The 72,089-nt window shown below is 43.6% G+C and overlaps 1 long non-coding RNA gene across 1 annotated transcript; it reads right to left on the bottom strand.

Annotated features, from left to right (window-relative positions):
* Nucleotides 1-48,226: 48,226 nt before the first annotated feature.
* Nucleotides 48,227-63,566, bottom strand: LOC122545521 (uncharacterized). Its single transcript, XR_015760381.1, has 2 exons — nucleotides 62,604-63,566; nucleotides 48,227-57,849 (listed from the first exon to the last, which is right to left on the bottom strand). It is a non-coding gene; the product is annotated as an uncharacterized LOC122545521 (long non-coding RNA).
* Nucleotides 63,567-72,089: the final 8,523 nt, after the last annotated feature.

Raw genomic sequence — 72,089 nt, 5'->3', positions numbered from 1 at the left:
CATGGCCATTGGAGGCTAAAGAGGGCAATTCAATGGCCATTACAACCTCTACACACTTCTAAAAGCTCTGCAAACATTATACATTACTTCAAGATGGAATTTGCATAAAATGAGACGTAATAGGATAAGTTTTGAAAGGACTCATGCTTCAACCTCACTTCCTTTGATCTTTCATGTTGGTGATGAAAGAGATCAAGAAGGCCTTAAGCGTGCCTGTGGTGGGTGGATGCTTGCAGTGGATGGACATGTTCAAGCTCCTGAGCAGGTGGAGCACAGCAATTCCTGGTTTAAGCAGAATGCTTCCATTAACTGTACCTTTCTGTAGCAGCCTTGTGCCTATTTGTTTCAAACTTGTGGCTTGCTTTCCTTATGGTTGTGCTCCAGCTGTCTCTGTTGGCAGCATCCAGTTCCCACGCCTATTGTTCAATGTCAGCCAGACAGAGCTGTGTGTTCAATTGGTCATTGAAGCATTTGCAAGGTACATAACCATAGTCTCGGTTACCACAGCACCATTCACTGCTTTTGGCAATACAGAATTACCTGTAGATTGCAACTGGTTTTATAAAAGAATGCATTCAATGTTCAGCAGATTGGCTGTTTTGGGAATTCCTTTGCTTGTGATGTAGCTGTACAATTGTTTTCTATACAGAACCCATGACTCCAACAAATATAAGAGCACGGCAATTACAAACTTAACACTTAGAGAGGCATAGAGCTATCGAAATGTACATCACAGAAATGGACTCTTCAGTCCAACTAGTCCATGCTGATCAGATATCCTAACCTAATCTAGTCCCAATTTACAATACTTGGCCCAAATATCTCTAAATCCTTCCTATTCATATGCCCATCAGATGTCTTTTAAATGTTGTAATTGTACCAGCCTCCACCACTTCTTCTGGCAGCTCATTCTGTACACCCTCTATGTGAAAAAGTTGCCCCTAAGGTCCCTTTTAAATCCTTCCCCTCTCACCCTAAACCAATGCCCTAGTTCTGGACTCCCCCACCTCAAGGAAAGGACCTTGTCTATTTATCCTATCTATGCCCCTCATGATTTTATAAACCTCTAAAAGCTTCCAACGCTCCAGAGAAAATAGTTCCAGTCTATTTAGCCTCTCCTAATATCTCAAACCATCCAACCTTGGCAACATCCTTGTGAATCTTTTCTAAACCCCTTTCAAATTTCACAACACCCTTCCAATAGGAGGCTTCCAAAACCTCTACATACTTTGCAATTACTTTAAGATGGAACTTACACCAAGTGAGATGTAATCAGATAAGGTTTGAGAGGTCCATGCTTCAATCTCTTTTCTTTTGATTCATTCACATGGGCATCACAGACAAGATGATCTGTTGTCTGTCCGTAATTGCCCCTGAGAAATTATAGTGAATCACTTTCTTGAATATCACAAATGGGTTGTTGGCCTTTTCAGACAACAATTTTGAGTTAACAACATTGTTATGGATCTAATGCATGATGTGCACGTGGATGGTAACACTGTGGTAAAGTTTCTAAACCAATGTTCTGGTGTACATAAGCTCAAATCTAAACATGCCAATTTGAGGAATTTAATTCAGTTAATTAATAGTTCTGGAACTGAAAATCTAAAACCAATGATAATTGTCAAATCCTATCTATTTAATTACAGCCCTGCAGGGAAGGAAATCTGGCATCTTTATCCTATTGGTGTATATATTACTCCAGACTCGCATTAATAAGTGTTTGTTGTGTCTTTTGGTTGTTATGCTATTATATCTTGAAGAGATGTGCTCACTGATATCATTGCTTTATCACAACATGTGACCTAAACATAAAAAGGTCTCATGCTCCATCATTCCTCAAATTATTTAAAGTATGATTGGAACCATCCTGATTTGATGTACCTCAATGGCTTACTGGTAGCCCAGACACTTACCTCATAGCTGGCTGCAGTGTGTCCGTTGAATTCTACAATATCAGAATTCCCAGTTCTCGTATGACAGGAGATAACATAAGCATTGCCATATCAGGCAAAACATCCTGCTGAATGCAATCACACACCAATATGGTTAACTCTTAAGCCTTTTTTATTCATTCACAGAATGGGAATCAGTGGCTAGGCCTGCACTATTGTCCATCTCCAGAAGATGATGGTGAGCTGCCTTCTTGAATTCCTGTAATTGTTGGGGTGAAGCGACACTCACAGTGCTTTTAGGAAGGGAGTTTTAAGATATTGACCCAGCAACAGTGAAGGAACAGTGATATAATTCCAAGCTTTAATATTAGTAGCACAAAAGGAAGGAGGTTATTTTCCACTAGGCTAAAATATTAATTAGACCTGAGCTGGTTGGGCACAGTTCGGGGCATCACACTTTGGGAAGGATGTGAATGTATTGGAGTGAATGCAGAAGAAATTTGCAAGAATGGTTCCAGAGATGAGAAACTTGTGAAGGTATTTGGAGAGATTGGGATTGCTTCTTGGACCGGCAAAGGCTAAGAGAAAATTTAGTAGGAATTTTTTGAAATCAAGAGATGTGTGGCCAGATTAAATAGGGAATATCATTTGCAATGTATGAAAGGATTGAGAATGTGAAGGCACAGATGTAAAGTAATTAACAGAAGAACCGATAGTGGCATGAGGCAAATCTCTTTCATGCAGTGAATAGGTAGGACCATCAATGTTGCTTCATCATGACCTTCCCTCCATTATAAGGTCAGAAGTGAGGATTGTTACAGATGATTGCACAGTATTCAGCATTGATGACTCCTCAGATACTGAAGCAGCCCATGTTTAAATGCAACAAGATCTGGACAATATTCAGGCTTGGGTTGACAAGTGGCAAGTAACATTCATGCCACACAAATTCCAGACAATTATTATTTTCAATAAGAGATATCAAACTACTGTCCTTGACAATCAATGGTGTTATCATCACCGAATCCTTCACTATCAACATCCTAGAGGTTACCATCAACCAGAACTCAACTGGACTTGCTATATAAATACATTGGCTACAACAGCATGTCAGAGGCTAGGAATATTACGACGATTAACTTACCTGCTGACTCCCCAAAGCCTGTTCGCAAGGCACAATCAGGGCTGTGATGGAATACTCCTCCTTTGCCTCAATGCCTCATTCCTGAAGAAGGGTTCATGCCTGAAACATCGATTCTCCGGCTCCTTGGATGCTGCCTGACCTGCTGCGCTTTTCCAGCAACACATTTTCAGCTCTGATCTCCAGCATCTGCAGTCCTCACTTCCTCCTACATACAAGCATAGTTAGTTCACAGACCACCCTGAATGCACATCTGGCGTGTGTCCATGACACCATTCTCTGAACTTGTCCTGTCACTGCTGCTGCTCATTTAGAATTGTACCCCACAGAGTCATAAAGTCATGGAGTAATTTTATATTGTCTCTCCACATTACTTCTATTAAATTGAATCTCTTCATGAAATTTCACCAACATGGTTGACATTTCTTTGAGACAAGGATAGCCATACAGCTAATGTGCACAATAGAAACCCAAACCACTATCCTCATGGCAACACAGCCAAATGGTATTACCCTCGCCAACCCTCTAAATCCTCAAGTAAAATCCTAAGAATGAATAGTATTAAAAAATGGAAATGAATAGCAGAATTCTTCCTGTTAAGGATATCAGGTGAATTTTTACATTAATCGGGCAGTTTCATGGTCAACAATACTGTTAATAGTTTTTTTGTTTCTGATTTATTCAGTGAATTTAAATTTCCAGGGTGGGATTTCAATCATTTGTCTCTGTAACATTCATCCAAACCCTTACATTACTACTCCAGTAGCATAACCACACCTTACCATCAAGGTAACACACCATAAGGCTGCTCTCTGATTCAAGAGAGACTTCTGTGGTGGGTTAATCTGAGGATCCCCTCACCTCAAGCAAGGGGAGAGTTGAGAAGGAGAATCTTTCATGGTGCAGAAATTGAACCTATGCTGTTTGGTATCACCCTGCATTGACAAATTAACTGTCCAGCCAACTGAGCTGAAGCAATCCCTTAGCTACCATCCTTATTTTACAGCAAGGGGCATACCAATAAGTCAAGACCTTGAAATACTTTCCCTAATATTTGAGCGAATAAGTCACTAAGTCAGTACAACTGTGCTCCTCAATCAATAGGCAGAAAGTGCAATGTTTCACATCCATGTGGTTTCTTCCTTCACTGCAACACTGTAGTGAGTTTAACAATGTGGGCTTTGAAATTCAGATGTGTGAAAAATAGAGGGCGCATCCATTGCCCACAGTCTACCAATAATCAAATTGCTGGATATATCTCTTATCATCTTTGTGTTTGTTGGCTTCTTACTTAAAAAGAAAAGTTGATCAGTCCTCAAAATAAACAATATATTTTAACGTTAAAAATCACACAACACCAGGTTATAGTTCAACAGGTTTATTTTGATGATGGAACTAGTGGAATACAAACAGAAGAGGAAAGTAGACATCAGAAAAGATGAAAGGTAGCAAAAGGAGACATATATCATTGTTCAGTTACTATTCTATTGGCTTTGCATTTTGTTTTTCTGTATTCTGCTATAAGTGAGTTTAAAATTACACTCTATACGAATGGAAAGGTCCTGGGGTATGTTGCTGAATAAAGAGATCTTGGAGTGCAGGTTCATAGCTCCTTGAAAGTGGAGTTGCGGGCAAATAGAATAGTGAAGAAGGTGTTTGGTATGCTTTCACCTATTTGAAAGAGCATTGAGTATAGGAGTTGAGAGATCATGTTGCAGCTGTACAGAACAATGGTTAGGCCACTTTTGGAATACTGTGTGCAATTTTGGTCTCCTTCCTATTGGAAAGATGTTGTGAAACTTGAAAGAGTTCAGAAAGGATCTACAAGAATGTTGCCAGGGTTGGAGGATTTGAGCTATAGGGAGAGGCTGAATAGGCTGGGGCTGTTTACCCTGGAGCATTGGAGACAGGGGTGACCTCATGGACGCTTATAAAATCATGAGGAGCAAGGAAAGGATAAATAGACAAGATCCTTTCCCTGGGGTAGAGGAGTACAGAACTTAGAGGGCATAGGTTTAGGGTGAGACCGGAATGATTTAAAAGGGACCTAACAGGGAACTTTTTCACACGGAGGGTGGTGCTTGTATGAAATGTGCTGCAGAGGAAGTGGTGGAGGCTGGTACAATTACAGCATTTAAAAGCCATCTGGATGGGTATATAAATAGGAAGGGTTCAGAGAGATTTGGGCCAAGTGTTAGAAAATGGGACTAGATTAGGTTAGCTTATCTGGTCGGCATGGGTGAGTTGGACCAGAGAGTCTGTTTCCATGCTGTACATCTTTTATGACTCTATGACTTTAACAACTCACCAAGAATTTTTCAATAAGTCTCTCAAACCCAAAACCTGTGACACCAAGAAGGAGATGTGCAGCAGGATCATGGGAAATTGTGCAATTGTGCCTCCACGTCACATACCAGCCTGGTTTGGAAATCTATCAGCCATTTCTTCATTGTCATCTGCAACACTGTGGGCATCCCTCCAACAGAAATGCAATGGTTAAAGAAGGCAACTCAGTACCATCTGCTCAATGGCAATTAAGGATGGACAAAGTTCATAAAACAAAAGCAGAATTCCCTCTGTTTCCATTTTAAGGAAAGCAATGCCTTGCATCGGTGATAATGCTGCAGTCATTAACAATTCCTTGTCAAAGGGCCTATTAATGAGACTTAGATCTGGTGATTAATCTCCCACATTAAGTCATTCTATATTTGAATATGTCTGGATTAAGTTCTGATTGAATATAAATCGCGTTTAACAGCGTATTTGCATAATTCCATCGTATTTTTCTCCCTTTATCATTTTTCTTTCACCCCCCTGACCCCTCATCACTTTGCATTGACAATACCGGGAGAACAGGGGGATATTTTCATCAAATTGTAAATCGGAGAAAAATGTAACCTGCATTTCTCTGTCAATCATAATGAACAGAGTAATTATGAGGACAGGGACCCTGGTGACAGCGGGTTTGATGTGATTGAAAATGCAACAGTTCATCAGAAAGAGATCTCCTGAGCACATTGCACATTTAGCAGATCCCCTTCATAATCAGGGGATATTTTAAAAGGGTCTGGACATTAATGAATGGGAGATTGCAATACATGGAGCTAGTGAATTGACAGCCTGTTTTATACTTACCCCGCTGACACCCTTCCATTTACACTGCCCATTTAGCCCCGTTTAGAACTCTTGTTGCCTCCCCCCGTGTAATTCCCAATTACATCTCCCCTCTTACACCATCCATTTACACTCCTCCATTTTTCAAACAAATATACACACTTGTTAAATCACCCCTCCCATTCCATCACCCCCACCACAATCCCCACATTGTACAGGGTAAAACAGTGAAGTATAATATTGGCCAGTCGTCAATAAAATGGGATATGGTTCTCAATAATTCTGAAAATTAGTGCTCTTCATATTCTCATCTAATTACCTTTTGAGTATTACAATGGGATCTGGTTCCCTGCTCTTTCAGGTAACACCATCTTTGTCTCAACAAGTCTCAGAGTGAAAACATTTCTCCGCATTTCAGCTCTTGTTCTATGCAAATTGTTTTCAGTCTGTGACCTTTGCTTATCAAATCACTTTGCAAGATAGCAAGGCTTCTCTCTTATATTTGCTTAATCAGAACCACTCATAATTCTGAACAACTCTATTAAACTTTCTCTTTATTATTCTTTATCTGACGGTGCCGCTAAAGAATATTTAAGGAGCTTGCTTGAGATTAGGAAAACTATTAAGTTTATTTAAGAAACATTCTCCTGTGGCTGCATCTTGCCACAAGCCTAGCAAGAGAGGGCAATATTATGTGACATTATGTAATAATGTACACTGTGTTTCATCACCCAGTGAGATTTCATACCTCATATTACACACTCAACATTCTCAGCTCCGAGGTGAAGCATTCCATGTAACCGGTGTCACTCATCCTTAGGATTGTGCTGATAAACCTCCCGCTGTAACCTGTCAAAGGCCTTGACATTTGCTATTATTCAATTGTGGGACGTGGGCATTGCTGACTGGCTGGGCCAACACTTACTCCCTGTTCCTAGTTGTCGTTGAAAAGGTGGTGGTAAACTTCTTTCTTGAACTGCTGCAGTCCATGATCCTTACAGTCATAGTCATAGAGATCTACTGCACGGAAACAGACACTTCAGTCCAACTCGTCCATGCCGACCAAATACCCCAACCCAATCTAGTCCCACCTGCCAGCACCCGGCCCATATTCCTCCAAACCCTTCCTATTCATATGCCCTTTCAGATGCATTTTAAATGTTGCAATTGTACTAGCCTCCACCACTTCCTCTGGCAGCTCATTCCATACACGTACCACCCTCTGCGGGAAAAAGTTGCCCCTTAGGTCTCTTTTATATCTTTCCCCTCTCACCCTAAACCTATGTCCTCTAGTTCTGGAATCCCCCACTCCAGGGAAAAGACTTTGTCTATTTATCCTATCTATACCCTTCATGATTTTATAAACCTTTATAAAGTCACACCCCCAGCCTCCAACACTCCAGGGAAAACAGTCCCAGCCTATTCAACTCTCCCCATAGTTCAAATCCTCAAACCCTGGCAACATCCTTGTAAATCTTTTCTGAACCCTTTCAAGTTTCACAACATCTTTCCGATAGGAAGGAGAATAGAATTGCATGCAATATTTCAAAAGTGGCCCAATCAATGTCCTGTATAGCCGCAACATGACCTCCAAACTCCTGTACTCAATACTCTGACACCTTCTCCACTATCCTATCTATCTGCGACTCCACTTTCAAGGAGCTATGAACCTGCATTCCAAGGTCTCTTTGTTCCCTAGGATCTTACCATTCTGTGCATAAGTCCTGCTAAGATTTGCTTTCCCAACATGCAGCACCTCACATTTATCTAAACTAAACTCCATTTGCCACTTCTCAGTGCATTGGCCCATTTGATCAATCCATTGTAATCTGAGGTAACCTTCTTCGCTGTCCAGCACCAATCCTTGTGGCACTCCAATGGTCACAGGCCTCCAGTCTGTAAAACAACCCTCCACCACCACTCTCTGTCTTCCACCTTTGAGCGATTTCTGTGTCCAAATGGCTAGTTCTCCCTGTATTCCATGAGATCTAACCTTGCTAACCAGTCTCCCATGGGGAATATTGTCAAATGCCTTTCTGAAGTCCATATAGATCACGTCCACTGCTCTGCACTCATCAATCCTCTTTGTTAATTCTTCAAAAAACTCAATCAAGTTTGTGAGACATGATTTGCCATGCACAAAGCCAGGTTGACTATCCCTAATCAGTTCTTGCCCTTCCAAATACATGTACACCCTGTCCCTCAGGATTTCCTCCAACAATTTGCCCACCACTGACATCAGGCTCACTAGTCTATAGTTCCTGGCTTGTCCTTATCACCCTTCTTAAACAGAGGGACCACATTAGCCAACCTCCAGTCTTCTGGCACCTCATCTATGACTATCGATGATACAAATCTCAGCAAGAGGCTCAGCAATCACTTCCCTATCCTCCCACAGACTTCTAGGGTACACTTGATCAAGTCCTGGGGATTTATGCATTTTAAGATATCCAGCACTTCCTCCTCTGTAATATGGACATTTTTCAAGATGTCATCATCTATTTCCCTATGTTCTACATCTTCTATGTCCTTTTCCACAGTAAATACTGACGTGAAATACTCACTTAGTATCTCTCCCATCTCATACAAATGTACTGCACGGCAGCAGACTCTTTGGTCCAACCTGTCCATGCTGACCAGATGTCCTAACCTAATCTACTCCCATTTGCCAGCACTTGACCCATATCCCTCCAGACCCTTCCTATTCATATACCCATGCAGATCCTTATTAAAGCTCAGAATTGGACACAATACTCCAGCTCAGGCATGACCAGAGAATAGGAAAGGTTTCATGAAGCTTTTGTGTTTTTATACTCAGTGCCTCTAGTTTTGAATTAGTTATTACCATCTGGGATTGTGCTTTGATTGTGTGCAGAATTGGGGCTTATGCAGTTTTGTGTGTGGTTGGGGGTTCTACCCCTTTAAGAGAGCTGGTCAGGTGACCCAGAGGGGTGGAGCTTAGGTCCAGTGGAGAACTGGCTGTGGAGGTGTGAGCATAATTAATAAAGTGTTGCTGTTCAAATTATCATTTGCATATATAATTCCTGGTTTCAAAGGAAATCACCAACATAACAGATACAATTTGCAGCTGGTGAACAATAACATTTTCTTGTACATTGTCTTCTCACCAGGTACAGTGCTATGTAACAGTGGATTCTACTATTGCTACCATCTCTTATCATTCTGATCATTGACCTGATCCATCTGGGATATGATGGGGAGATTTACTAGCACCAGTCCTTCCTGCTGGTATTAGTTAAGCTACTGAAGGTTTCTCAAACAATGCCATAGGGAGAAGTTAGGCTCAGTCTTACCTAAACACAATGTTACAGAAAACAACAAATGCTGGAACTCACAAACAGTAAGGCACCATCTATGGCGAGAGAGCAAGCTAACATTTCGAGTCTACATGATGCTTCATCAGAGCATGTCACTTTTTAGGAAGTTACGTGACATCCAAGATTCATCATGATTCTTTGTGAGACATAAGGTTCAACATAAGAGCTAGTTCACATTACCACAACATTGGTAACCCATACAGAACCAAGCAGAATGGTAGACTTGTTAACTCCTCCCAAGAACCAAGTTAAAAATCACACAATGCCAGGTTATAGTCCAACAGATTTATTTGGAAGTACTAGCTTTCAGAGCACTGCTCCTTCATCAGGTGGTAATGAAGGCTAGTGCTTCCAAATAAACCTGTTGGACTATAACCTGGTGTTGTATGATTTTTAACTTGGTACACCCCAGTCCAACACCGGCACCTCTAAATCATGCCACCCAAGAACAGTCCTTTGATGGGTGGAGATTACTCATGATATCAGCTAAACCTTTCAGATCTTGACTGTCTTATGCAACATACAGAGCAAAGACATAAAATGAGGTTTTTAGACCGAATGATCTTGCATTCGGTGTGGTGTGATTTTACAGCACTGATGATACTACACCGGAGGGAAATATTTCATACAGTTTTCCATACTATCTTATAAACTTGCCCTGCCTTCTGCAAGGATTTGGGAATATGCACCCCGCATTCCTCTGTTCCTGCACCTGCTTGAATTAGTTTAGAGTATTCAGCTCCTTCAGGTTGTACTTATTAAAAAGCATCATGCCATACCTACAGGAATCTTACACTTGCTAACAGAGGGTCCTTGGATGCTGTCTGACCTGCTGCGCTTTTCCAGCAACACATTTTTCAGCTCTGATCTCCAGCATCTGCAGTCCTCACTTTCTCCTAACAGAGGCTTTGCCTGGAATCAATACATGTAAAGTTTGTTATTTATTGAAAGCGAACAACAAGGACAATTTATGAATGAAATAGAAATATTAATGTAGAATCAACAGATGGTAGAAGTTCAATGACCCCCTATCCAGGCATAGATTCCTGATCTGAATAGTCTGGGATGAAGACCTTTGTCTTTGTTGGTTGACATTTCAATTTCCTATGAGGCACTGAAATGAGGTAACTGGACATATCAATAAAACCTAGTTAATTGTACATGAACTGAATTAAATCACAGTATTTTTCCTGTCTTTGCAGAAGCAAAATGGCCTCTAATGTGGGCAGGTGTTGGCGGGGGGGTTATACAGAAGTGTGAGACTCCAGAAGGTGGTGTGGTAGGATTGAAGGGTGGAGTGAGATTAAAGAAGGGAGTGAGAGGGAGCGGAAAGTGTGGGGAGGGTGAAGGGTATCAGCAGTAGAGAGAGAGTGGCAGGCCGTGGGTGTGTGAGGGAGGAGGGAATGGAGGAATGGTGAATGGTCAGGGTGAATGAAGGGCGAATGGCAAAATGGGGACTAAGAAGATGTGGGAGTGAGAGGTGAGCTCGGGGGTTACTGCTTGTGAGTGAGGATGTAGATCACTGTCAAGATTTAAATGGAGTTAAACTAGGGGCTTTGGGAGTCAGAAAATCATCAAATTATTAATTAATAACTCTGTGAATAAATGAACAATTTTTCTGCATAATGCGCAACAAAAGTAGAAAAGTTAATAACTTATGTAATAAAAGTAATGAATGATAAAAAATTATAGAAAGACTTTGTTAATGGGAGGTGAAGCTTTTCCTTATATTCCTTTTCCATTGGGTCCTGTGCCTATTTCCAGGCCTGGGCACTAAAATGGGCAGCTCATCCTAGATTCCTACCATTGGCTGCCTGAAACTGTGTGCTGGGGGATGTGTGAGATTTCTCTATAATTCCTTAATCTTCCCTTGCTTATTTTTAATTCATTCATAGTGTGTAGGTGTCACTGGCAAAGCCAGCATTTCTTGCCTATTCCTAAGTTCCCTTGAACTGAGCAATTTGCGAGTGCATTTCAAAGAGCAATTAAGAGTCACCTACATTGCAGTGAGTCTGGAGTTACATGTAGGCCAGACCAGGTTTTCTTCTCTAAAAGACATTAACAAACCAGCTAGGAATTTATGACATTCAATGAGAGTTTCAGTGTCACAGTCACTGGGACTGACTTTAGTTTTGAATTTAAATTCCATTAGCTGCCATGCTGGGATTTGAACCTTTGTCTCTGGAGCAGTCCCTCTAGTCCAATGACACTATGTTATGCCCAGACTTGGGTGAACTTCCCCAAGTTGTTAAGCTTCCAGATGAGATACTGCAAAGAGTTAAGCGCCTGAGTGAAGAGGAATGAATTGGTTCCCCTCCTTTATCTATGCACCCACACCCGGTTAGTTGCAACAAGCTTAATTTAAAAATGGATCCCAGATCCAAATGAACGTATGTTTTAAAGGGAATGAATTTGACCAGGTTTCCTTGACTTAACAGAAGGTGAGGTTTTTAATGGTTACATGCGAGAAGAATCAGTAACACCTCCATTAGAAGTAAAAAGTGAGTCCAAATAGATAAAAGAAAAAAAAACGGATTGACATTGGTTGTTAAACAGTTGATTTCAAGATTCTTAGTTTTACAGATTTGTTGATTTTCTATAGTTCTGATTCATTTTGTCCATGACTGAATTCTAGCATTTAGGATGAAAGAGGGTTCTTTTGTTGTCTTATTTCTTTTTGTCTGCCTTCTGAACTGATTTCTAGCACTCAGAATGAATCTTTTTACTTGCAGCACAAGGTTGACCAAAGGATAATTCTTCAACCTTGACTATCACAACATGATAATGCTCGAACCAAGGCTTGCTTGCAGTCTCAATCATGGTCACTGCCATCAATGGTGCTGTTGTGACAGTGGGGACCTGCTGGTTGCACGCTGAGGTGACACTACTGCCCACATGTTAATCAGAAAAATATTATTACTGTATCAATAGGGGCATAGGGGACAGGAGGAAGGAAGTGATATTGAAAATATTAAAAACATTTGTTAGACCTCAGATGGAGTATTGTGTACAGTTCTGGGCATTGCATTATAGGAAGGATGTGAATGCATTGGAGACAGATTTACAAGAATGGTCCCATGGAGGAGAAATGTTATTCATGAGGATTAATTGAGGAAATTGGGACCATTCTCACTGGTCTTAGGATGGCTAAGGGAAGATCTGATAGAGCTTTCCAAAATCATGAGTGGGCTGGATGCAAGAGATAGGAGAAGTTATGAACCTGAAGGTATATATTCAAAGTGACTTGCAAAAAAGGCAAATGTGTGACAAGAAAAATCAATTTTTAAATAGTTAGTAATTAGCGTTTGGAATGCACAACCTGGAAGGGTGATGGAGGCAGATTCAATTGAGGCATTCAAGAGGGTTTAAAATTGTGGTGCTGGAAAAACACAGCGTGTCAGGCAGCATTTGAGGAGCAGGACAATCAACATTTTGGGCATAAGCCCTTCACCAGGTATAGATAGATGCGGTTGGGGGATGATGGTGATAGGTTGGAACGGAGGATGGAGCAGATAGGTGAGAAGGAAGATGGACAGGTAGGACAGTTCAAGATGACGGTGCAGAGTTGGAAGGTTGGATCTGGGATGAGGTGGAGGGAGGAGAGATGAGGAAACTGGTGAAATCAACATTGATGCCGTGTGGTTGGAGGGTCCAAGGTAGAAGGTGAGGCATTCTTCCTCCAGGTGTCAGGTGGCTAAGATTTGGCGGTGGAGGAGGCCCAGGACTTGCATGTCCTTGGTGGAGTGGGAGGGGGAGTTGAAGTAGTTGGTCACAGGCAGTGGGGTTGTTTAGTGCATGTCCCAGAGATATGCTCTAAAATGTTCTGTGAGTTGGCGTCCTGTTTCCCCAAAGTACAGGAGACTACATCAAGATCAACAGACACAATAGATAAGGTGTTTAGGTGTGCAGGAAAATCTCTGCTGGATGTGGAAGGATCCTTTGGGGCCTTGGACAGAGGTGAGGGGGAGGTATGGGCGCAGGTTTTACACTTCTTGCATCAGCAAGGGAAGGTGCCGGGAGGGGAGAGTGGGTTAGTGGGGGGGCATTCAAGAGGGTATTTGGATAAAAATAATATGCAAGGGCTTGGTAGGAAAAGCAGCAGATTGACGAGAGGTAATAAATCTCATGTGAAAAGACGGTGTAGGCATAATGGGCTGAACGGCCTCTTTTTGTGTTAAAACATTTCTATGACTCTGGAGGGCAATGAATATTGGCTTTGCCAGTCAGATGCACATTCCAAGAAAAAAATGTGAAACAAAATCATGCAGTGAAAGCTGAAATTGGAAATTTGATTTTAAAGATATTCTGATTAAACCTCTCAGTAAGCCAGTCTGAACCGTAATAAATTATCTCCCCCTACCAACCCAGTTCAAGTGTTTGAAAATGTCAAAGGGCGATGGATGGTTCCTGCAGAGATTAGCAATCTTTCAAACCACAGAGAAAAATATCACATGATTCATACAGACATTGAAGACACTGATCGGAAAGACAACCACACACTGTTTTGAACTATTTTAACATTTTGCCTCACACTTATGTGTCTGTTTAAAGGCACAGTACATTCATTGTCTTTGTTTTTGCAGCTCTCACGCAGCTGATAAATATCCAAGAACTTTATCATGGAGGAAGACTCCTTTTCTGTCAATGTGATTACAAGGGCTAAGTAATGAAATGAGCTTCACTGTACCTGGTGACAGTGAATTAGATGAGGTTGGGAGTAAAGATCACAGAGGCTGAACATGCTGAGTTTCAGTTCAGTGGTTTATCCCTTTTTGTAATTCCTCAGCTGCGGTCAGCTGACTGTTCCTGTTTTTGAGTTTTTCAGGCTACTCATTGGACTGCCCCTGAACCAGCCATGCAGATGTGAAGATAAAGGGCAGCACTGGGGACACAAGTTCGATTCCACCTTTGGGCAACTGTCTTTGTAGTTTGCACATTATCCCCATATCTTCATGGATTTCCTCTGGGTGCTCCGGCCTCCTCCTACAGTCCAAAGATGCGCAAGTTAAGTGGATTGGCAATGCTAAATTGCCCCACAGTGTCCAGAGATGTGCAGGGTAGGTGGATTAGCCATCGGGTGTGTAGGGTTACAGGGATATGGTGAGGGTCTGGTTTGATTAGATTAGATTAGATTCCCTACAGTGTGAAAACAGGCCCCTCGGCCCAACCAGTCCACATCAACCCTCCAAAGAGTAACCCACTCAGGCCCCTTTCCCTCTGACTAATGCACCTAACACTGTGGGCAATTTAGCTTGGCCAATTCACCTGACCTGCACATCTTTGGACTGTGGGAGGAAACCGGAGCACCCAGAGGAAACCTACGCAGACACGGGGAGATTGTGCAAACTCCACACAGACAGTTGCTTGAGGCTGGAATCGAACCTGGAACCCTGGTGCTGTGAAGCAGCAGTGCTAACCACTGAGCCACCATTAGCATCCCACCGATTAGGTGGGATGCTCTTCAGAGGGTCAGTGCAGATTTGATGAGCTGAATGGCCTCTTTCTGCACTATACGGATTGTATTATATATATTTACATATGTGTAAGATAAGCCAGAGTCAAATTTTTAATAAAGGACACAATTAGTTGGTAGTAGCTCAGGGAAGGTGAGGAAAAGCAGGAAACATGTCAATTCTAGAATCAAAGGTTCACAATTTGTCAAACTTGATATCTATTTAGAATCATGCAGTGCAGAGGGAAGGCCATTTGGACTCCAGCATCTGTGCTAGCTCAGAGCTTTGAAAGAACTCACCATTGCTGTTTCCCACAGCGCTTCAACGTCTTCCTTTTACAAGTCCAATTCCATATCTAATTCCCATCTCAACAGTGATGATTGAACCTACTGTTGCCATTCTTTCAGGCAGTGCTCTTCAGATTGAAGCAACTCACTGCCTAAATTGAAAATGGTAAACATTTCTTAAAAAGAGATTTCAATTCAATGTTCACTGGGGTAGTGGTATGTCATTTGGCCATAATTCACCCCCAACCCAATTCCTCTTTTCTTTTTTTGTGATTTGATGCTTTATGTGCCACTAATTTCCCTCCATTGATTTTTGGTTTTAGAGTTTAGGCAGTAAGGTCACATTTATCACCCATCACTGCTGGCCAGCAATTGTTCTGACGCAGTAGGACTTGCACCACAGGACGTCCCAAACGTAGATAAAAAGTCAATGTGAAACCCAGTCTCAAACCTCACAAACTAGAGCCAAATACACAGGAATAAAAACAACCTCGTACAGACTGAAACCGTCTTTGTCATCAAGTGAATTCAATATTTAGGGACAACAGAATCAAGTGTCTTCAGAACATTGAGAGCAGTGCAAGCTAACAGCTCCACCCATCCCCCTACACTGACTTCAGTTGCAGAATGCAATTGGTTGAGAACATTGAGCCTGACCTGCTGTGCTTTTCCAGTGCCACACTTTTCCAGCATTGAGACTTGGGGCTAACGTCTGACATCGATGTAGACCGTAAATTGCTCTCTCCCTTTCTTTTAATGAATACTTGTCTGTTGCAATGATGTAAGAATCCGTATCAGACTACAACAAACACTAAAATTCATTGGGAAGCTAAATCAGGTCAAAGTTATCACAATTTGGTCAAGTGGATAACAGAGAAACGACTCTCACCGCCTTTGTGGGGGGGAATCGAGACTGAGGAAGCCAAAATCTAAAAATTCAAGCTGTTTGTGGAGGAAAGACCTTTTCACACAGAGTAGAGTCATAGAGTCATTCAGCGCAGAAACAGACCCTTCAGTCCAACTTGTCCATGCCAAGTTTCTCAAACTAAGTTAGTCCCATTTGCCTGCATTTGACCTATATCTCGAAACTTTTCCTATCCTTGTGCCTGTCCAAATGTCTTTTAAATGTAGTCATTATACTCACCTTCATCACTTCCTTTGGCAGTTTGTTCCATACATGCACTGGCCTCTGTGTGAAAACATTGCCCCTTTTAAATCTTTCCCCTCTCACTTTAAAGCTATGTCCTCTAGTTTTGGACTCCCTCACCCTGGAGAAAAGACTTTGGCTATTCATCTTATCTATGCCCCTCATGATTTTATAAACCTCTATAAGGTCACCCCTCAAACTCCTATGCCCCAAGGAAAACATTCCCTGCCTATCCTTGCGACTCAAACCCTCCAGACTCAGTAAATCTTTTCCGTACGCTTTCCAGTTTAGTAATATCCTTCCAAATCAGGAAGACAAGAATTGTCTGCAGAGGAACTATGTTTGGAACTTTCTCCCTTCAAAGGAGTGTGAGTGTTAAGGATGTGGGGGGATGGTGGTTGCAGGCTGGTGGGATGGGATCAATTGAAGCCTCCGAACTTGAGATCACTACATTTCTATCGAGTTGAGCATCAATGAATCTTCCTGATGAAGAGCTTATCCCCGAAACGTTGATTCTCCTGCTCCTTAGATGCTCCCTGACCGGCTGTGCTTTTCCAGCACCACACTTTTCGACTCTGATCTCCAGCATCTTCAGTCCTCACTTTCTCCTAACTGGTGAGGACGGGCAGTAGGGAGCTTGGAGGTTGTAACTTTTCTTGGGAGAGCGCGGGTAAAGCTTTGCAAAAACATGAATCTATGAGGGAAGAATTCACAGCCATGATTTATTTACTGGAGTTGATTTTATTGCTCAGGTTCTGGTTCCAGTATAAGGTGCATTAATGTTCGCTCAGAAAGATCTGATCTGAATGAAGCAGTGTTTCCATTAAATTCTGCTCTAATTTAGTTTGCTCACTGAGGAATAATAAATTACTTGGACCTGGGTATAATATATTCTTCTTTGTTCCAAAGGCACCATTTGCATTAGTTAATTCACACCAGTCTGCTCCAAATCCCTGCTGAGATGTACATAACAGGTAGTTTGCCCATTTAAAATGCATTCATCTCTGATTGTGAACAACAGAAAAAAAGCATACTTCAATGTCATTGCTTTGGTCTTTATCTGCAGTCTTTAGTTGACTGACCTGAATGCAACACGACCCCCTTCACACACACCCTCATTACCCACTCAAGGGTCCTGCTGTTGCTGCCAAGCCCTTTCTGCCCCCATTTGTGAGCAGCCTTTCCCTGTTTGAATATCATATGTTGAAAGTTTGGGGATGGTTGTGGTTAATGCCTTTGCTCAATGCACCAGTTGGCCACAAGAAAATGGATAGAATTACATTTACATAGCACCATTCAAATCACATGCCCATTTACTTTACAGCCAATCTATTCCATTTTGGAGAGTCATCACTGTTGCAATGCAGGAAGTGGTGCAACTAATTTGTGCACAGTGAGGTAACAGAAACAGCAATGTGATTGTGATGAGACAATCAGAAACATTGAGTGAGGGATGCATACTGGACACAACATCAATTAAAGAGCTCAAGCATTCCAGAATTTCAAGAAAAAAGGGCGGCATGGTGGCTCAGTGGTTAGCATTGCTGCCTCACAGTGCCAGGACCCAGGTTTGATTCTAGCCTTGGGCAACTGTCTGTGTGGAGTTTGTACATTCGCCCCATGTCTGCGTGGGTTACCTCCCACAGTCCAAAGATGTGAAGTTCAGGTGAGTTGTCCATTCTAAATTGCTGAGTGTTAGGTGCATTAGTCAGAGGAAAATGAATCTGGGTGGGTTACTCTTTGGAGGGTTGGTGTGGACCTGTTGGGCCGAAGGGCCTGTTTCCACACTGTAGAGAATCTAATCTAAAAAAATTGTTGGTATTCCTGAATGGAGGGAGAAAAATGAAGAGATAGAGGAACTGGTTGATTAAAAGTGAGAGAGAGGTGGGATGCAATTTAATCTCAGATGTAAGCACCAAAATGGGTGGCCTATTCCTGTGTCACTATTTTGATGTACTTATATATGTGTTCTTTCAGAAGGATGTGAAAGTGTTTGTGAGAGGGCAAAAGAGATTCACAAGAATGAGGATTTACAATTGTGTAGTTGGATTGGAGAAGCTGGATATGAGAAGGCTGAGAGGCGATCAAATTGAAATATTTAAAATCAGGAGAGGTCTTGAAAAATGAAAGGGAGATAACGTTCCTATTTGTGAAAGGATCAGAAATGAAAGGACACAGAATTAAAGTAATTTAAAGTACTTATAGCAAAACTGTCATGAGCAAAACGTTTTTCATGCACTGAATGATTCGGATCTGGATGCATTGCCTGAGAGTATGGTTGAGGCAGGGTCATTCAACAAAGAATTAGATGGCTATTGGAAAAGGAAGAATACCCAGGGCTTCTGAGAGAAGACAGGAGACCAGCAGAAGGTGAGGTGATCAGTTGGCGAGGAGAAAGTGAGAACTGCAGATGCTGGGGTTCAGAGCTGAAAATGTGTTGCTGGAAAAGCGCAGAAGGTCAGGCAGCATCCAAGGAGCAGGAGAATCGACGTTTTGGGCATGAGCCCTTCTTCAGGAGTGAGGAAAATGTGTCCAGCAGGCTAAGATAAAAGGTAGGGAGGAGGGACTTGGGAAAGGAGCGTTGGAAATGCGATAGGTGGAAGGAGGGTAAGGTGAGGGTGATAGGCCGGAGTGGGGGTGGGGGCGGAGAGGTCAGGAAGAAGATTGCAGATTAGGAAGGTGGTGCTGAGTTCAGCAGAACTCAGCATAACAATTCTATGATTCTGCAAAGTGCCTAATCCATAACTGATGAATTGAATGATCTAACCAGATGGAAACTAGTCAAGCAGGATGCATTTGTACCCTAGGCCATTTTTAACTTCTCTAAAAGCTAATACTAGACTTCAAACTACCTCAGCCTTGACCTTACCAAGCCCTCTCAGGTAAATGTCAACGATCCTATGGCACTATTTTAAAGGCAAGCTGGGGAGTTTTCCATGGAGATTTAGCCAATATTTATTCTTCAAACAACATTATGATCTGATTATTATTATATTACTGTTGATGGGAGTTTGCACAAATCTTTTGCACCATTTCCGACATTGCAAAATAAAGTAGTTTATTGATCATAAAATGCCTTTAATATGAAATGCAAGTCTTTCTCCTTTCTGTCACACTAATATTAAAAATCAGTGGCATCTTCACAGATTCATTTATTTTCATTATAGACCATTATTTACTCTCCTAACTGGACAGGAACAGAAATAAGACAACACTTTTTAAGTGACACTGTCAGATCTAATTTCTGCAATTTATTTTAATTTTAGTATGTAATCTCCCACTCCCTACCCCGAAACTGCCTGCTTCAACTGAGAATATCGAGTCTTCCTGCACAAGTTTCCCGTGTGTTTTACAAAGTACATGATTTTAATATCATCAGATGGCAAATATTTTAAAATGAAGTTCTGCAGCTGATGCACTGGCCCTGGATTCTGTCTGCAGACAATTGGCAGAAATCAGTAGCCAGTATCAATGAGGCTTCAAGCACACTTTGCCCTCCCCCACCAGAATATCAGCCCATTTTATGAAAGCATCATAGACCAGCCAGTTGCTGGACTGATTCAATATGCATTAACAACGATGACTTGACCTAATCAACGTTCTTGATGAAGACCATGGACAGACTTTCTCCTCATGGCATCTTCCATCACTAGCAGTGACATTATATAAGAATTGGGCTAAAGTCTTGATTCTAATAAGATGATTCCAATTGTAAGGATGGGACCCTGTAGTTTGGTGCAAGAGCTGAACATACACTTAAGTGCTTGCAAACTGTTACTGGTTTATAGAATCATAGAGTGGTCAGTGTAGAGTAGAGGGGATTACGGTGTTAAAAGCAAGATAGCAGGCGTGCACTCCATCTCTCGTTACTCCCACTACTCTACTGACCACATAACATAACTTTAAATGTTCCAGTTAGTTTCCAACATGGACAGTTTGATATTTTCGCTATATTAGGCTCAAAATCTATCCTATTCATTTTATAAACAACAAAGTGATTGATTTAGTGTGAAACAAAATGGATTTGGCAAAGCTGTAAAGCTAATTAACATACAGTTTTAACCGTGAATGTATAAATCTCAAACATTCTAAATACCTCAAATGCACTCACATGTAAAATTAACACCCAGAAAAATAGAAAACAAATGTGCTTCTCTCTGCAGAAATTTACCTTGAAACAAGAAATGCTTTGAGTCACAGAGTCATAGAGATGTACAGCGAGTCAATAATAGTTAGTTCATGCAGGCAAGATACATAAGGTGCAGACTGCTCAGAAGGTTGTTGGTTTGGCATTCTAGGACATGTAGGAAGGTATCACAAACATAGGCAGTTGTCTCTTGGATCTTTGCAACCTCCAGTTTACTTGGAAAACATAGTATTGAGAAAACGTCTAGTCTCTCTTCAAGGAGACAATGAATTGAATTTATTGTCACGTGCACTGAGGCACAGTGAAAAACTTTGTTTTGTGAGCAATACAGGCAGATCATAGAGTTAAGTAGCATAGATAAATAAATAATAGGTAAACAGCAGCAAAAACAAAAACACAGGTACAGGCAAATGTAAGGGGTTTGTGAGTCCATTCAGTATTCTAACAACAATAGGGTAGAAACTGTTTTGAAACCGGCTGGTGCATATATTCAGGCTTCTGTACCTTCTCCCCGATGGTAGAGGTTGTAGAAAAACATTGCCAGGGTGGGATGGATCTTTGAGACTGCTGGCGGTCTTTCCTTGACAGCGGGCTTGGTAGATGGATTCTATAGATCGGAGATTGGCCTTTGTGATTGTCCGGGCCGAGTTTGCCATTCTCAGTAACTGTCTCCGATCTTGAATGGTACAATTGCCATACCAGGGAGTGATACATCCAGACAGAATGCTCTTGATGGCGCACCTATAAAAGTTGGCAAGGGTATTCGCCGTCATACCAAATTTCCTCAGCTGCCTGAGGAAGAAGAGATGTTGTTGGGTCTTTGTAACCAGTGCATCCACATGAAGAGTCCAAGAAAGCTTGTTGTGGATGACCACTCCCAGGAGCTTGACACTCTCCACTCGTTCTGCCTCTGTGCTGTTAATGTGTAGGGGGGCATGAGTAACATCCCGCCGAAAGTCAATAATGATTTCCTTGGTTTTGCCAGCATTGAGAGCTAGGTTGTTCTCAGTGCACCATTTTTCCAGGTCTGTAGTCTGTTTCATCACCATCTGAGATTCAACTAACTCGGGTGGTGTCATCAGCTAACTTGTAAATGGCATTAGTCTGGTATTTGGTGATGCAGTCATGGGTATACAGTGAGTACAGTAGGGAGCTGAGTACGCACCCCTGGGGGGGCCCCAGTGTTGAGTGTTAGTGACAATGAAATATTGTCCCCAATCTTCACTGATTGTGGCCTGTGGGTCAGGAAACTGAGGATCCAGTTGCAGAGAGTGGGGCTTAGTCTGAGATCACTAACTTTAGTAATCAGTCTCAAGGGGATAATAGCGTTGAAGACTGAATTGTGGTCAATGAATAGGATTCTTATGTAGCTGTTCTTGGTGTCAAGATGTTCTAGGGAGGAGTGAAGGGCAAATGATGTGGCATCTGACATGGATCTGTTGGTCCGATAGACAAATTAGAGTGGGTCAAGAGTAGTGGGGAGACTGGAGTTGATTAATACCATGACCAGCCTTTCAAAGCACTTCATGACCACCGAAGTTAGGGCTACTGGGTGGTAGTCATTGTGACAGGTTGCATGAGCCTTCTTAGTCACAGGGGTGGTGTTGGCCCTCTTGAAACAGGCAGGGACAGTTGCCTACTGCAGGGAGGGTTGAAGATGTCTGAGAAGACCTCTGCCAGTTGATCTGGGCGTGCTCTGATTGCATGGCCTGGTACTCTGTATTGGTCCCATCGCTTTCTTGGATTCACAGGAAGGAAACCTGATCTGACCTCTGATGCAGTGACTGCTGGGTTAGGCTTGTCAGGACTTGTCAGAAGAGGGGTCACACTAGGGACAGAACAAGAGCATTTTTTTAGAAACAGGGGAGCTGAGCTGGGAGCTCCTTCCCTGCAGCAGACTATGTCAAATAGCATCCAAAACAGAAACTGGAAAATGAAAGTCATTAACCCAGGTACAGGCCTCCAGTAATTAGCAAGACACATGACTTGTAAGAAATGCCTTGTTAACAAAAATATTCCAATATTCTTTTCATTGACCTCTTTAAAAAAAATCCAGATTTCCACAATCCTTTAAAACCAAGTTCACAAAAATTTATTAAACATGTAGACTTTATGACATTATTTTATCCTGGGTGTAGCTACTGGGCAAGTATGAAAGGAGCTCTGTCATTAGCGAATTGCAAAGAACCAGAGCCAGGGTCTATGGGGCTCCAGGTAAGATGTTCTCTTTGACCATCCTCTCTGTATAGTTATATGAAAAAAATACTGCTGTTGATACATTCACAAGAGTGTAGATCTCATCTCACTATAGTTCCTACCTAAAAGGAAGCCTTTGGGCCAATCATGCTTCAAAAATGATCTAAAACAGATACTTAGCATAACCCACACCCTTGCCTTTGCCCTCAAGCTTTGCAAATATCTTTCTCTTCTTCCATTTAAAAGCCACAATTGAATCCACCTCCACCATACTCTCAAGCTTTGTATTCCAAATCTTTTTTGCTGCATTAAAAAGGATTTTCCTTGTATCACTTTTAGTTTGACTCATTTTTCCAGCAGGCAAAAGTAAGCAGAGTCAAGAGTGTGATGCTGGAAAAGCACAGCAGGTCAGGCAGCATCTGAGCAGGAAAATCCTAGCATTTCAGGCAAAAGCCATTCATCAGGAATGAGGCTGGGAGCCTTGGGGGTGGAGAGATAAGTGGGAGGTAGTTAGGGCTGGGGGAAAATAGCTGAGAGTGCTATAGGTGGATGGAGGTGGGAGTAAAGGTGATAGATCAGAGAGGAGAATGAAGTGGATCGGTGGGAAGGAAGATTGGCAGATAGGACAGGTCATGGGGGCAGTGCTGAACTGGAAGTTTGAAACTGGGGGAAGGTGGGGAAGGGGAAAAGAGAAAACTGGTGAAATCCACATTGATGCCATGGGGTTGGAGGGTCCCAAGGCGGAAGATGAGGTGTTCTTCCTCCAGGCTTTGGGAGGTAAGGGAGTGGCGATGGAGGAGGCCCAGGACCTGCATGTCCTCGGCAGGGTGGGAAGGGGAGTTGAAGTGTTCAGCCAAGAGCAGTGGGGTTGATTGGTATGGGTGTCCCAGAGATGTGCTCTGAAGTGCTCTGTGAGTAGGCATCCTAACTCCCCAATGTACAGGAGACCCCATCAGGAGCAACGGATACAGTAAATGACATGTGGAAGTGCTGGTGAAACTTTGATGAATGTGGAAGGCTCCTTTGGGGCCTTGGGCGGAGGCGAGAGGGAGGTTTGGGTGCAGGTTTTGCAATTCCTTCGGTGGCAGGGGAAGGTGCCGGGAGGGGAGGGTAGGTTGGTTGAGTGGTGGGGGGCAGTGGCGTGGACCTGATGAGGTAGTAGCAGAGGGAACGGTCTTAATGGAAAACAGATGGGGTGGGGAGGAAAATATATCTCTGGTGGGGGGTCCGTTTGTAGGTGGCAGAAATGTCCCGCACCTCCGCCCTCGAACCCCACCTCTCCAACCACAACAGGACAAACTCACCCCGGTCCTCACCTTCCACTCCACCAACCTCCGTATACATCATTTCCACTATCTTGGGGAGTCAGGATGCCTACTCGCAGAGCGCTTCAGAGAACATCTCCGGGACACCCGTACCAATCAACCCTCACCACCGAACACTTCAACTCCCCCTTCCATTCTGCCGAGGACATACAGGTCCTGGGCCTCCTCCATCGCCACTCTCTTACCTCCCAAAGCCTGGAGGAAGAATGCCTCATCTTCCACCTTGGGATCCTCCAATCCCACGGCATCTAAGTGGATTTCACCAGTTTCCTCATTTCCTCTTTCCCACCTTCCCCCAGTTCCAACCTTCCAGCTCAGCACCACCCCCATGACCTGTCCATCTTCCTTCCCACCTATCGACTCCATTCCCCTCACTGACCTATCACCATTACCCCCACCCTCCATCCACCTTTCACACTCTCAGCTACCTTCCCCTGGCCCCACACCTCTCCCATTTATCTCTCCACCCCCGAGGCTCCCAGCCTCATTCCTGATGAAGGGCTTTTGCCCGAAACATCGATTTCCCTGCTCCTCGGATGCTGTGCTTTTTCAGCAGAAAGTGAGGACTGCAGATGCTGGGGATCAGAGCTGAAAATGTGTTGCTGGAAAAGCGCAGCAGGTCAGGCAGCATCCAAAGAGCAGGAGAATCGATGTTTCGGGCATGAACCCTTCTTCAGGAATGAGGAAAGTGTGCCAAGCAGGCTAAGATAAAAGGTAGGGAGGAGGGACTTGGGGGAGGGGCGTTGGAAATGCGATAGGTGGAAGGAGGTTAAGGTGAGGGTGATAAGGTGAGAGTGATAGGCTGGAGTGGGGGTGGGGGCGGAGAGGTCAGGAAGAAGATTGCAGGTTAGGAAGGTGGTGCTGAGTTTGAGGGTTGGGACTGAGACAAGGTGGGGGGAGGGGAAATGAGGAAGCTGGAGAAGTCTGAGTTCATCCCTTGTGGTTGTAGGGTTCCGAGGCGGAAGATGAGGCGCTCTTCCTCCAGCCGTCGTGTTGCTATGGTCTGGCGATGGAGGAGTCCAAGGACCTGCATGTCCTTGGTGGATTGGGAGGGGGAGTTGAAGTGTTGAGCCATGGGATGGTTGGGTTGGTTGGTCTGGGTGTCCCAGAGGTGTTCTCTGAAACGTTCCGCAAGAGGTGAAGATGGCGGAAGAATTGTTCGATGTCTTGCCATGTGTTGAACTCGTTAATCCGAGAGTTTTGGGGAATGAAGGTGAGGCCTCTGCCGAGGACTGATCTTTCATCCTCAGAAAGGGGTAGTTCTGGAGGGATGGTGAAAATACGGCAGAGCTGGGAGCTAGGACCTGGTGTGGGGCTGGAGCTGGGAGTGGGGGCGGAGTTATGTGTGGGGGCGGGGTTAGGTGTGCAAACGGAGATCGGAGTGGGGGCGGGGTTAGGCGTTGTGACGGAGACCGTCTCAGACTCCTCCCTTCCCTTCCTAGACCTCTCCATTTCTATCTCGGGCGACCGAATCAACACGGACATTTACTATAAACTGACCGACTCCCACAGCTACCTCGACTACACCTCCTCCCACCCTGCCCCCTGTAAAAACGCCATTCCATATTCCCAATTCCTTAGTCTCCGCCGCATCTGCTCCCAGGAGGACCAGTTCCAATACCGAACAATCCAGATGGCCTCTTTCTTCAAAGACCGCAATTTCTCCCCAGACGTGGTCGACGATGCTCTCCACCGCATCTCCTCCACTTCCCGCTCCTCCGCCCTTGAGCCCCGCCACTCCAATCGCCACCAGGACAAAAGCCCACTGGTCCTCACCTACCACCCCACCAACCTCCAGATACATCGTATCATCCGTCGTCATTTCCGCCACCTCCAAATGGACCCCACCACCAGGGATATATTTCCCTCCCCTCCCCTATCAGCGTTCCAAAAAGACCACTCCCTCCGTGACTCCCTCATCAGGTCCACACCCCCCACCAACCCAACCTCCAATCCCGGCACCTTCCCCTGCAACCGCAAGAAATGCAAAACTTGTGCCCACACCTCCCCCCTTACATCCCTCCAAGGCCCCAAGGGATCCTTCCATATCCGCCACAAATTCATCTGCACCTCCATACACATCATTTACTGCATCCGCTGCACCCGAGGTGGCCTCCTCTATATTGGGGAGATAGGCTGCCTACTTGCGGAACAATTCGGAGAACACCTCTGGGACACCCAGACCAACCAACCCAACCACCCCATGGCTCAACACTTCAACTCCCCCTCCCACTCCACCAAAAACATGCAAGTCCTTGGACTCGTCCATCGCCAGACCATAGCAACACGACGGCTGGAGGAAGAGTGCCTCATCTTCCGCCTAGGAAACCTCCAATCACAAGGGATGAACTCAGACTTCTCCAGTTTCCTCATTTCCCCTCCCCCCACCTTGTCTCAGTCCCAACTCTCGAACTCAGCACCACCTTCCTAACCTACAATCCTCTTCTTGACCTCTCCGCCCCCACCCCCACTCCGGCCAATCACCCTCACCTTAACCTCCTTCCACCTATTGCATTTCCAACTCCCCTCCCCCAAGTCCCTCCTCCCTACCTTTTATCTTAGCCTGCTTGGCACGCTTTCCTCATTCCTGAAGAAGGGGTCATGCCCGAAACGTCGATTCTCCTGCTCCTTGGGTGCAGCCTGACCTGCTGCGCTTTTCCAGCAAAACATTTTCAGCTCATTTTTTCAGCAATCCACAATGGTAAGTTGCATTTGGAATGTTCAATGAAATGACTGGAACCTCTGCTGTCCTAATGGGCTTAACACTAATGATGTATTTTGGTCAACTGGTGACATATTTGCCTATAACTTGGTGCAGTAACAGTGTGCTCAAACCCTCTAAGAGTGGAAACAACACCTTCTAACTGATCCAAGACTGCTGCCAGTAAAACCCCTGGTCAGTAATTATAGGTACTTTTCGGAGACATTGATCCAGTGATAAGAATACCTTCAACAGGATCAAAAGTTGTAAAGTCAGGAACACAGAGAACAAGCCAGACTGGCGCCACCACTCATTCTCTAAACAGCAATAGAGTAACCAATTTCTTTGATCTACATTCCTGTGATGGAAGTCAACCCTGGGAAACAGTGTGATTCTTAAGTTTTTATATCCGTTGTGGTCATCACTGTCAAGGCCAGCATCTGTTGCCCAACTCTAATTACCCTTGAACCCAGTGGCTTGCAAAGCCATTTCAGAGGGTTGTAACAAGTCAACCAAATTGCTGTGGGTCTGGAGTCACATGTAGGCCAAGTAAGTGTGGCAGATTTCCATCCCTGTTAAATATTAATGAAGCAAATGGGTTTCTATACCATTCAGTAATAGTTGTCATGGTCACCATTGCAGAGACAGGTTTTCAATTCTAGATTTACTAATTGAGGTTAAGTTCTAAAACTAACACAGTGTAATTTTAATTCAGGCTCCCAGCTGGTTTGGGATTACTGAATTTCATTGGGATTGCAGTGAAATACCACTGTGCTACCATCGCTCCACGAGCCTTATGTTGAGTCTTAATCATTTGCAATGTTCAACATTACTCAACAATTATTGGGATGAACACTGCTTGGAACATTTTATTCTGCAGTTGATTTCCACAATTTCTACTCTTAAAAAATAAGTACTCCAAAGGTCTTTCTCAATTAACATGAATTCCACCCTCCAAAGAGGGGAAATGGCTTGGATTGCCTCTTTGAGTGAGTTGAATGACTATTTATGGAACTGTAACCTTTGGTAATGACAATGCAGTGAATGTGGTACATATTAAATGCTATTAAGGTTCAGAGGTTTCAGACAGGTGTACACAAGCTACAGAGCACAATCTGATTAGATGAAGCAAATAATCAGTTCTTTTGTCAACATCATTTACTTCCTCTAGATGCCCGAGACTGTTGCCCATTTACACAATCTGCTTCACATTATGCTAGTTCTGGGTATTACCTCCCACTATACACAGACACCCCCTCTCACTGATCTCCCCTCCCATAGATTGGCAGAAGCGGGTCAAGGTGAAAGTTGAGATCCCTAAGTATATAAAATCTCAATGCACTTACTCCCATTTTCACTATGGCTGGTTTGGGGATCTGAGTAACTGGCTCTGGAGATTGATGTGAGTTTGTGTTTTAAACTTTCCTCAGATGTTTGATGCTGGTTGCATTTAGTAGCCCCATGGGCTTTCACAGGAAATAGGAACCATAGCTACAGGGTGATGGGAGGGGAGGATCTGCTTGTGGGCTAGGAAGGGACTGCTCAACCTCAAACTTCTCAAATAAATCTTTTGCTGTGAACATCCCTCCCCCCCACCCCCCCATGATCTCTCCCCACCCTACAATTTATTCTGTCATGATATCTCATCACAGTGATCTGTATCCTATCTACTCTTCCTATTGTAAATCTATCTTCCACAATCACTCTCCTACCATGATCTCTCCCCATGTGATTTCTTCACCCTAAGATTTCTCCCATTGCAATCTCCCACTCTACAACCCCTCCCCGTGACTTCTTCCCCCAACAATTTCTTTCAATGGTAATTCTGCATCCCATGATTGCTCCTTCTACAATCTCTCCATCTATGATCTCTCCCTCTGTGATCTCTCCCCATGTGATCTCTCTCACTTTGCAATCTCTCTGGTGAGTTCTCCTACTGCAATCTCTCCCCTACAGTCTCCCCACTTACGATCTCTTCCCCTGTGATCTCTCCCCAACTGATCTCTCCCCTTGTAATTTCTGCCTCAGCAATCTTTCTCCCTGTGATTTCTCCCCCCAGTGATCTTTTATATTGTTATTTCTCACCCTAGTAATCTCTTCCGCGGTGACCTCTCCCTCTCCAACCTCTACCAATGCATTTTCTCCCTTGCCACAAACTCTGCCCTCTCCAATCAGTTGATGTATCCTCACATCACTTCCTACCTCAGTGATCACCTCCTTCTTTGAGATTCAACCACCACCAATGATCTCTCCCACCATTTCCACTGCTGTGTTCTAATAGCTTGTACATGACCCACCTTGGTCTCCTTTAATTGCTTGGGCTCATCCCTGGCATTTGGCTCTTTACCGACAGACTGTGAACCTCCTATTTCGATGTGCCCTTATCAAATCGTCCTCAAATGCAAGCATGGCTTCATCTGAAAGTCAGAGATGGTCTTAGCCTCTTGTGTGAACTGACTCAGGAATTCCCTCAATCCCAATTCCCTACTGTTCTAGGCACCAGTGCTGACTCTTTCTAGTACCTACAAAAGAGAGAGACCAGTTGCTGGAACAAATTCCAGTAATATAAGAACTGTATAGCAACTGACTAGTTCTGACTGCCCCCAAAATTGCTGAAGGGGAATTTTTCCATTTATTTTTAGACTTGATTGGGATTGGTGCTTGGAAAGCCATCACAGTCTCTTGACAGCTGATACTGATAACTGATCCATTCCAGTAGAGAAGGTTGACTGACAGTGACTCACGTTTAAGAATGTTTGCACTGATGAGGCCAAATTGTGGCAGGTGAAGCTTTTGGTTGCTAGTGTTAAAAGAAAGTCACCAAAAAATTGCATTTATGTAATTCCTTTAACATAATAAACTCTCCAGAAGGCAACTCACAGGAGCATAATCAGACAGAACCTGACAATGAGTCACATGAGAAGACACACTCTCATAGTTGTATTGCCTTTCTGGAACTTTGCTAAAGGTACAATTGCTATGGTAACTAAAAGATGAAAAGAGGGAATTACATCAGCAATATCACAACTTATGTCACCAACATTCACAGGCAAATAGAATAAAGGAAGTTGGTAAAATGGAGCTCAAGAGCTTTATGCTGTCAATTGCCTGATGGCTTTTGAGGCTTTTTCTGAGGTTATTTAAGAGTCAACCACATCACTGTGGATCTGGAGACACTTGTAGGCCAGGTCAAGGAAGGACAGCAGATTTCCTTCCTGAAAAGAGATTAGTGATAGATTTTGATCAACAGTTGATGACAATTGCTTTGCAATTGATATCAACTTTCTATTCCAGATTTATTATGTGTGGTCATTGACTGCTGAGATGGGATTTAAATCTGTGCACCCAGCACATTAACCTGGGCTTCGGGATTACCAGCCAATTGACAATACCACTGCACAATCCTTTACCTCCAGCAAAAATGCTGGTATGGAAGAAAACCTTGTACTGTATTTGTGTAGTGCCTCTCTCAGCCTCAGGCATCCCAAAGCACTTCACGCTCAATAAATTGCTTTTGAAGTGCAGCTACTATTTTGTTCAAAGCAAAAGCAGCAACTAATTTACAGACAGGAAAACCATGTGAACGGATGATGTACGACATATTGCATGTAAAATATTCTTTCAGAAATGATAGGGTGGAGACTATACAATTGACAGTGGAGGAATATAAATCTAAGTACCCCATGAAATTGGGCGATAAACATGTGAATAGAAATCCTGATTCTGCAGTTCACATGATCATGCTGTATTCCTGTGGGAGCTGGGCTTACAGAAGTGTTTTTAGTTGATTTATTTTAAAGGGATGAACCTTTGGGCACAAAGATCATGTGGATTGTGAATACTTCAACATCTGTGAACTTCACGGATTACAATCTGTGCCTCCTGCTGTGCCGTGTGGCAAGTCTAATGATCAAGATGATAGGATAGAAAGGCTGGGTTGATAAGAAAACATCGCCCTTAAGCCAAACCTTTAACAATGTGGCATTTTTGGACAATGGGGTCTGTTCCTTATTGAGTGAGACAAGGAATGTAAACAGATCTGGTTGGAGCAAAGGGTAGCTATCGATTGTATTGTGATATCTTGAGCCGGGAGCAAACCAGTTTGGTCAAGAACGTAATACATCTCCTTCACTGGCAAGAGGCCTATTGCACTGCTGCCAGGGAATAACATAATTACTCGTGAAAATGGGTTGGAATTGGGAGTTGCTGTTTAAATTCCACTGAGATCAGACATCAGCTTTCCTCATTGTCAATACTGCCAGGATTGGAGGGTAACTAATGTAACAATCTTTGTTCAACAAGTAGAAAGAACAGAGCAGGTAGCTGTAGACGATTAGTCTAACATCAATTATGGGCAAATACTTAAGAATTGATTTTAGCCTGAAAGGGGTGGGCAGGCAAGCAGTTAAAATATTTGCTGCAACTTAGCCCATTCCTTACAATCTCCTTTCCTGTCTCCTTTGAACAGGTTAGAGAAAGAGAGATGCTCACTCCCTCTTAAAGATTCACTCCCTCCATTGTGTTAGCAGCATGTGTTATTTATGAGATTCTTTCCAGCAATTTCCTTTAATAGCATGTCCCAAACCTGTAATCCAACCAGCTAGAAGGAAAAGGTAGCAAGCACTTTGGAACACTAGCACTTGAAGTTCTGCTCCAAGCCAAACACTGTCTTGTGTCTTAACCTGGGCTGGATTGATGTTCCCTCCACTGTCGTTGGGCCAAAATCCAGGAATTTGGAGATAGTGAGGACTGCAGATGCTGGAAAGTCAGAGTCGATAAAGTGTGGAGCTGGACAAAACACAACAGGTCAAACAGCATCGGATGAGCAGGGGAATCAACATTTCAAATTGGAACCGATGAAAGGTTCCAATCTGAAATGTCGACTCCCCTGCTCCTCAGATGCTGCTTGACCTGTTGTGTTTTGTCCAGCTCCACACTTCATCGACTCTAAAATCCAGGAATACCCTATGTGCCTGTACCACACAGACTGGAAAGGTTCAAGAAGGCAGTTCGCCACCTCTTGAGGGCAATAATTGCTGGTCCAGTCAGTGACACATTGTGTGAAGAAACAAAAATAGATTATAACATATATCAGGAATAGGCAGAATTCCAACATTTACCCTTATGCAACTCCACTACAAACCTTCCTCTAGTCCAATAAATATCCTTTAACCATTACTCCATGTTTTTGCCACTCAACTAATTTTGTGAGTCCCATTCGCTTTGAGGCAACTCATTCCAGATCTAACCTCTCTCTGCCATTTCTTTTCTTGATGATGTCTCTCATTCTCTTGCCAATCAAGAGCTAGGAGAAAGTGAGGACTGCAGATACTGGGGATCAGAGCTGAAAAATGTGATGCTGGAAAAGCGCAGCAGGTCAGGCAGCATCCAAGGAGCAGGAGAATCGACGTTTCGGGCATAAGACCTTCTTCAGGAATGATTCCTGAAGAAGGGTTTATGCCCGAAACGTCGATTCTTCTGCTCCTTGGATGCTGCCTGACCTGCTGCACTTTCCCTCAATCAAGAGCTAGCAATGCATGTTTTAAAATTCTTGAAATTTCTGCTAATGGGAACATCTTTCTCTGTATATTCTCTGCCTCTATTATGTATGCACACAGCTGAGATGTATTGAAATTGTATTTCGCCAACTTAGCTTATATCCTTACACAATTGACCTAGATTGATCTCAGTCTTAGAAGCTACAGTCACCCCATATCCACAGCATTTAGGAAGCAGAATTCCACTTAATACACTACACTTTAACTGGATAATTATTTCATGAGATCCAAATGGCCAAGGTCTAAAAGAAAGACTTTTTTTTAACACTTACTCACAGAATATGGGCAGGTCAAACATCTCTAAATACACTTAAGAAAGTGTTGGTGAGCCATTTTCTTGGACCACTACAGAAACGTAGGGATGCCCGCAATGTTGTGACAGACGAAGTTCCAAGATTTTGACCCAGCAACAGTGAAGGAATGGCAATATATTTCAGGATGATAAGTGGGTTGGAGGGTAATGTGCAGAGGGTGGTGGTCGTATGTAATTTTTACCTTGTCCTTCTAGGTGGTAGAGGTTGTGGGTTTGGAAGGTGCTATTGAAAGAGCCTTTCTGAGTTGCTGCAGAACATCTTGTCTATGGTACACACTGCTGCTACAGTGCATCAGAAGGAGTGAAGTTTAAGGAGGGAGGGAGCAATCAAATGGGCTATTTATCCTTAATGGTGTGTAGCTTCTTGAGTATTATTGGAGTTGCACACATTCTGATCAGTGGAGAGTATTTCCCCATGTCCTAGACTTACATTTTTATATCTGTTAGCATGCTTTCAGAACTCCTGCAAATGTCACATAATCTATTTCTAGTGATATGAACAAATGGAATAGGAGCTAGCATCATCCCACTGAGCTGTTTCACAATGTATTCTAGATTAGTGGTGCTGGAAGAGCACAGCAGTTCAGGCAGCATCCAAGGAGCTTCGAAATCGACATTTCGGGCAAAAGCCCATCATCAGGAGAAGTAACAGATTTTATTCCTGATGAAGGGCTTTTGCCCGAAATGTCGATTTCAAAGCTCCTTGGATGCTGCCTGAACTGCTGTGCTCTTCCAGCACCACTAATCCAGAATCTGGTTTCCAGCATCTGCAGTCATTGTTTTTACCTTGTTTCACAACATATAAGATTGTGCCTGATATCCTACCTCAACTACACTCTCCTGCCCTCACTCTCTATCTCTTGATCTCTTTACTGCCAATAACCTACCAGACCTGACTATACTCATTGACCAGACATGTCTAGGTCTCTAAGCGGGTGAATTCAGAGAGTTCACATTTATAGTTTCTTCTCATCTCAGTTCCGAATGGCTGATTTTTCTGCAAATAAATTAACCTGGAAACAAAATCAGGCAGGGTGTATGATGGATGATAGAGCCCCTGGTTTGTATGCCTGCCTAAGTGGATTTTACTCTCAATGATGTCCGATGTTGTGAAATCCTATAGCACCATAGGCAAAAGAAGATGTTTTCTAATTAGTGTATAACCTCAAAGCTCAGTATTTAATATTCGCTCGTGGGACGTGGGCGTTGCTGGCGAGCCAGCATTTATTGCCTGTTCCTACTTGCCCTTGAACTGAATGGCTTGCTAGGCCATTTCAGAGGGTAGTTGAGAGTCAACCACATTGCTGTGGGTCTGGAGTCACATTGTAGGCCAGACCAGGCAGATTTCCTTCTCTGAAGAACATTAGTGAACCAGATGGTCTTTCCCAACAACCAGCAATGGTTTCTCGGTCATCAGTAGATTCTTAATTCTAGTTATACTTTTTAATTGAATTCAAATTTCACCATCTACCATGACAGGAATTGAATCAGGTTCTCAGAACATTATCTGAATATCTGGATTGATAACCTAGCGATAATGCCACTCAGACATCACCATTCCAATACTAGCCAGTTTAATCCACTTTCTGTCCCTCCCTTCCTTTCCTTCAGTTTGACTGAAGCACTTTGTTATCAAAGTTCGTGGGGGGGGGGGGTGAACATTGTATTGACATTTGGGTGAATTATCCACATCTTCTTCAATATGCAGCTGGTGTACCAGGATCAAAACTACAATGAGATCTGGTCTTTCTAAGCTGGTTATGATCTTTAAACGATCTTTAAGATACTTTCCTAACCAAAACAAAGAACTGTGGATGCTGGAGATCTGAAACAAAAACAGAAATTGCTGGTGAAACTCAGCAGATCTGGCAGCATCTGAGCTAAGAAAACAGAGTTAAGATTTGAGTCTAGTGACTCTTGATCAGATCATATCTAATTGGCATTGTATAGATAAAATAGTAAGATCACAAAACCCAACTGTTGATTGTTGTTGGTCTAGTAATCCAAGAGGTTTGGGCTAGTAATCAGATGCCAACATAACGGCTTGAGAATTTGAAATGTGTTTTAAAACAGGAAAAGCATCTTATCTTTGGGCAGCATGTTTAATGGTAAAATGTCCCAAGGAGCAATACAGGAGTGACTATCAAACAAGATTGACTCTGTTTTACATGAACAGCTGACAGCTTGGTGTCAAAGAGGTAGGTTTTATTGATTACTTTAATGAAGGGGGAAGAGAGGTGGAAATATTTAGGGCGTAACTTTATCTACCTTCACTGATCAAGGTAGATGATCAGTCCTGATAGGTCAACCTATCATGAGGCCTGGTACTCAGGACTTCTGTCTTGCACTGCTGGTTGATTAGATTAGATTAGATTAGATTACTTACAGTGTGGAAATAGGCCCTTCGGCCCAACAAGTCCACACCGCCCCGCCAAAGCGCAACCCACCCATACCCCTACATCTACCCCTTACCTAACACTACGGGCAATTTAGCATGGCCAATTCACCTGACCTGCGCATCTTTGGACTGTGGGAGGAAACCGGAGCACCCGGAGGAAACACGGGGAGAACGTGCAAACTCCACACAGTCAGTCGCCTGAGGCGGGAATTGAACCCGGGTCTCTGGCTCTGTGAGGCAGCAGTGCTAACCACTGTGCCACTTGGAATGGAAGTGGTTGACTGCCCCTTCCATTGTACTGACTCCATCCAAGTCAATATCTCAGCCCCCACATTACCATAGAGTGACTATTCCCTGACCCCTGGGAGTTCTGATAAAATTTTATTTCCACCGCTATAAATAATTCTAATACCTTGTACATATTACAACTCTCTAGTACAGGCTATTCCACATCTCTTCTACAAGTCTCAATAAAAGGTGATTGCTGATGTAAGTGTTATACCACTTTACATATCACCATATCATTAACCTCTGCATTCTCACTATACCACAAAGACGACAGATATCAGCCAGCAGTTAAGTTGAGGCATGGACAGAGATGATCAATACTTATGGAGGTGAGGTCCAGGAATTTTGTAGGTTGTCTGCGAAAGTGGTTTTGCAATAGTTTGAAAACTCACTGAATATTTCACAGCAGGAGTACGTCAGCTGGGCCTGACTCTGCTCTAAGTCAAAAAGGGTTTTTGTTTCAAATTACACACCAGAAACTTGTGGATAAATCTAGTTTGATGCTTCAATGCAGCACTGAGGTTGCATTGTCAGGGGGTACTGTCTTTTGGGTGAGACATTAAACTGAGGTCCAATTTCTTTCTCAGGTAGATGCAAAAAATCCATTAGTGGCATTTCAAAGAGAACAGAGGAGTCTCGAAATTTAACCTATCATGTCTCTAAGTAGAGAACATAGGATCAGGAGTAGGACTAGGCTATTCAACCTTTTGAACCTGTTCAGCTATTCAATGAGATCATGACTGATCTGATTGTCATCTCAACTCCACCTTCTGTCTGTCTCCCATAACCTTAAAAATCACTCAACACCAGGTTATAGTCCAACAGGTTTAATTGGAAGCACACTAGCTTTCGGAGCGTCGCTCCTTCAACAGGTGGTAATGGAGGGCTCTGTGGAGGAATTCTGTGTGTTAGGATTGAGCCCTCCATTACCACCTGAAGGAGCGACGCTCCAAAAGCTAGTGTGCTTCCAATTAAACCTGTTGGACTATTCCCTGGTGTTGTATGATTTTTAACTTTGTACACCCCAGTCCAACACCGGCATCTCTAAATCATCCCATAACCTTGTCTGTCAAAAGTCTACTGAACTCAGCCTTGAATAAGAAAACTGATTGTTGACATCACATGCACACAGATATATGCACATACACATATACTGACAAAAACACACACTTTCTCTTCAAGGAAATTGAGGAAAAATAATGCCAACAAAGTTTAGTCATGGTTCCAGATGAAGCTGATATGTTTGCTCCATAAAAAAAACTCAGATTTAAAGGTATGATTTTCTGATTTCAGCGGAGGTGAGATGGAAGGCAGGGAGACAATCTTAATTGGTCAAGTGGCATAAAATTAGGTTCTTGCCATTGGGATGAACACTCGCAATTAAGTTCTCCAATCTCAAAAGGTGGTTCAGCCTTCTCAGCAGTAGTTGGTGAGTAACGTCTAAATATTAATATCTCAGTAAAAGCCCAACTCACTGGAATTACATTACCATTTTTTAGATTAGATTCCCTACAGTATGGAAGCAGGCCTTCAACCCAACAAGTCCACACTGACCCTCCAAAGAGTAACCCTACCCTATATTTAGCCCTAATAGACCTAAGACTAGGGGCAATTTAGTATGGCCAATTCACCTGACCTGCACATCTTTGGATTGTAGGAGGAAACCAGAACACCCAGAGGAGGTCCATGCAGACATGGGGAGAATGTGCAAACTCCAGTGCTAATTAGTGTGCCACTCTGCCACCCCACTTTTGATCCACTTCTACCCAATCAAGAAACTCGATGCTTCAGATACCCAACTGTACTGAGCACGCATGTACTTTGCAACTGACACTTCTTCCTGAATTCAGGGTAAGTATTTCAGGATAAGGTCATGAGGTCGGACAGAAGGCCTGTGACAAAGGGTGATTGAGCTGGATGGACATGTTTCTTTTAACGTCATGTCTTTTGTATTCTGCTGGCTGGAGGCCATTCTTTGGTCTGTGCTACACACTAACCCTAACGCATAGAATGCTTACAGTGTAGATGCATACCATTTGGTCCATCGAGTCTGTACTGAACCTTTGAACAGCATTCCACCCAAACCCACGCACCCCACCGGTAATCCCACATTTATCATGGCTAATCCACCTAGACTGCACATCCCTGGATACTATGTGTCAATTTAGCATGGCCAATCCACCTAACCCACATATCTTTGGATTGTGGGAGGAAACTGAAGCACCTGGTGGAAACCCACACACATATAGGGAGAACGTGCAAACTCATGCACCATTGTACCATGCAATGTCTGACTTGGATGTTTCTGCAATCTTGGAGCTTGACGTCATCATATAAATGGTCTTGAAGGTTTGGCCTAGCAGGGGACCGTAGCTATGTCATATACCTCAGACCAGTGGAACGGTCCTCTCCGAGGAGGTCATCCTCTGCGACCGAGTGCTGAGCTTCAGGATGGTTGCACATGAAGCTAGCTAGCCAGTTCAGCTGAAGCTACCCCAATGACCAATAGGGTAACAGTGTTGTAGCCAGATTTACCTCACATCCATTGTCTCAGAAGAATTTCATTTTGCACTATTGTTTCAAATCAAGATTGTGTTTTTTATTTTGATCTGTTGGTAATGTGATCATGTTTTGATCTGTGACAGTTTTTGGACAAACCTGCCCTTTAAGCTAACTGCATGTAATTGTAGCTGTCACGCAGTGTGTACTCCCATGGAGGGTGGCAGGCTTCTTGAACTCGCCTCAAGCAAAGAAGAGGCAGAATAGAGTGGTGACTGTGAAGACTTCCGTGGGCATCCTCTGGAGATCAGGGTATAGAGGGTCCTAATTTGCTGAGAGTCTTCTTCACAGTATGCTCCTCAGGCTGAGCTGCTGTATGCAATAGGGTCACTGAGAGAGAAGAGTTGGAGGGACAAGATACCCTATTGACACATTCTGGACGTCTTGAGAAGAAGGAACACCTGGAATGAGGGGTAATGTGCCTCATGCCTCTTGCCTTGTCATTGACGCTGTGCATCTATAGCTGGGCAGAGAGAGTGCATCTCCAGTAATCATTCTAGGTCTCCAAGGCAGCCCCACCATTTCTATGGAGGCAGCCAGGCACTTGCATACTAGAGTCATGACAGGAGTTAGAATTTGGATGGTCCTCTCCAAATAAGCTAGTGCCTCCTCCTCTCTGCCTGATATCCCCCTGCCTGTCTCTACAGATTGACAATGTCATTTCTGGCTGAGTGCAGACACATGTCTTCTGCGTGGTGCTGACCAGGTGTCTGGTCTCTGGTAGGCCTCTGTGTAACGACCTTGGATGTTTCTTCCTTAGCCAGCTGCGTTCATGATATACTGACCAGATTGTATCCCTGACTCTAACCTAGCTATAAGCACCCACCGAGGCGGCAGTGTCTGGTGGAGGGTGCAAGTGAATGCTGTGCCAATGTAGCCTTTGAGAATTCATAGCCATCTTCCTCAGAGGTGCTGCTAGGTAGACGCTGCTGCTTTGGTGTTGTTGGCCACTTGTACCTGTAGAAAGAAAGATAATTAGTTGGTAAAGATACACAAAGACTTATGCAGGTAAATGTGTGAGACTGCCTGCATAACTGAGAAGAGCAACGTTCTTGGCTGGTTTCTCCTCTCACCCCTTTCTCTTCTCTGGAACAGGATCAGATGTGGTCTTGACTATCAGCACCAATATCTGCCCCTTGTAGCAGGTGAGGATTCATATATCCAACACTCTTTGGCCAGTCTAGGCTGTGTCCTCCTTGTGTGGGTGATTTCTACTGCAGATAGAGAAGGGAAGGTTTCAGTGGAATGTCAATAGATATGTGGGCACTTGATGAGCATGCAGAGCTCTATCAGGTGGTGAATCCACCACACAAAGTAGGAAGTGCAGTAGGAAAAGTTAAAACATTGACAGCAAGAGGCAGCTATCATCCCTGGCATAGCTAGTCATGTGATGAAATCTGCAGGAACACATTTAGTTATAGTTAGTAATTCCAAAGGAAACACGCCAAAAGGGTGTCACCAGGCCACTTGATACTTCCACTGCCACCCTCCCCCACATTATTTTCCATCCTCTTGATAAAGGCTGCAATTTGATGAGCCTTTCGTATTTTTCCAGCTTGGAGGAAGGGGCTGGGATTTAAGGAATCCATCGGTAATGGGGAAAGGTTTGGAGGACAGAGGAAAACGGCATTGATGCTTTGGCTGGGGAAGAGCCAAGCCGACTGAGGTCAGCCTGGTGTCAGAGAAGCCTCTTTGAGCCACTGTGAACAAAAACACTGCCAGACACACAAAGAGGTTGTGTTCGAGACAAGGTCAGAAAAGGACTCCAGCCGCTGATAAACAAAGATAAAGACGGGAGTAAACGTTTGCCAAAAAATAGGTCAGCAGCTGCAAGTTTGAAACCCAGTCCTAGTCTTTGTTTGTTCTTTCCATCACATGGCCTCTCGCAACATCCAGATCTTGCTATGAGCTGCTGCTGGAAATGACAGACATTATTATCTAACATGGTTATATTTGTTCATACCCCACCAACCAACATCACAGAAAGCTGACATCATCCAGAAGGCAGAATGAAAGAAGCTGCTTGTAACGTTGGATTTTCATCTTGTCAGGGACTATACCATCCAAACATCATTTTTTTTAAGCAGTTAGCAACTTGCGCTGTTTTTTCTTCAGTTGGTTGAATTTTTAAACGTACTTTTAAAGCTTGAAAAGCATAGGATCAAATGACTCTCTTTATTCTTCCAGGGGATGTGGGTGTCACTGGCAAGGCTGACATTCGTTCATCATCCTTAATTGTTCTTACACTGAGGGGCTTACTAGGCCATTTCCGAGTCAACTGCATTGCTGTAGATCTTTTATTCAGAGATTTTGTTCATTTTGAGTTCTGTTTGCTGTGTTTTTTAGCGGCTGTTTGAAACAGACCCTGCGGGTTGTGTGCTGTAGCATTCTGTCTAACTAGGAACAGCCAACTCAGTGAGTGAACCCTGCTGCAGGACTGACTGTCCATTGTGAGTCTACCTTGCCGACTTCATTGAGTTGAAAGTGGGCAAGGTGGACTCACAATGGACAGCTGACAAAGCAGTATCAACACTAAGCAGGTCAATAGAAGTGGTGTGAGCTTACAAGGCAGTGAATCCAGACTTGCCCAGACAGCCTCAGGTGCACCTGTACTCACAGTCACTGCTGCAGATGTCAGTTTGGCCTTAGGGTAAACCCACAGAAAGCGACTGGCCCGAATGGAGTCCCCAGGCGTGTACTCAGAACTTGCGGGGACCAACTGGCAGGAGTATTTGCAGACATCTTTAACTCTCCTTACTCAGATTGGAAGGTCCCACCTGTTTCAAGATAACCACTACCACCGAGTGGCTCTGATATTCACTTCAAGAGATTAGTAATAGCACACATCGACTCCAACCTCCGGGATTGCCCTGATCCATTACAATTCACCTACCATCACAATAGGTACACAGCAGACAGCTCTCCAGTTCTACACTCATCTACACAGTTCACACAGTTTCATTTTTCTTGACTTTAGCTCTGCCTTCAACACTATCATTCCAACCAACCGCATCTCCAAACTCAAGGAGACCTAGGACTCTGTTCCCCCGTCTGCAACTGGATCCTTGGTTTCCTGACCCGCAGACCACAATAAGTAATAATAGGCAATAACACCTCCTCCATAATAATCCTTAACACTGGTGCCCTGCAAGGTTGCATACTCAGCCCCTTACTATACTCCTCATACACTCAACTGTGTGGCCAAATTCTGCTCTAATTCCATTTACAAGTTTGGCACAGTGGCTCAGTGGTTATCACTGCTGCCTTACAGCGCCAGGGACCCAGATTCCATTCCAGACTCGGGTGGAGTCTGTGTGGAGCTTGCGCATTCTCTCTGTCTGCGTGAGTTTCCTCCTACAGTCCAATGATGTGCAGGTTAGGTGAATCGGCCATGCTAAATTGCCCATAGTGTTCAGGGATGTGTAGGCTAGGTGCATTAGTTAGGGGAAATGTAGAGTAATAAGGTAGGGAAATGGGTCTGGGTGGGATACTCTTCGGAGGGTCGATGTGGACTTGTTTCCACACTGTGGGGATTCTATGATTCTATGAATTCAGCTGTTGAGATAACGGAACCTGACACTTTCTGATTAAAAACTCATTCAGTTGTAATATGGGATGCTGCTGGCAAATAGAGAAATGCTGAATTGCCTTTCAGAAGGTGGTGGTGGGCTGATTCCTTGAGCCCATGTTGTGAATGCAGTTCCACAATGCGATTAGCTGGGGAGGGCCAGGGTATACTCAGTCAGGACGTTACGTGATTTGTGGGGGAGTTCTGAACCTGTGGTGTTCCCTCCTATCTGCTGCCCTGACCTGAAGTGGGCAATTCACAGATGTCCCATCCTCCAAAATCTAGTTTAAACACATATTTCGCTACATGGTACTCGCTGATAATCACAACTGTGCATGCTGATAACTTGTATTTATTCTTGTTTTTTGGGTAACTAACAGGGTTTTTTTTCCATTTTTTTATTACAGAATGTATAACTAATATTTCAATAAGAGTTGGTGATGCGCAGAGCTGAAATGCTGCTAGGCAATCTTGCACAAATGGTGTTTCAACAATATATATTTGCTTAGTTCTCTCTCTGTCAATTGATTTCTGGTTTCTTTGTTCTCCTCTGCCTTCCCCTCTCCTCTGATGCCTTCTGTTTCTGTTCTCTGCAATTTTCCAGGCACAAGCATTATTTACCATTCCAGACTGCTTCATGATCTCAGGATCCTTTGTTGTAATCTTTGCAGTACAATAGAAAGTGAAGACTTACATTTATATTTCAGTGACTAAGTGACAAACAGAATGGTAATGAGCCAGGAAGGAGCATGAGATGATAATGGAGTAAGTATAGAAACACAAGGCAATAGGCAATATAGCTGATGAAAGTGGAATACAGACCTCATTCCTTAATTCATTTAGTTCACTGACATCTCACTCTCTGGTTTTGCAGTAGTTGGGGAGCTGACCACATCTCCTACACCTTATGCTGAAACCAAAATTCTTTCTTTTTCACAGATTCTGCCTGACTTGTTTGGAGTTTCCTGTCTTCATTTCAGATTTCCAACATCCACAGTTTTTTGCTTAGAGTTAATGAGAATCTGAATGGATTGAAAAAAGTCTCTTGTTCAATCAAAGATGGAGTGAATATTCAGTTTCACCAGTTTCACTTTTTAACATCCTATTATCATAGGGATAACAAAACATGGAATAGGAGCATGGTCCCTGGTTATTCCTGCCAGGATATTTAGAAACAAGTATATTTCTAGCTATAACAAATAGAGAATGCTGGAGCAACTTAGCGGGGCAGGCAGCATCTTTGAACAGAGAAACAAAGTTAGGTATGACACTTGTTCCTCTTCATAGAAAATGAAAAAATAACATTCCTATTTTTTTTTTCTCACAGATTTAGCCATTAGCATTATCCTGCAAATTAATCTTTCCTCGTTGGGGTGTCCAGGGCATCTCTCGAAGGTTGACAACAGCTACCTGTGCTCCCCCAACTCAGATATCAAACAACTATGATGTGGAATACTTTCTGTGTGCTAACAGACGGTGGTGTGTAGACAGTAGGGAATCAGAGAGCCAATCAAGGTCTTAGACAATCTGACTTTTCCCCAGTCCCCAGCTCCAGCGAGTCACGACTCCTTGCCTCTGGCGAGCGACAATTCCGCCTTTGGTGAGCGATGATTCCCAGCCAGGTGCAACGGCTTCATCTAGTACAGGCCACTTGGTGTGATGACCTTCCAGCCTCCTGCATTAGCCTCCTCCTATAGGGATCTCCTGGCATGGCATGGTGATCACACAGCCTGGCGCAGTGGCCTCCCGACATGGTGTGTTGCTGGCGTGGTGTGGAGCCAGGGCCCAGTGCAGACTGGAAGCTAAGGGCCAGTGTGGTCTGCTGTACTGAACTCTTCTGTAATGCTGGACATTTTAGTCCTGTATTGTTTAAAATTTTCCAACTAAAGAAGCTGTGCCTATGTATTTTTGTATCTAAGTTGGCGCTGTAACTGGCGACATATAAACTTTTAATTATACTCATTGAGTATATGTGACAACAAAGGCTATTCTATTCTACTGTTCCCGGACAACAATCCATTCTTCATCTTCGGGAAAGGAGCTAATTTGTAGGACTGATTTGCTACCCAAGATTGGGCTATTGTGAAGCCTTTGACAAAACAGTGCTGTTGGAAGGTTCTGGAAAATAACTTGACAAAGCCATCTGCTTCCATTCTGCTTGAATACACCTGCTCAGTGAAGCAGCACACTTCACAGACATTAGCATGAGACACGGAACAAAACCTGAACAGAAGGATTAGCAAAATGACAGCAGCTTGTTATGGATTATAAAGTTGTCCTTACATTTCAGAACAATGGCTTTAGGACCACCACCACCACCTCAACTTCACCAAACACACTGAGAAAGATCTCACCAAAGATCTCTGACAGATAGCAAGCTGTGATTAAATTCCCCACAATCGATTTTTTAAACCTAATTGCACTTGTTTGAATAATGTTCACTGGCACATATTGCCTGTTCTCACAGAGTATTTCAAAAGAAAACCTATTGATCTGTGATACAGGATGTTTGCTGGGTTCTTTAGAAGATTGTAGCCCAGTTTGACAATGACATTCAGGTTCTTCAGCAATTCCAGGGTCTACAGGCACTGCTAAAATGATGTTATCACTTCTTTTATATAGGTCCTAGCCCCTTGTAGCAGTTCAACTGACATGGCCATGGGTTTAAGTCTTATATGTGCAACAATTTTAGCACAAAAAATAATTTAGGCTGAAATTTAGTTCAGTGCTGAGGAGGTGTGGAGCTGCCAATGGGTGCTGTCTTTCGGATGAGGTGTCAAACTGATGCCTCCTCTGAAATCGCAGTGCAACTTTGAAGGAAAGCAATGGAGTAATCCCTGGTGTCCTAACCAATATTTATCCCTTGGTCAACATTAATTTGGCCATTATCTCGTTGCTGCTTATGGGAGCTTGCTGTGCACAATTTGGCTGCTGCATCACAACAATGGTGACAGCTCTGAAGTACTTAATGGGTGGCAAAATATTCAGAGGTTCAGAAAGGTGCTGTATAAATATAAGTCTTTCTGTTTTGTGCATTGTTTTGTAATTAGTCTGAGAACAGAGGATGGTGGTGTTGTGGTTGTGCTGATAGGCTAATAATCCAGACAGTGTAGGTTCAAATTCCATCATGACCATTTGAAAAATTGAACACATTTGGATTAAATTTAAGTCTGAGAATAAATTTTAAAAATCTGGTATTGGTCAAAAGTGACAATGAAGTTGTTAGATAGTCATTAAAACTCAGTAGTGCCCTTCAAGGATGGAAATCCCCAGTTTGCCAGAGGCCAGATCCACAGCAATGTAAGTAACTCTTAACAGCCATTCAGAGTGAGTGAGAAAACAATTCAGTTAGTAACAGCAAGATGACTTGAGATGGGCAGTAGCTGTTGGCCTTTCCAATGACACTGATATCCCAAGAACAAATTAAAACAAATACAAAATGGCAAAACATTCAATCTTTATGGCTCCTGCCCAAATCTAGACTGCCATCCATCACACATATGCCAAGGATGAAAGGAAAGCTACCTACTAGTTAACCAATTTAAAGACAGACTCTGGAATGAGGGAGGGGTATTCTTACGAGAGGCAAGGGTCCATGAACTTGCTTATTTCTATCTGTTATGAGGACTCACTATTTTTGTTTCCTTTCATGTGATGTGGGCATTACCAGCAAAACCAGTGTTTGTTCCCCATCCTTAATTGCCCTTGAATTGAATGAATTGCTCAACCAGTACAGTTAAGTGTTAACCATGTTGCAATGTGTCTGGAGTCACTTGTAGCCTAGATCAGGTAAGATAAGCAGATTTGCTTCCCTAAGGGAGATCAGTAAACCAGATGGGTTTTCATAATCATCAATGATAATTATCATGGTTACTGTTATGGAGACTCCTATTATATACCAGATTTCTAAACTGAATTTGAATTCCACCAGCTTAAATAGTGGAATCTGAACCCATACACATTGTTATGAGTCCAGCGACTTTGCTAATGCACCACCACTTCCCCCAGTTGAAGTTTATCTGAGACCAAAGATGTATTGCCTGGAGAGATTAGACAGAGTAGGCCAATGTTGTGCTGCTCAGTCCCATAGTATTGCACCTGCTATCTTTACAAAACAGGAATATGTGTTTGGAGTAAATGATGAATTATATTCCAGCTATGAGCATATCTGTCAAACGTGTCACTTATCAAGACCCATTATAATCCCCTCATTATGTCAATGCGAGTCAGACTAAACGTACAATAATTGGAGTCATTTTTCATGCCCTGCATCATTTTGCTCTGCGTGCTCCCGTTTTCATTACCACCGCTGTTAATCTATCCATTTTTCCTTTGTGTGTTGGACTCTGGCCAGTCTAGATATTGCACAATAATCTCTTCAATCACTCGCAGACTGTCAAAGGTGTTTTAAATAGAAACGATACTTTTGTGAACACAAAAGGCCTCTACAAATCTATTTCTTTCAAGAGTCGACCTTGATATGGCTTTAACCATTTTAAAAGAATTATCAGAAAATCCCCTCTTTAGGACAGAGAGTAAGATTATCTTTTTTAAATAAAAGGTTGTGCTGCTATGGAATGTGTGATCAGGGAATGTACCAACATTTAGAAAAAGGTTAGACAGGTGGTTTGAGAAAAAGGTGTGAAGGTGAAATTAGAACACAGAGTTAAGACTAGCACACACCTGCAGGATAAGCACAAAAATAACTTGCATTCATATAGTGCCTTTCACCGGACCATTATAAAATACTTAACACCCAGTGAAGTACGCTTTGAAGTATAGTGTCACAACTGTGTAATAACTATATGATACATTTTATAAGAAGGGGCAATCTTACTTGAAAACGGACATAGAGCTTTACAAAATGGCTGTCACGTACTATGACTACTCTTGTGGCTACAGCTGGGACTGGAACTAGACGACATTGTCCTGTGGAAGAATTCACAAGTGACATTTTGAAACTCAGTGAACTTTTTCAAGAGTAAACTGGCATTGGATTCTCAGGAGGTGGGAATAGCTCTTCTGACAATGACAGCCATCCAACTGAATGGCTGGACCAGTTAAAATAAAATCTCAACCAAACAGGACTGGATGTATTTTCTGCTCCAGTCCTAGCCAACCCAGTACATAATGGAGAAACGTGATCCACCATTTTTGGGATAGCAACTATTTTAAGTTTGTATTACACAGGCTGTGATCAATCATTCTGTGTGGAACCCTCTCAGGAAGAACTCTGACAGACTCCATTATACAGACTGTTCTTAGCCAAAAGGTGCACAAGAAGGGAGACAAAGAAAACTCAATTTCTGTTCTGCAGAGTCCAGTCAATTCAAAAATGTTGCAACCACAGAACAAATGAAGAACAAGAAACATCTCATCCTCCCAAATCTCATCAACTCAAGAAATCTACCTGAACAGGCAGCCACCAATTATTCAACTACAGAAGCTGAAGCATTTTCTAAATTTGACTTCAAGATTTAACATTGTCACTTTGGAAAGTAAAACTTCAACAAGTAACAGGCTTGTATCAGTATTAGAGTCTGATTTTACTTTCATCTTAAGTACCTAGTATCTTTAACTACTTTCAATTTTTATAAAATATTTTACTTAATTGCTTTATCACTTTTAATTTGAAATAACTACAGCAGTAGTTCTGAAATAAAGTAACCTTTATTTTGTTTAAGATTATAGATCTGCTGGTTCTTTTTAAAACTGAAACAGTTGTAAACTAAAAGGTTATAAATGAGCTGTGCAAATGTGTAGTTCATGGACCACTCTGAGGACACCATAGTGTGGTTGTGACAGTTATGACTGTTGTAATGCAGGAAATGCAGCAACTGATTTACACACAGGATGCATTTGTCATATGCCAAGGATGAAAAGAAAGGGACCTACTGGTTAACTAATCTAAAGATAGTTTTTGGAATGAGGAAGGGGTAGGAGAGGATATTCTTATGAAGAGCAAGGGTGCATCAACTGGCTCATTTCTATCTGTTATCAGGAAGTAATCAGGTGTTTTGGTTTCCCTTCATGGAATATGGGCATCACCAGCAAAACCAACATTTCTTTCTCATCCCTAACTGCCCTTGAACTGAGTGAATCAATCAGGTGATGTAACAAATCTATTCTCATACCTGAGATCTCTGTTAGAAGGTAACTCTTGAACCACATGATATAGCCCACGTGGGATAGTGACTCTTTATGGAGGTACTTCATCCTCCTCCAGCAGCTAGCTTCAATAGATGCAGATCGTTGTAAGTCCAGAAGCCATTGGGCAACCACAATCACTGCATTGTCAAAGCAACTGGTGTTGGGGCATTTCAGACTGTTGATTCACTGAATGACTTGGTGCCAAAATTCTCAGAGCAATTAACAGCCACACCCTAAACAAAATTCAGTATTTTCCTGTGACACAACCAAGCTCATGTTTGGTCATTCAATGTTATGGAAGAATACCGATGGTAATTTAATCTGGTTTACTCATTACCTGTAAGGAAGGAAACCTGCATCCTTACATGGTCTGGTTTACATGTGATTCAAGATGCACAGCAATGTGGTTGACTCTTAACTGCTCTCTGAAATGGTCTTAGCAAGTTACTCAGTTCAAGGGCGATTAGGGTTGTGCAATAAACGCAGTGCTTGCTAGCAAAATCCATCTTATGGCAGTATGAAGAAAATCACAGGAATGGATATCATTTAGTCTGTAGCCTGTTTGCAGTCATAATTCCAACTGCAAGTAGTCATGTATAATGCATATGCAAATATGTGTTTCAATAAACAAATCCTTTGACCTCCTCTGGAAGGAAATAAAGCAGCATTTATTGCATCTTTCTGTCATTACAGTTCATACCATTGTTTCAGTCGGCCATACACTCATTCCAATTTGCATGCACACAATGCAGCATCCAAGATGGGATGATCTATAATTCCATATCATAACCCACCCCCACAATGTTTTCTCTACCCATTGAGGTCTGCAAGAAAAATGTGCCATCAAAACAAGATTTTAAAAGTCAATTAATTTATTAAATCTATTAAAAGTCTATTAATTTATTAATCTATTAATTTATTAAAAGTCAATTAAATTTATTAAAGCTGTGTGTACAGGCATGGGGGAGGGGAGTACAGTGGGGCAGGTCAGAGAGAGTTGGGAGTGAGAAAGAAACTCAGCCATTGAACTGTGTCTCAACTGAGAGCAAAGTGTCACAAATTATTGACAAGCACAGAAGCAAGCCATTCAGCCCAAAAGGTCTATGCTCAATGAACCTTCTCCTGCCCCACTTTGATGCACCCCATCAATACTGTATTCTGTCCCTCTCTTCTCCCATGTGTTTATCCAACTTCCCTTAAACACTCGTCACTATAAGTATTCTGTGTGAAAATGAATATATGTTTTATGGGTAAGTAAGTTTCTGTTGACTTTACTGGATTTAGTAGTGGCTACCTTATGTTTATGCTCTCTGCTTTAATCTCAGAAGAACTTACTTGGCAGTGCGGATAATGTGCCAGACTCTAGGTGAAAGATTCTGGGTTCAAGTCCCATGACACGACTTGGTGACCATGGAAGGTGTGTTTATAAGATGGCTAAATCCTTTTGATTTGCCTACAGTGGATGGCATGAGTGTGAGAGTCTCTAGTCTCTGAAGCTTGATGTGTAATGTATATAGGCTCATGCCCGAAACATCGATTCTCCTGCTCCTTGGATGCTGCCTGACCTGCTGCGCTTTTCCAGCAACACATTTTCAGCTCTGATCTCCAGCATCTGCAGTCCTCACTTTCTCCTCGTGTAATGTACACAGTCAAGCAACAGGCTGGTGAGCTGTTCTGGGAGAAATGGGTATATACGCAATAGGTCTCATGAGTCACTGGACAGAGGAAAGCCTGAGTCAAGTGAAAAGTTGCCCTGAGATTCTACATTAGTCTAATTACACATGGGCTTGTCTTTTGTTTTAATCAACTTGTCAAAAGAGCATCACACCAAGTGCAGAACCTAAATCAAAACGTTTTCAGTACTGATGATGTTGCACTGTCAGAAGGACTACTTCAGATGAGATGTCAAACCTGCTGCAAGGTAGGAAATGTAGCAGCCAATTTGCACACAGCAAATTCCCAAAAAGGATGTTGCTTGAGGGACTGAATTGAATTGAATTAGGTTTACTGTTACTTGTCCTCACATGAGTACAACGAAAAGTTTGTAAGTTGCTACTTACAGTACATCTTAGATACTAAAGTACCTAGGTACAGAATCTTGGTACTGTATATAGCAGAAAAGTAAAGAAATCAAAGTTAAAAAGTTAAATTCTACAGTCCTTATTACTAAAAAGTAGAAAAACAAAGAAACACAGTTAACGGTTGAACACCACCATAATCCATTAGCACCTAGCTATGTTGGCTCACACTCCTCACAAGGGCTTGACCTCTGTTAGATATTGATATTAGACAGGGCACTGTAAGGATATTCTTTTTCAAAATAGTGTCATAGAACCTTTTGCATGCACCCAAAAACAGTCAGAGGAGGATTCACCTTAACATCTCATCTGAAAGATGGAACCTATGACAGTGCAATGCTCTGGAGTGCCTGCCTTGATTTCTGTGCTCAAGCCCTTGAACCCCGAACATTATGACTCAGAGGAGAGAATGAGAGAATGCTACCAATGGAGCCATGACTAGTCCTGATAAACTCATGCTCACTGATAAACTCCTCCATTTAATCTCTACCATTACCCCTCTGCTCTGAGGGCAGCTATCCAATATCTTTAGCAATTACTTCTCCACTTGTCTGATGAAGTGACAGGTTGCTGCCATACAGGAAGAATTCAGATTTGTAGCTGAATGGAAGCAGATCATACTTGATGAGATTAAATGTTGGTAGTGAAGGAACACTGCTGACTCTCAACAAAAAGGTGTTTTGTTTCACATCCTGTGAACCAGGCGTGTCATAAAAATGACAATTGCAGCATGTCAGGACACATTGTTCAAACAACCCATCCTTTCACTTTCCTGTTGCTTCCAAATATGAGATTCCAATTATGGAGCTGCCTGGCAACACATGGCTGACTCATTGATGGAGATGTTAAGCCTCGCTTACAGTAACCCTCATACTCATGTTGCAAATTCACACTGTATGTTTGCTTGCAACTGAATGAACATCTTTAGTCTGAATCTGCAATATTTAAGTCCTTGCTCTTTGATTACCAGCCCTCCACCTTACCTCTCCAACATCCAAAATCTCCACAGCCTACACTCCCTTTCTTCTCTCTCCTTCCCCTGCATCCTGTGCATGTGGCCCTCAAGACCCAGGTCACTCAGGCTCACAATTTTCTTTTGCAATCTGGCCCTGTTTGAACATCGTAGACAATTGGAGAAGTTTGTGTTTAATTCTGTAACTCCAGATTGCCTTTTAAAAAAATTTTGTAGGATGAGAGTGTCATTAGTTGGGTCAGTATTTATTATCCATCCCTAATTGCCCTTGAGAAGCTAGCGGTGAGTTGCCTTCTTGAACCTCTGTAACCTGTTGCAACAGTGCTGTGACAGAGGCAGTTCTTGGATTCTGATCCAGTGACATTGAAGGAACAGTGACCACATTTCCAAGTCAGGATGGTGTTTGACTTGGAGGAGAGTTTGCAGGTGGTGGTGTTTCAGAGAAGTGTTACAGTGCAGAAGGAGGCCATTCAGCCCATCATGCCTGCACCAGTTCTTCAAACAAGCATCATTAACTTGTAGAAAGGGAGGAATGCAGATGCTGGAGGTCAGAGTTGAGTGTGCGGTGATGGAAAAGCAAAGCAGGTCAGGTAGGATCCGAGGAATAGGAGAATCGACATTTTGAGCATAAACCCTTCATCAGGAATCTTTATCATTAATTTGTGCCAATCTCGTGCTTTTCCCTATACACTTTCAAACTATTTCAATTCAAATAATCATCCCATGCCCTCTTGAGAATCTCAATTGAACTTGCCTCCACCACATTTCCAGGCAGAGCATTCCACACCCTAAATACTCACTGTGTGAAAGACATTTTCCTCACATCACCCTGGCTTGCTGTGCTTGTCTTTGATGAAAGACAAGGTGGTGTCGAAGGAGCCTTGCCACTTGCTGAACAGTATCTTGTAGCAGAATAAAGAAAGAACTTGTGTTTATATTATGCATTTGTTTCTTCTTTTTCTGCTGGGATAGTCCCTGGAGACCAGGAATGACTTCCTTCCATCCAGGAATTGTGAGTCCCGAGATGACTCAACAATATATGACTGGATTAGTATACTCTCACACTGGTGATTTTTTTTGGGGGGATGGGGTGTTTGAAATGGTGAGTGGGATGTCTGCACATTCCTTCCATTGTTCACACTTGGCCTGCACCTGGGCCTATTGTAGAAGCTTGTGGCAGTCGGTACCTTGGCGGATGCTTCTTCTCCAATTTTGGGCATATTGAACAATTTGCAGGGAGGGTTTGAGGATGTTTGAAGCATTCCCTTTGCCTTGGTAATTGTTTGCTGTGATGGAGCTCAGATTAGAGAACGTTTTTTGGGGAATCTTGAATTGGGCATTCAGACAATGTGGACCAACCAACGCAGGTTATAGATAGCAACCTGTACTTCAAAGCAAAGGAGCCCTTTTAAAACACTTAAAATGTGTTCAATTAAATTGAATCAAATTAACCACTTTAAAGGGCACCAGCCCCTTACCAGTCAACCGAGGAGTATTATTGGGCCTGGGTGCAAGGAGATTTGGGCCAAGGGAGGGATTATAGGTTTCGGGTCCTGGAGGGATGCTGACATGAATGTTTTCACGGATCTGAGAGCCTAAAAACTTTCTCAGTTCTGATATTCTTGACAGTGTGGAGGAACAGAGGGATCTGGGTGTGCAAGTACATAGATCCCTCAAAGTTGCCACCCAAGTGGATAGGGTTGTTAAGAAAGCATATGGTGTTTTGGCTTTCATTAACGAGGGATCGAGTTCAAGAGCCGCGAGGTTTTGCTGCAGCTCTACAAGTCTCTGGTGAGACCAAACTTGGAATATTGTGTCCAGTTCTGATTGCCCTACTATAGGAAAGATACAGAGGCTTTGGAGAGGATGCAAAGAAGGTTTACCAGGATGCTGCCTGGACTGGAGGGCTTGCCTTATGAAGAAAGGTTGAATAAGCTCAGACTTTTCTCTCTGGAGAGAAGGAGGAAGAGAGGAGACCTGATCGAGGTGTACAAAATAATGAGTGGAATAGATAGAGTCAATAGCCAGAGACTTTTCCCCAGGGCAGTATTGACTGGTACGAGGAGTCATAGTTTGAAGATATTAGGGGGAAGGTATAAAGGAGATATCAGAGGTAGGTTTTTTACGCAGAGGGTTGTGAATGCATGGAATGCGTTGCCAGTTGTGGTGGTGGAAGCAGAGTCATTGGGGACAGTTAAGCGACTGCTGGACATGCACATGGATAGCAGTGAGTTGAGGGGTGCGTAAGTTAAATTACTATGTATTACATTAGGATTAAACCAAAGGGCCTGTTCTGTGCTATACTTTTCTATGTTCTCTATGTTCTGTAACCTGCGGATATCTGACCAAATTCTCTTTATTTGTAAGTTTCACAAACTAAACTCTTCTGCAAAGGTGACTTGTTACCTCAAGTGCCATGAACTTCCCCTAGTTGAGAAACTAAACTTGCTTCGAAATTCAACACTAGTTTTCTGAACTGAATTTAAAACTTGCTCAATCCTATCTTTAGTCTGCCTGTCGTTAAACCAACACTGTAAACATCTTTTCAGAAACATTGCAGGGGACTGTGGCCAGTTGGTTTCTGGCAACTGTTGGATTTAAGTCACAGTTCCAGAAGGTCTTTCTGATATTCTTATTTTTTAAAAAAATGCAAACCTTTCACAGAAAGAACCAACACTCACCTACCCGTATTTAGAAATCCAAGTTCCAAAAAAAAATAACCTTTAATCACAGATAACACAGCCTTGCTTCACCGCAGCTTCATGTATTCAGAGTATGGTAGATCCATTAATGAAGCTTACTGCTTGAACGTTGTTGTGAAGAAGGCAAAGGATAATTTCTACAAGCAGCTAAATTTGAAAGTGACACTCCATAATTACTCCCAATTCACACATTTTGAGTCCTTTGTGAATTTGAAGGCCATGTGTAAATGTTGTTACTTCCTGCTCTTTTCTTGAATTTGGCTTGCTGTGAAGATCATGTCCACTGTGCCTCTTGGTAGATGGGATCTGCACTTTAAACTAGAACATCAGTCACTGGGAGGAGGAGATTGAGGGGGATTTTTGCAGTGACCTTCCCTGTGGTGGGCAGCAGGTAAAATTCCCCTGTAGTTACTGCAATTGGTCTTAGTTCCTTTCTTGAAAATGGTCACAATTAAGCATCTCAGATCCCCTGGCATGCTTTCCTCATCCAAGTGAGGGACATGAGGCCACGTATTTGCACCAAGAGTACTGCAGTAAATCTAAAGGGTTAACAGTGAGTTTACCAATATCATGATAGTGGAAGTGTTTCACAGTCAATGGACTAATTTCATCTTGATCTGTAGCTACTGTTGCAACATAGAAAACTCAGCTGTTAATTTTAACACAACAAACCCCCACAAACAACAATGCGATAATGATCAGTTAATCTGCTTCTTGTGATGTTGCTCAGGACACTGAGCATAATTCACCTATGCTTCTGCAAAATAGTGCTGTTGGTTCATTTATACTGACCTGGATGGCCAACATGGTGCTGGCTAATTTCTCATTCAAAAATGGCACTGTAGACTCAAGATGCATGAAAAGATATGGGAATGTTGATTTTGGCTTTCTGAAGCTGGAATAGTGCAGAAGTATCAATACTTGTTCTGAATCTGTCTTTGGTTACACTTTTACTTTGCATGCTTGCCCCAACCTTTCACATCTAACTGGTGGCGGGGCTCAGGGAGTTTGTATGCAAATGATAGTTCATGTATGAATTATCTGCCAGGTCTTCTCGCTATCAAAAAAATGTGCTAGCCAAGAAAACACACACCATATGAGGCCTGATGCTGAGTCCCCATGATCCTCCAGGATCTCGGTGTTCCTCCTATTCTGGCCCTTCGAACATCCCCAATTCCCATTGCTCCACTATTGGTGATGTGCCTTCAGCTGTCTAAGTCCCAAACTTTGGAATTCTCTCCAAAAAACCTTTCTTCCTCCCTACATCTCCTTCCTGCTTAATGCCATTTATTAAAAGCTGCCTGTTTATCTGAGAATATTGTCAGGAAAATTGTAATTTCACACCTTGTGTACTGGCTGGCTTTCCATGGTAACATTACCACTATCTCATGCTGTGAGTGCCTTTATGTTTAGTTCATGGCAGCCATTAAACACACACCATTTGAAACATGGTGTCAGAAGTGGAGCTGCTGAAAATATGTGGACTATCAAAGTTGTAAGAGAGCCAACTACTGGCAGAAACAGCAAGTAGAAAAGCAAACAGTTTGCAACTTTGAATGATCAAATAAGTCAAAATGACTTTTTGGAAGAAAAGAAATTGAGCTGTAATCCTCTTGAAAGAATGCTATAAACTATAATGCAGCCTAGACATCATTGAGGAGCAGAAAGGCCCAAAACAACAGATTTTGTAGACACACTTTGGACCCCATATTAACGTTACTTCTGAATGAGATTTGTTCAACATCAGACTTTGAGGGGAGGGGGGAGACCCTTGATTGGTATGTCACCACATATACTGGGTCACTTGCATAACTTATAAATGCAAATGTTGGTGGATGAAATTGGAACCTCGTGGAATTGGAATATTTGGAAAAATGCATTGTGGATATTTTTAACCAAACTTTCAGATATATTATGACACACCTCTGGGGCAGGTAAAACTTGAACTCAGGCCTCCTGGCCCAGAGATGAGGTCTCAAGAAATACATTGTACCCTTGATGTACTGGCTGCTTTGCTGCAGTCATAATAAATCTGCCTCTGTTGTGAGCCTAGACTGGGGGGAAGGCATTAAATACACTTGAAACATATATGGTCACCTGCTGTAATGCCTTCTTATGCATCTGATTTCACTTCTGATTTGGATCATTGTTGTGATGCTAAAGGGGCTTCTTTATGAAAATTGCAGTACAGTATTTAATCTCTGTTCTAAATTATTTGTCATCATCTCTGATAACATTCTGGTCAATCTATGCTTTGTTCAATACATTATTTGGATTTCAGTGTCCTTTTCATTATGAGGCCTTCAATTCCTCCCATAGTATCTCAACTGTGATCTAAAGAATATTAACACAAAACCATCATTACCTCTTTACCTTGTGTCAACACCTATTTCTCACCACGGGGATGGACAGTCTGGATAAAACAATGATCCACAAGAAGATGATACCTGTCTATTGTCTTAGAGCAGAAGGCCAGTCAGTGTTTGACTACCTCACCAAAGATGCATCTACATCTCATACAGTGGCAAACACTCTCAAAAAATACTTCAGGCCAAAGAAAAGTGTGATAATTGAGTTGTACATATTGCACCATGGAGCTCTTCACAGTGAGATACCCACAAAAATGTGTCCATGTTGTGGACGTAACCTTTAGTTCTCAACATGTCCAAATCAAGGGGAGAAAAATGTAAATTGCTCTTAAAGTCACATACTTTGCAAAGATGTGAGGGGGAAGACTTCCTCAGTTCATCATGTGAAGGAACTAGTTTCTGAGAGGCTTGGAGAGTATGGCATATGTACACCTCAAGGATGGTTAAGCACGCAGGCCATTTCAAGGTTTGTTCTGTCAAGATTGTAGACATTTCTGCAACACTGCTCAATGACATCAGTGTGCCAACACCTATATTGAGTGAGAAAGTCTACTGTTCGCATTTTCTCAATATTCTTACTCCTGTGACAGACACAAAGGAATTAATGGTCATGGTGGGAATGTGGAAACAATGACAATGGATCAATTTGCTAAATGACATTGTATTGGATATGAAGACTAGTCATTGCACAATGCAAAATGGCATTGTCCTTAAGATGGTCAAAAATGTTATCATTCCAGACAACTATCCACTTCCTGCAATCCCAGGACTATCACTTAGTTTCATGACTCCACCATCTTCACAAAGCTTGACGTATCAGAACTAGAAGAAAGAGAGGACTGCAGATGCTGGAGATCAGAGTTGAAGAGTGTGGTGCTGAAAAAGCACTGCAGGACAGGCAGTATCCAAGAAGCAGGAGAATCGACGATGTTCCGGGCATAAGCCCTTCATCAGGAATGTTGGAGGAGGGGAGAAGGGGGCTTAGAGATAAACAGGAAGGTGGGGGTGGAGGTAAGTAGCTGGGAAGGTGATAGGTAGATGCAGGTGGGGGGGGTGATAGTGATGCCGTATGGTTGAAAGGTCCTGTGGAAGATGAGGTGTTCTTCCTCCTGGTGTTGAGTGGCTTGGATTTGGCAGAGGAGACGGCCCAGGACTTTCATGTCCTTGGTGGAATGGGAGGGGGAGTTGAAGTGGTTGACCACAGGGTGGTGGGGTTGTTTGGTGTGTGTGTCCCAAAGATGTTCCCTAAAACATTCCACGAGTTGGTGCCCTGTCTCCACAATGTACAGGAGGCCACATCGAGCCCCAATGTAGAGGAGACCACATTGAACATGTGTCAGAACTATCTGATCTGTGCTTCAGCGCTGTAGAATGCTCTACAGAATAAGTTCAGCATCTAGAATATAGAATATTGTTTCTTCAGTCTTATTAGACACTGAAGGGACACTGGTATTGTTGTTGTCCACAGAATGAGCAAAGCAGAACATAATAACGAAATAGGTGATGCTCACTTCACTCACCCAACACAGTCTTATGCCCAACTGCACATTACAACATTCAAGGCTAACTTTCTAGGTTACAAAAAGGCTATTGGAGTAATGGGTTAATCACCTAACTGAGGATTAATAATTCTTGCTGCTTTTCCATGCTAATCTTGGTTCAACCAATCAGCATCATATTCTCATGCTGTATAAATGATTGCTTCCTTTCCATAAGTTTTTCTGTTGAATTTCACTTCCAGATGAAAACGCTTCAACTTTGTATCTCTTTTTAGTAAGTTTATATTAGGCACCACCGAGTAAACTAGAGGTGCCGCTGGTGAACACATACATACTGAGGCATGCTTTCCATAGTTTGCTTCTCTTGGAAAAAGTCACTAGTCTGAAGATTGAGGCTTTAGCTTGAGTGGCAAAAGTCAATCATGGCTTCCCGAGGACGAAAAATATCGATTGTGCCAGGAGGACCATCAACTGGGTGAAAGATGTTCTTTGGTCTGCTCAGAACTTACGTTTTCCACAGCAAGGAGGTGACCTTAAGTGTTGCAGACTGGCAGAGTCCAAGGTCCAGGACTATGTGCTGATAGATGTACTATAGCTTGGGGCAGCTACCGCCAAGTTGCAGTGGGGAAAGACCACCATCTAAAGTATTTCTGCCAAAACACAACAGGTGTCCAGTCAGTTATCAGACTCTCTTGTTTCCTCTAATATATATAAGTATAGTGTTGTATGAGTAAGAAATGCCTTGGGTTTGTTTGTTCTAAATGTATAAAGATGATGTACAGAATCAAATTGCTCCAATGACTGTGTATGTTTACAAAGATATTTTAGTTAAAAATCACACACCACCAGGGTCTTGTCCAGCACGTTTATCTGGAAGCGTTACCTTTCAGAGCGCTGATCCTTCATCAGGTGGTTATGGAGTATAAGGTCATAAGACACAGAATTTATAGCAAAAGTTTGCTATAAATTCTGTGTCTTATGACTTTATACTCCAGAACCACCTGAAGGAGCAGCGCTCTGAAAGGTAGTGCTTCCAGATAAACCTGTTGAACTACAACCTAGTGTTGTGTGATTTTTAACTTTGTCAACCTCAATTTAACACAGGCACCCCAACTCAAAGATATTTTATGAATAATGTATATTTTTGAAATTAAAAAAAGCCAACTCAACCATGGCTCACCAGGACACTCTTAGCCATGTTGGAACAATATGCTAGCTGACATGGTATAAACGTATCTTCCATAATCATTAAACCTAGGGTTGCAACTACAAACCTGCAGTTCTAACAAAAATGCTGGTTCTGTACCACAGAGCTCCTTTCTAGCAGAACACTGAACTGAAAGCAAGTGTTAGGCACGGGTGCAGACATTTTTAAAGCACTGTACTGAGATATGAACAAGGTGTGTCATTTCCACAAATTTCCAAAGGCAACAGAACCTCTATGATCTATAACCTAGTTCAGAAAAAAAAAGACAGGGAACTGAAAAATTGGCAAAGTTAAATTTCACAATCTGGTCTGACGTGGGCTAGTTTAAAAGAAGTATTTGCTGTGACTCACTTCAGTTATTAACCAGTAGGCACCTGGGTCTGACACATTTCGATCGGCAAGAAAAAAGGTTCGAGCTGGGAACTGAGAAGATTCTGTCAGTGCACTAAAGCATGTAGGATGAATTCATGATTAGAGACTTTCAAAGTAAACATGGATAAACTTGAGAAGGCAAATTAAACAATTAAGAGGGTAATAACAGAACCAAACGCAGCCACAATTATCACTTTTCAACTCTGCCAATCATCCTTTATTCTTTTTATTACAATCTGGCAGCTGACATGCTGTGTTGTTGATGAGGAGCTGACAGTCTAAGCTCACATTATAATGATGCACATCTCAAATTACTGTAGAGATGTTTGATGTTGTTTTTTACTAATATAAATGTAGGAAGGAAGAAAGAGATGGGGGCATGGGGAGGGAAGGGGCATGGGGAGGGTGGGGAGGGGGAGGAGGAGGAGGAGGGGGAAGGGGAGGGGAAGGGGAGGGGGAGGGGGCAGGGGGTGGGAGGGGGAGGGGGAGGGGGAGGGGGCAGGGGGTGGAAGGGGGAGGGGGCAGAGGGTGGAAGGGGGAGGGGGAAGAGGAGGGGAGGGGGAAATGGCAAGGGGAGGTGGAGATGTGGAGGGGAGGGGAGGCTGAGATGGTGAGGGGAGGTGGAGATGGTGAGGGGAGGGGAGGGGAGGGGGAGGTGGAGATGGTGAGGGGAGGGGAGGGGGAGGTGGAGATGGTGAGGGGAGGGGAGGGGGAGATGGTGAGGGGAGGGGAGGGGGAGATGGTGAGGGGAGGGGAGGGGGAGTTGGTGAGGGGAGGGGAGGGGGAGGTGATGAGGGGAGGGGGAGGTGGTGAGGAGAGGGAAGGGGAGGGGAGGTGGGGAGGGGAGGGGAGGGGAAGCGGAGATAGTTGGGGGAGGCAGAGATGGTGAGGGGAGGAGGAGATGGTGAGGGGAGGAGGAGATGGTGAGGGGAGGGGGAGGTGAGAGGAGGGGAGGGGGAGATGGTGAGAGGAGGGGAAAGGGAGATGGTGAGGGGAGGAGGAGGGGGGAGATGGTGAGAGGAGGGGAGAGGAGGGGGAGATGGTGAGGGGAGAGGAGCGGGAGATGGTGAGGGGGGTGGGAGATGGCGAGGGGAGGGGAGGGAGGGGAGCGGGAGGGAGGGGAGCGGGAGTAGAGTGGACAAGAGGGGAGGGGGAGACAGGGTCAGGAGGGGAGGGGTAGATGGAGTAGGGAGTAGGAGATGGGAAAGGGAGGAGAGGAGAGGGGTGGGGAAGATGTGGAGTGGAAGATGGGAAGGGGAGGGGAGGGGAGGGGGAAGAAAAGAGGGAATGGGTCGAGGGGAAGAGAGGGAATGGGGAGACGGGGAGAGGAGGGGGAGGAAGGGCGAGACAGGGAGGGATGGATGGGGAGGGAATACAGAGGAGAGGAAGGGAAGAGGGACAGGAGGGGGAGGGGAGGGGGAGGGGAAGGGGAGCGGGGAAGGGAGGGAGAGACGGGGCAGGAGGGAGAGTGAGACAGCAGGGAAGAAAGAGATGCGGGGGATTCAGGGGAGGAGAGGCGGAGTGACAGGGGAATAGCGAGGATTGGGGAGGGAATGAGAAATGGGGAGGGGATGAGGAAGGGATAGGGAGAGGTTAGGGAGAGGGGAGGGAGATGAAAAGCATGACAGGAGAGGAAAGATGACAGGATGGATGGGGCAGGGAAGTGGAGAGAGGGTACAGAATGGAGAGGGGCAGGGAGGAGAAGTGAGAGGAATGAAGGAGGTAATGGAGGGGAGAAGGATGAAGGGAGGGAGAAAAGATGGGGAGGGGGAGGAAGGGAGGGAAACAGGACAGGGAAAAATGGGCAGAGGGAGGGAATAAGAAAGAAATGCAAAGGAAAAAACAATAGATAGGAAGCCAAATGCAAGAATGCATAAGAAAGGAAAGTGAAAAAGGAAGGTGAGAATTGGATGATAAGAAAGGACAACTATGCTGGAGTCACATCATATCCTGTAATACATCAGAATTGTCATTTTCCCTAGTCATAGAATCCCTACAGTGTGGAAACAGGCCATTTGGCCCAACAAGTCCACACTGACCCTCCGAAGAGCATCTCACCCAGATTCATTCCCCCTATCCTATCCCTGTTAACCTGCATTTTCCATAGCTCATGCACTTAACCCATGCATACCTGGACACAATGGGCAATTTAGCTTGGCCAATCCACCTAACCTGCACATCTTTGGACTGAGAGGGGAAATCGGAGAACCCAGCGGAAACCCACAGAGACACGGGGAGAATGTGCAAACTCCACACAGTCGCCTGAGGTTGGGATCAAACCTGGGTTCCCAGTGCTGTGAGGCAGCAAGGCTAACCACTGGGCTACTGTGCCTTTATGAGATCTTGCCATCCAAAAACCGACTGGTCCTCCCACCAATAGCAATAACAGTAACAACAGCTCCAAATAACTACTGATCTGTTTTGCACTTTGGGATGGCAGGAGGATGCAAAGAATGGTAGGTACGAAAATCCCTGACGCTTCACTGTCAGGACCATCTGAGCAGGTCAGAAAGTTGGGTTCTGTTTAAAACTGAATCTTAGGCAAGGTCAGCCCTTTTTTGTTGATTTTTTTTTAGATTAGATTACTTACAATGTGGAAACAGGCCCTTCGGCCCAACAAGTCCACACCGCCCCGCCGAAGCGCAACCCACCCATACCCCTACATTTACCCCTTACCTAACACTACGGGCAATTTAGCATGGCCAATTCACCTGATCTGCACATCTTTTGGATTGTGGGAGGAAACCGGAGCACCTGGAGGAAACCCACGCAGACACGGGGAGAACATGCAAACTCCACACAGTCAGTCGCCTGAGGCAGGAATTGAACCCGGGTCTCTGGCGCTGTGAGGCAGCAGTGCTAACCACTATGCCACCGTGCCGCCCACTGCTTGTTTTTTTAAAGAAAAAAAGGAAAAGGTGAGGTGCCTGTTTACATTAAGTTTGAATTCCAGAGAAAGGAAATGGCATTCTGGCACAGGGGTTGGGCGAGCGGATGTTTTTGGGTAGCACGGTAGCTCAGTGGTTAGCACTGCTGCCTCACAGCACCAGCGACCCAGGTTTGATTCCAGCCTTGGGCAACTGCGTGGAGTTTGCACATTCTCCCTGTGTCGGCGTGGGTTTCCGCTCGGTGCTCCGGTTTCCTCCCACAATCCAAAGATGTGCAGGTTAGGGTGGATTGGCTAAATTGTCCATAGTGTTCATGGATATGCAGGTTAGGGTGGATGGGCCATGGGAAATTGTCCATAGCGTTCAGGTAAATGTAGGTTAGGTGCATTAGTTAGGGGTTACATGTCGGGGTTGTGTGGGTTACTCTTTGGAGGGCCAGTGCAGACTTGCTGGGCTGAAGGGCTTGTTTCCACACTGTAGGAATTCTGGGGGAAAATAAGGTAAAGTTGCCATAGTTCCTGAGGACCAATAAAGTAACTTTCTCATTCACAGAGGGAAGACTGTTGGAGCGTTAACCTGAGGATCACCACTCCTCAGGTGAGGGGGAAGAGGTTGAAAGGAGATAACCTGAGCCCGTGAGGAGATTGAACCCACAATTTATTGTAAAATTTGTTGTGGACTAGAAATGGCTGTTCTGGACGAAACGTAATTCACAGCAAATAACCGAGGAAACTGACAGCTGGAGAAGGGGAGTTTCTGTCAGTTTTTCTTTGTTTCAGATCTCAAGCATCCGCATTTATTTGTTCAATAAACCACGTTCATTTATTTTTAAACTACATTTTTAAAAAAACTATTTTATTTTCAAACCACATTCTTGTCTGTCATCTTCCATTTCTCTTCGGCTCCAGGAAAGAGATAAATAAATCCGCATCATTACCTCAAAATTTTCTGATCTAATTCTCCCGATCCACCCCCAGTTTAAAACGCTTCTACCCATCGAGATCCTCCTGTCCGTACGCCTCATCCCATTGGCAACGACTGTCCATCTGGCAACCAATCCGAACCCAGTCGTCAGGCGGCTGGTTCTATTTTTAGCTCAACTTTCGACCGAGGACCTGAGCTCCCGCTCAAACCGAAGCGAGCCGAGCTCCCGAGGACCCGAACTCCCCCTCGAGCCGAGCTCCCGAGTACCCGAGCTCCCCCTCGAGCCGAGTACCCGAGCTCCCCCTCGAGCCGAGGACCCGAGCTCCCCCTCGAGCCGAGGACCCGAGCTCCCCCTCGAGCCGAGGACCCGAGCTCCCCTTCGAGCCGAGGACCCGAGCTCCCCCTCGAGCCGAGGACCCGAGCTCCCCCTCGAGCTGAGTTCCCGAGGACCCCCTCGAGCCGAGGACCCGAGCTCCCCCTCGAGCCGAGGACCCGAGCTCCCCCTCGAGCTGAGTTCCCGAGGACCCGAGCTCCCCCTCGAGCCGAGCTCCCGAGGACCCGAGCGAGCCGAGGTTCTGTGGTGTCGAGTTCCCGAGGACCCGAACCCCTCTAAACCCTGATGTCGCTCAGTTGCCTGGAAGGCTTGTTTGCGATTCAGAGTAATGTTGATAGTGTGGGCTCAGTTCCCGCACTGGCTTAGCTTAATATGAAGGACTGTCCTTAATAGAATTATTGAGTTTTACAGGACAAAAGGAGACCATTTGACCCATCATTGGTATACTAGCTCCCGAGATGATAGTCAGTCTCATTCTCCCATTCGAGGAGAAAGTGAGGACTGCAGATGCTGGAGATCAGAGCTGAAAATGTGTTGCTGGAAAAGCGCAGCAGGTCAGGCAGCATTCAAGGAACAGGAGAATCGACGTTTCGGGCATGAGCCCTTCTTCAGGAATGAGGAAAGTGTGTCCAGCAGGCTAAGATAAAAGGTAGGGAGGAGGGACTTGGGGGAGGGGCGTTGGGGTGGAAAGAGGTCAAGGTGAGGGTGATAGGCCGGAGTGGGGGTGGGGGCAGAGAGGTCAGGAAGAAGATTGCAGGTTAGGAAGGCGGTGCTGAGTTCGAGGGTTGGGACTGAGACAAGGTGGGGGGAGGGGAAATGAGAAAACTGGAGAAATCTGAGCTCATCCCTTGTGGTTGGAGGGTTCCCAGGCAGAAGATGAGGCGCTCTTCCTCCAACCGTCGTGTTGCTATGCTCTGGCGATGGAGGAGTCCAAGGACCTGCATGTCCTTGGTGGAGTGGGAGGGGGAGTTGAAGTGTTGAGCCACGGGGTGGTTGTGTTGGTTGGTCCGGGTGTACCAGAGGTGTTCTCCGAAACGTTCCGCAAATAGGCAGCCTGTCTCCCCAATATAGAGGAGGCCACATCGGGTGCAGCGGATGCAATAAATGATGTGTATGGAGGTGCAGGTGAATTTGTGGCAGATATGGAAGGATCCCTTGGGGCCTTGGAGGGAAGTAAGGGGAGAGGTGTGGGCACAAGTTTTGCATTTCTTGCGGTTGCATGGGAAGGTGCCGGGAGTGGAGGTTGGGTTGGTGGGGGGTGTGGACCTGACGAGGGAGTCATGGAGGGAGTGGTCTTTTCAGAACGCTGATAGGTGAGGGAAGGGAAATATATTCCTGGTGGTGGGGTCCGTTTGGAGGTGGCGGAAATGACGGCGGATGATACGCTGAATATGGAGGTTGGTGGGGTGGTAGGTGAGGACCAGTGGGGTTCTGTCCTGGTGGCGGTTGGAGGGGCGGGGCTCAAGGGCGGAGGAGTGGGAAGTGGAGGAGATGCAGTGGAGGGCATCGTCGATCACGTCTGGGGGGAAATTGAGGTCTTTGAAGAAGGAGGCCATCTGGGTTGTACGGTATTGGAACTGGTCCTCCTGGGAGCAGATGCGGCGGAGACGAAGGAATTGGGAATATGGGATGGCGTTTTTACAGGGGGAGGGTGGGAGGAGGTGTAGTCTAGGTAGCTGTGGGAGTCGGTCGGTTTATAGTAAATGTCCGTGTTGATTCGGTCGCCCGAGATAGAAATGGAAAGGTCTAGGAAGGGGAGGGAGGAGTCTGAGACGGTCCAGGTGAATTTGAGGTCGGGGTGGAAGGTGTTGGTAAAGTGGATGAACTGTTCAACCTCCTCGTGGGAGCACGAGGCAGCGCCGATACAGTCATCGATGTAGCGGAGGAAAAGGTGGGGGGTGGTGCCAATCCCTTGAACTTAGCACTGCCTTCCTAACCTGCAATCTTCTTCTTGGATGCTGCCTGACCTGGTGCGCTTTTCCAGCAACACATTTTCAGCTCATTCTCCAATTCCCCAGCCCTACCTATGTGGCCTTGTAAATTCATCACTCTCAATATATCCAGTTCTACTCTGAAACTTTGTATGAAAACTACCTCCACTACTCTCCTTGGCAGCACATTCACAATCCTAACAACTCTTGGAGCAAGAAAGTTTCTCCTCATTTCACTCCTCGTTCTCTTGCTGACAACCTTGAAATTGTGATCCCCATTTACTGACATACAAACTAGTGGAGACAGAATATCCTTCCTTACCCTGTCAAAATTGTTCATAATTCTGAACACCTCAATAAGATGCCTTCTTAATCGTCCACGTTCAAAGTAGAACATGCCCGATTTCTCTAATCTTTCCTTGTACCTAAAATCCTTCGTTATGGTAAATTCTAGTAAATCTCTTTTGAACCCTCTCTGTGGCTTTAATATTCTTCCTTAAATAAGATGCCCAGAATTGAACACAATACTCCAAATGAGGTCTGATCAATGATTTGCAAATATATAGCATCACTTCCTTGCTTTTATATTCTATGCCCCTACTTATAAACCCAAGGATCCTATAAGACTTGTTAACAATGGTTTCAACTTGCCTGACCATCTTCGGAGAATCATGCACATAAACCCGGACGTCCCTCTGCTCCTATATTGTCCTCAAACTTGTACCTGTATTGCATCATTGAACCTGTATTGTCTCTCATTTTTGTCTACCAAAATGTATTATGTCACATTTATAAGCTTTGAAATTCATTTGCCGGGTGAGGGCCATTTGGCCAACTTGTCAGTGGCTCTCTGTAATCACTCAGCATTATCCTCACAATTCACTATTCTCCCCAGTTTAGTATCATTTGTAAATTTAGAGATTTCACCCTCAATACCCAGTTTGAAACTATTTATTTAACTCAGAAAAAGAAGGGTCCCAAAACCAATCCTTTGGGTCCTGATGAAGGGCTTATGCCTGAAACATCGATTCTCCTGCTCTTCACATGCTGCTTGGATGCTGTGCTTTTCCAGCACTACACTCTTCGACTCTGATCTCCAGCATCTGCAGTTCTCACTTTCTCTTAGAACACTACTTTCAACTTGTCTCCAGTCTGAGAAATGCCATCTATACCTAGCCTCTGTTTCCTATCTTTTAGCCAACTTCTAATCCATACTGCCCAAGAACCATCAATCCCAAGCTTTTCTAATTTGCTAACCAACCTGTCATGTGGCACCATATCAAATGCTTTCTGATAGTCCAAATATATACCATTCATAGTACTACCCTCATCCATTGCCTGTGTCAAAGAACTCAATTACATTTGTCAGACATAACCTGTCCTTGACAAAGCCACATTATATAGTATTAATCTATTTTACTCAAAGGATATAGAGTCATAGAGTCATAGATGTACAGCATGGAAACAGACCCTTCGGTCCAACCCCTATCCCATATTATGGCCTCCAACAATTTTTCCAGTTTTGATGTCAAGTTGATAGGTTTGTAGTTCCCTGGGTTATTCTTTGCCCTTCTCTTAAACAATGCTGTCACATTTGCAATCCTCTCATCCTCTGGGACTAATTCTGCCTTCAGGGAAGCTTGTTAAATTTTGTCAATGACTTGACGATTTGCGCTCTTACCTCTCTCAGCAATCTAAGATACATCCCATTTGAACCAGGTGACTTCTTTACCTGGAGTGCTGCCAGCGTTTTTAGTATTCTGTTGCTCAACACCCACATTTACAATGAGGGCATTCTTACAATTTCCTAATTTGGTAAAGACAGATGCAAAATATTCATTTAGTAACTCTACCACATCCTTTGCTTCAGTGAGCAGCTTACCCTGCTTGTTTCTTATGGGCCCCACTCTACCTTCGCTAATCTTTTACTATTAATATGTTTGACAAACATTTTACTATTTGTTTTAACACAGTCTGTTTATCCTTTCCTCATGCTTCCTCTTAGCCTTCTTTATTTCAGTCTTAGCCTCTCTCCCGTGTTTGAGATACTCTTTCTGACTTAGACCATAAGACATAGGAGCAGAAAGTAGACCATTCAGCCCATTGAGTGTGCTCTACCATTCAATCATGGCTGATAAGTTTCTCAACCTCATTCTCCCGCCATTCTCATGAACCTCCTCTGAACACGCTCCAGGGCCAGTACATCCTTCCTGAGATATGGGTCACAAAACTGTGCACAATACTCCAAATGTGCTCTGATTAGAGCCTATAGAGTCTCTGAAATACATCCCTACTTTAATATTCAAGTCCTCTGAAAGTAAATGCCATCATTGCATTTCATAACTAAGAATAAGTTCCTAACTACTGACTCAACATACAGGTTTACCTTGAGAGAATCCTGGACTAGAACTCCTCAAGTTGCTTTGCACTTCAGACTTTTGAATTTTCTCCCAATTTAGAAAATAGTCCATGCCTCTATTCTTTCTGCCAAAGTGCATGACTTCACACTTTCCCACACTGAACTCCATCTGCCACTTCTTTGCCCACTCTCCTAACCTGTCAAAATCTTTCTGCAGCTTCCCCACCTCTTCAATGCTACCTGTCCCTCTATCTCTCTTTACATTTTCTGCAAACTTAGCCGGAATGCCCTCCTTCATAGAGTCATAGTCATTGAGTCATAGAGATGTACAGCACGGAAACAAATCCTTCAGTCCAACTTGTCCATGCCGAACAGATATCCCAACTCAATCCAATCCTACCTGCCAGCACCCGGCCATTTCCCTCCAAACCCTTCCTATTCATATATCCATCCAAATGCCTTTCAAATGTTGCAATTGTACTAGCCTCCACCATTTCCTCTGGCAGTTCATTCCATACACATGTCACCCTCTGCGTAAAAAAGATGCCCTTTATGTCTCTTTTATATCTTTCCCCTCTCACCCTAAACCTATGCCCTCTAGTTTTGGACTTCACCAACCCAGGGAAAAGACTTAGTCTATTTACCCTATCCATGCCCCTCATGATTTTATAAACCTCCTTAAGGTCACCCCTCAGCCTCCGACGCTCCAGGAAAAACAGCCCCAGCCTCTTCAACCTCTCCCCATAGTTCAAATCCTCCAACCCTGGCAACATCCTTGTAAATCTTTTCTGTACCCTTTCATCTAGATCATTAATGGATAAAGTGAAAAGTTGTGGCCCCAACACTGAGCCTTAGAGAACACCACTTGTCACCGGGCTGCCATTCTGAGAAGGACCCTATTATCCCCACTCTCTGCTTTCTGCCAGACAGCCAAGCTTCTTTCATTGCTAGCACCTTGCCTTGACACCATGGGACCTTATCTTACTCAGTAGCCTCCTGTGTAGCACCTTGTCAAAGGCCTTCTTTAAATCCAGATAGATAACATCCATTGGCTTTCCTTGGTCTATACTGCTTGTTACTTCCTCAAAGAATTCTAGCTGATTTGTCATGCATGACCTCTCCTTGATGAAACCATGCTGACTTTGCCCTATTTTACTGTAAACCTCCAAGTTTGCAGAAATCTCATCTTTCACAATGGATTCCAGGATGTTACCATATCTGAGGTTAGGCTAATCGGTCTGTAATTTTCCATCTTTTTCCTTACTCCCTTTTTAAGATGGCTGTCATGTTAGCAATTTTCCAGTCCTCTGGGATCCTCTCTGATTTTAGCGATTCCTGAAAGATCACCACCAAAGCCTCGGCTATCTCTTCAGATATCACCCTTAGCACTCTGGGGTGTAGTCCATCTGGTCCAGGTGGTTTATCCACCTTCAGGCTATTCAGTTTTTCTAGCACCTTCCTCTTGGTGATGGCAACCATACACAGCTCTGCCCCCTCACTCTCTAGAATGTTTGGAATATTACTCGTGTCTTCAATTGCTATTATTATTCCAGCAAAAAATCACCTCCAACCATATTGGTTCTAATTCAGGAATTGTACTGTTTTCAAGGGCAGTGATATGATCTTTGACCAAAAATGCAAAGTCTCCTCCCTTTTTACCCCACCTTATTTCTACTGAAAGCTTTATAATTCTGTCAATGCTGCTATGTCAGTCATATCCTTTAGAGCAATTTCTGCTTCCAGTCCCCAATTTTGTTCACAATATTCCATGCATACATACAATTTAATCTTGCCTTTATCTCTTTCTTGTCCATTGGAAGGGGACTATTTCTTTGTTCATTATCAACACTCACACCTTCCCTCACTTCCTTTACTCAGTTCCCTGAATTCTCTCTTTTCCACCCTCTGGTCCTTCTCAAACTCTCCCCTTGCTTGAGGTGTAGGGACCTTCAGGTTAAACCACCAGTTGGCTCTGAGCAGCTCGATGGTCTGGTAAGACTACGGTGATTTTATGTTTATCTTCTCCTCCCTGATGAAACGCGCACACACACACATGGTAAAATCTTTGGATTGCAAAGAACAGGATAAAATTAAGCGTCGTTTTCTACAGTCAAGATTAGAGTAATGCTGGAAAAGCACAGCAGGTTAGCCAGCATCCGAGGAGCAGAAAAATAGACGTTTCAGGCAAAAGCCCTTCATCAGACTCTTGTCCAAAATGTCAATTTTCCTGCTCCTCGGATGCTGCCTGACTTGCTGTGCTTTTCCAGCACTACTCTCATCTTGATTCTAATCTCCAGCATCTGCAGTACCCATCTTCGCCCAGTTCATTTTCTACAGGTCAAGCCAAAGATGTTCATTTTGCATAAAAAAAGAACACCTTTAAACAAAAACAAATAGCTGGAGAAACTCAGCAGGTCTGGCAACACCAGTGGACACTTTTTGAGTTCAGTAACCCTTCTTCAGAACACCTTTAATCAAGTTTAATCTGTGTATGAATTTCTGGAGAGGCCAAGAAAGAGTGGTTGAGAGCAGAAGGAATACATAGAGTTAACTTAAAATGTTGAGTAACAACTTTACAGTAAAGACACAAATAGACAATGGACTCTTTGTGTGTTTATGTGTGTGGTTGGTACTATCTGAGTGATGTGTGTGTGTGTGTGTATGTAGTGGGGGTGGGAGGGGTGAGGCTAGACTGCATTTTGTAATGAGCATGTGAACTCAATCTTTCAGCAAGAAAGCACCCTGGCAACAAACCTTAGAGTCGCAATATCCTGTCTTTCTGTGAGGAAACTGAAACATTCCCAGCTCCCTACACTGTAAACATACTGTGGACTGTGTGGTTGTATAACTGGTTAGTTCAGTAATATTAAAACTGACCCTTAAACCCAATCTCTGTTTGTTACTGTGCCAATCTAATTCTTACCCTGGAACTGTGTATCGGTATATACTATACAAACATATTATCTGTAAAAGTTGAACAATGGATTGAAAGCAAGTGGTTTATCTCATTGCTTTTTCATTTTAATTTAAACAAATAATTCATTGAAAGGTGTTGAGGACGTTTAAGAATCAAATGTTACACACAGCCTTCTCTCCTGAAAACATGCACAATGACGCAGTTACTTAAAACCTCAGCTGGACTTGCATTTGGGATGACTGATCTGTAATCGGAGAATATTTCTCAATGCCTTACTCGCTCAGCTGTAAACTGAGAGTTTACAGAAATCCTTCATCCATTGTATTTTAATCCAATTAGCTCCCAATCAAAGGTCTAATAAAGCGAGGTTCCATTATATGTTTTGTACCTTTGAATAGGCTAGAAAAACTAGTGTTGTTTTCTCTAGAGTGGTGGAGGCCGAGGGGGAGGCTTGACAGAAGTCTAGAAAATCATGAGACGCATGGATAGGGTTGACAGTCAGAATCGTTTTCCCAGAGAGGGTGAAACGTTCATAGGAGATGTGAGAGGCTAGTCTTTTTAGACAGAGAGTGGTGGGTATCTAGAATGCACTGCCAGGGGTAATGGTGGAGGCAGATACGATATGTTGTTGAAAGGGCTTTTAGATAGACACATGAATATGCAAGAAATGAAAGGATATGAACCAAGGACAGGCAGAAGGGATTAACTTAATTTAGTGTCATGTTTGGCACAACATCATGTGCCGAAGTGCCTGTTCCTGTGCTGTACTCTTCTATGTTCAATGTTTATGCTCCTTATTTTAACAAGTATAATTTCAAAAATCTTTTCATCTTTTCTGTATCATACAGAAATAGGAAGTGTCACCATCCATTCTTACACCATTTGCAATATTCATGGAAGGATATTTAATCATAGAGTTATACAGCAGGGAAACAGACCCTTCGGTCCAACCAGTCCTTGCAAACCATAATCCCAAACTAAGCTAGTCCCACTTGCCTGTGCTTGGCCCACATCCCGCCAAACATTTCTTATTCATCTACTTATACAAATGTTTTTAAAATTTTGTAACTGTACCTGCACCCACCAGTTCCTCTGGAAGTTTATTCCACATACGAATCACTCTCTGTCTAAACAATTGACCCCATGCCTTTTTAAAATCTTTCTCCTGTCACCTTAAAATATGCTCCCTAGTCTTGAAATCCCTCACCCCAGGGAAAAGACACCTGCCACCTTATCTATACCCCTCATGATTTTATAAACCTCTATGAGGTCACCCCTCAAACTCCTACGCTCCAGTGAAAAAAATTCCCAGCCTATCCAGCCTCTCCTTATAACTCAAACACTCCATTCCTGGCAACATCCTGGTAAATGTTTTCAGAACCATCTCCAGCTTAATGATATCCTTCTTATAACAGGGCAACCAGACCTGTACATAGTACTCCAGAACAGGCCTTACTAACATCCTGTACAACCTCAACATGACGTCCTAACTCCTGTACTCAATAGTCTGAGCAGCAAAAGCAAGCATGCTAAACACCTTCTTAACCACTCTTTCAACATGTGACACAAACTTCAAAGAATTATGTACCCAAACTGTTAGGTCTCTCTGTTCTACAACATTATCCAAGGCCACATGTTTAATTGTGTAAGTTCTGCCCTTGTTTGTTTATCCAAATTAATCCAAATTTATCCAAATTAAACTCCATCCGCCACTCTCTTGATCAATTGATCAATTGATTTAGTTTGGCTTCTGGATTTTCTAGAGTGCTAGTGTCAAAATTGTTGTTTTGTTCAATAAGACAGTAATTGTTCCTTTGAGAAAATGGAGGCACTATATGATATTTTGTCACTGTAAGGGAATTGGAAGCAGATCAGTCGTGATTTCAAAGGGGAATTAGATATATCCTTAAAAATGAAAATTTGCAGACAGAATAGAGAAAGTTGGGAAGGTGAAGGAG

Source organism: Chiloscyllium plagiosum, unplaced genomic scaffold (assembly GCF_037043375.1).
Source record: "Chiloscyllium plagiosum isolate Xiang-an unplaced genomic scaffold, Cpla_swu_hap1 HiC_scaffold_19, whole genome shotgun sequence".
Lineage (NCBI taxonomy): Eukaryota > Metazoa > Chordata > Chondrichthyes > Orectolobiformes > Hemiscylliidae > Chiloscyllium > Chiloscyllium plagiosum.
Note: the sequence above shows the minus strand (reverse complement) of the source record. Positions and strands in the feature narration are given on the sequence as shown.